This window comes from Mytilus trossulus, unplaced genomic scaffold (assembly GCF_036588685.1).
Source record: "Mytilus trossulus isolate FHL-02 unplaced genomic scaffold, PNRI_Mtr1.1.1.hap1 h1tg000234l__unscaffolded, whole genome shotgun sequence".
Taxonomy (NCBI): Eukaryota; Metazoa; Mollusca; class Bivalvia; order Mytilida; family Mytilidae; genus Mytilus; species Mytilus trossulus.
In genome coordinates, this window is record NW_026963315.1 from 3,742,245 (window position 1) to 3,793,032 (window position 50,788).

Consider the following 50,788-nt stretch of genomic DNA (forward strand, 5'->3'; position numbering starts at 1 on the left):
ACATAGCCCATTTACTGTTCCTTGACCTTAAAAGGTGGTTTTATTAATTTAATACATAGTATAATATTTTTTACTTTTGAAGTTACTGATCCATATAGGTCGATATTACTAGCTTGGGTTCAGTTATCATGTTATTTTACTTTCAACTATATGCAAGTATAAAAATAACGTAAACATTTAAGAACATCAAGCTTTTTATAATAAAAGACTAATTTTTTCCTTCCAATCTTATTTTCAGAAAAATCTCATTTTTTGGTGTTGATATATTCGTCTTTAGACATTTGGAAACAAACCTTATCTAATAAAACATAGTGCTTCAGTTTACATTTAAGCCATCAGTGTTACTCAATTTTACCCTTGTAATCTTTTGGTTAGAGCGTCATTGATGCTGAAGATAAATCGCGTGCCATAGATACACACTTTTACCCCAGCTATCTGTAATGAGTTTACGTAACTTTGAAATAACTTGAATAAATTATGAAATAACATGTAGGTGATTGTCATAATTGTGTTGTTGATGACAATCGAAATCGTTTGTTTGACAGTATGTGTTTATTTCATTATACCGAAAACTCAAAACAGCTGGTGGCAATTTTGTTTTGTTGCGACCAGTTAAAACAAAGTAAGTTTTATATATATAGAGAAAATTTGCTTAATATATACTATTTGTTTTTCTTTTCTTTCATCTTTTGATCTTTTATATCAAGAAACTTACAGTTTTTGCAAAATTATCAAAATGAGCATGGTAACTGCTTGTGAAACGCTTTGTAATATACAAAACCGACAGTAAATATGTTATATATATTATGTATAAAAAGTTGACGCTCTTTATTACAATCATGACGATATGAATATGTTTTGTCGATTAAGGCAAAGGTCAAGTTCTTGCTGATGTTATTTCAACGTCATAAGAGATAAAAACAAAAAACAAAAAAAAACACACACACAACATATTCACGACAGAGATTTTTCACACCTTAAGTCCGTCAGCAGCGTTAGATAATATTGAAAACAATTTTATTGAAAATTAACATCGGTACCGTCAATCAAGACAGCAAAATATAGGAAAAAGTTTTTAACAAAAATTTCATTTTATTTATATCATATCATTAAACTGATTGGCATATAATTCAAAAGAGAAGATGTTCAAAAAAAAAGTATCTGTTAAAGCTACATAGAATTACAGAAATCTGCAACATAAATGATGAATAAAGAGAACAATAAGTTAAGTACAAGAAGTTACAAAGCATAATGAACTCTGACCATTTTTTTAAACGTCATTGATCTTTTCTATCTTATCAAAAATAATTTTGTATGGTTTAGGTCTTCAATATATGGTGTTGTAATATTCGTATTTAAACCTTTTTTTTTTAAAACATCTTTTTTTCGCCGGACATTTTGGGATCGTGACGCTCTTCAAAGTCGGATTTTTAAAATATTGCTTTTTTTAACGTTTTTGATTTGAGAATCAGTGATGGTGTAGATGAATCATACTTTTCTTTCCTCATAAACAGTTGAAAATCTAGAATTGTTTATTTCAAGGCTCTTTTTACTTGTTATTAGTTTAATCCTCGAAATTATAACTCAAGCCGCTGATATGTTTTATGAAGTTGAAAGGTGTATCATCCCGATCTGATTTTAAAGAATTCTTTACCGATTGACTTCGTTGAAAGGGTAAACGTCTTAGCAATATTTTAAGACTCTCTTTGACGGTAGTAAGGCCAGAGATGAGATTCGTCGAGAGTAAGATGTGCAGTATGTACGAGGGAAGACTTAATCATTTTCTATATGGAGCTCTCAATAAAGGCGTTCTAAAGGTATTTATCAAATTGAAAAGAACTCTTACAAGTTCATTTTGATATCAAACAGCCGTATTTACCATTGAGTGTAAGATTGTTTATTTTAGATAGTTGGCCTTGCAAACCGTGAAATTTGTTTAATTCTGTATTCTCAAGGATGTCTATTTGTCATGTTTTGAAATTTTTGTCAGGTTTTCGTAATCCTCTGGTTTTATCCATTTGAATGCGTTAAAAAAAGTCCCCTTAACCCCCATTTTTCATTTTATAAATCTTTAACATGTATTATCATATGTCATTTGTAAAAGTCTTATAAAATTTTATTTATCTTTTAATAGTATTTGAGAACTTTAAGTGGTCAATGATAAAGCTATGAAAAATCAAGAGAGAACATTTTCTCGCCAAAATTCCAATGGCTAATATCTCGAAAACAAGCACACGGACCCCTATATTTTTTTTGCTATTTTGATTCCTTAATTTATTCCCTATTAATACATACTTGTTTTATGAAAAGTTATTTTTTTTAAACTGAGCAGCGAACGTCCTTAACTCAAAACTATTTGAAATGTTGAATGAAATTTTCTTTTCAAAACGTCTCGAGAAATCTTACATTTCGTATTTGGTTACTTTTTAGAGTGCACTAGGTTTTTTTTAAATCAGAAATGTTTAATGTGGCTCAAAAAAGAACACAATTAACCTAAACCCTTGGCAAATCAAATGAGAAAGACCAAACAGAATATTGATTCAGAAAACAAAAATCTATACATTTATCATTTAACAACAACTATATACCATTGCTCTTCTTAGTGTAGTGAGTGTTAATTGTGATGATTTAAGTTCTTTGGAACAGGACAGTTTTTCTCGATTCGTTTCATGTGTTTAAGCTCTTAACTTTCGATTTTATTAGGAAATTTCCTTTTTGAATTTTCTTCCGAGTTTGATATTTTTGTAATTTATCTTTTATTGTAGTTTTGTAATACTGAAGTAAGTGAAAGACTACTGTGATCATATCATAAGTGTTAATGGAAATGTACGATCTTGAATAAAGTTTTTATTTCTTAGTTATGCGGACAATAGAACTAGAAACAAATTAAGTTATGAATTTGAATTTTGGATTGGACTTATTCGTTTATAAATGATTCTTATATGTCAAGACTTTAAAATTGTTTAAATATGTGAACGGTTTTACGCTATATTTTTGGAGCCTTTTATAGCTTGTTGTTTGGTGTGAGCCAGGGCTTCGTGTTTATGACCATTCTGTGACCTTTAATGATCTACTTTCTACATATTGTGACTTGAAGGGAGAATTGTCTTACGCTTAATGCAAATGCCATGTACTTGATGATGTTTTATACAATGGCACTAGAGTTACACAAAAATTTCAATAATAGAGATTTGAACGCCATTAATCGTAAGTCTTTCATCAATTAATATTGAAGACAAAATTGATATTGAAGGCAAACTTTCGTTTTTTGTGGAACATATGTAAATTAACATCGGTACCGATATACAAGACAAAACAAAAGGAAGAAATTTGGCAACAACAATAATTATTTTTAGAAAATATTGACATCGAACGACCAATTAACATTGTTTTCTATAGATTTGAATAGACATGATTAGAAAGATAATCTGTCACAATCACATTGCTTAAAAAATCACAATATGGAAGTATATGGGAAAATGGGTCAAACGCTGGCTCATTGTTTCTTTTTTTTAAACGATGTAATGCCTTCTCATTATTTCTCAAAAGTTTCAACTTCCTTTATGTGTTTTCTGACTTTGACAGGTATAATAGTACGTGGTTGGATTTACTTCCATTTTTGTTTGAAACCAAACCCTTCCTACTTTGATCTCAGCGGATTGAAGAAAGTCATCAAATGCCAATGTATAACGACAAACATTATCAATGCAGTAAAACATAGACCAACGATGTGTTTTTTTTTACCTCAATGTCTCATAAATGATACATATCAACTACTGCCACTTTGCAACAAATGAGATTTTAATTCAGTTCTCCATGGTCATTACGATGAATGGATACTTTCAATTGAGCGATTTCTGTTTTCCGACATACAAGACCATAATCATGCTTTCAACCTCAATATTGAGTGTAATTCATCTTCCTAATTCATAAGTGTTCTGTGTTATGTTTAACTTACTTTTGATTTGTTTTTCCGTGGTCAATATGTATGAAAAGGTATATCGATTTTACTTCATTGATACGACAACAAGTTAACAAAAAAATATAATGGGTCTCAAACAGTAAACAATTAGTCAAAACATAATCAGTATCTTGTTTCATTTCCTGAACCATGTGTGAACGTCACTTTTCTTAAAGTAACGCGCGTCCGGCGTTAACATATAATAGATATAAGAAAATATGTTATGGGTGTCAATGAGACGACTCTCTATCTAACTACAGTTTGTGAAAGTAAACCATTATAGGTCAAAGTATGGCCCTCAACACGGAGGCTTGGCTGATAACGAACAGCAAGAAACAAAGGAACCCAACATTTCTAGTGTAAAATAAGCCTGGTATATCCGTTTTTTTTTTAAACTGATGAGAACCGATATATATATATTCAAATTTCACAAATATAAGGCAGATGTTTTAAACATCGTTGTACGTCGTACGGTAATGCAAGCTTTAAGAGTTCCAAACCTTTGCCATTGGTCTTTAATTGATATATTTTTACATTCATTACACATATATATTTCATACATTAATTGAAAAAGGATTTGTTTGATGAAGTGAAAAGACATATACATTGTTTAAACTAATTTTATTATGTTTAATTCAATACACATAATAGAAAAGAAGAATGGAAGAAAAAACTTAAAATATGAGTGACATTTCAATCAATTAAAAAACATTGATGCATCCGAAAACGAATATTCCTTGATTAATATTAATTCATTCTTCCTTTCGTCCACATGACCGTCCTCTTTTCATGTTAAACAGTGGTCTAAAACCTTGATTATGGGTAACGTATTCAATAAATTTCTGTTCTAAGCATTCAGCCTTTTGCTCCTTTACCCATGCAAGCGAAAACTTTCGAAGATCCTTCCCTTTCAAGAATTTTCCTATTGCTTGATTGTCGTATCCTCCTGTATGAGCCTGAAAAAAGAGAGATTAAGTTGAACTATGTAAATCGCATGAATAACATTATAAAAATATATCTTGATGCGTTCATCGAATTTGGAGGAATGTGAAGCGGTGAACCTAACCGGGTTTTTTTAAATCTTGATATCAGGATTATATTCATAATAGTCTAAAAACTTCAATGTCCTCGCTCATTGCTATTTTACGTTAAAACATATTGTTTCACCAAAATGGAGACCATTTATGAACGCAAGTCTGGAAAGTTGTTAGCAAATGACTGAAAACTTCATTTCAAGGTCAGAATCTTCATATGGAATAGGGGGTTTGTTGTTTTCAAATTCCTCCTGAAAAAATTTACCGTCTTATTATTGTTTCCTTAAATTTTTCCCTCTCTCTGATAATAAAATTAAATTGCCACTGTAAGTTAAACTACTTTACCATGTGTTGAGACACTAAACGTAATATATTTAAGATCTGGTAGGGTAACTTTGTCAGTTTACGCTGGCAATCATTGTTGGAACGTTGTATTGATGTATTTCATAGGTAACAACTATCTTAGAAAAATATTTTAGGAATAAACTCCCTTTATTCATATTGTCCATCACAATTAAACAAAAACAATGTAAAACATAATTTTATCAATAAGATAAAAGCAAAATAACATAACGAATGCACTGTTTTTCAATTAAAATGTAATTACTCACAACTATAAACTAACATCAAAGTTTTGTTTAAATTTTATTTTTTTTACAGCTTACCAACAATCTTTGTCGCACACTGCGGTTCGAAAACCCAATGTACAAAACTTCACCAGCATCATTACTTGTAATACAATACAACCCATATGTGTTTGGTACTGTTTTGGTCTTTTTAAGAAGAGAAGCATTTAATTTTTCGCTGAACAAATGTTTCAGAACTTTTTTCTTCTTTATACACTTATTATTTTCCCGTTTACAATGGGAACAGCAGTTTGTCTGAAAGAAAAAACAATGGGAATACATTTTATATCTGTCATACTTTAAAAGGATATCTGCATGACCTTGGCATTAATCCTAATTTACTGTAATAAATCACATGCATAAGACAGGTAATCATTTATAAATAATCAAAACCTTTGTTTATTTGTAACTGGCAAATTAAATCGCATCAAATTTCTACTTCTACACATCTATTGTATGCTTTGGATCAACATGTAGAAGCTTACAACATTCATTATTGTTTTAAACATGTTCTACATATAGAATAAAAATTGGACTTTGGGATCTAAAATTCAACAAAGTTGACCTGTAGCATATGTGCGCGAATATCAATTGTATCGTGGTATCTTCAAAAGTAATTAAGCAGTTATTTCGTAAATTAAACATGTTAAATATTATCATAGAATTCTTTAAAATATAGCTTTTGTGTATTGCGTGACAATGTTGAAATCGTACACGACCGATCAAGAAGTTTTGAAGATACAAACTCTTCAACTTTGAATCGTATATATGTATGTATTATTTTTTAAGACTCTAATGATAATTTAAAGTAATATTCTGACCATACATTTATTGGCAGATTAAAAAGGGTGTGGATAACCAGAACCCCTTTTTTGAAGAAACGTTTTGATATTTTGATATGGGCGTCACTGATGAGTCTTATGCAGACGAAACGCGCGTCTGGCGTACTAAATTATAATCCTTGTACTTTTGATAACTATTTACACCACTGGGTCGATGCCACTGCTGGTGGACGTTTCGTCCCCGAGGGTATCTACACCACTGGGTCGATGCCACTGCTGGTGGACGTTTCGTTCCCGAGGGCATCACCAGCACAGTAGTCAACACTTAAACGTTTAAGTGTTGACATGAATATCAATAATGAGGTCAATTTTATAAATTTCCTGTTTACAAAACTTTGAATTTTTCGAAAACTAAGGATTTTTTTCTTATCCAAGGCATAGATTACCTGAGCCGTATTTGGCACAACTTTTTGGAATTTTGGATCCTCAATGCTCTTCTACGGTTTACTTGTTTGGCTTTATAAATATTTTGATATGAGCGTCACTGATGAGTCTTATGTAGACGAAACGCGCGTCTGGCGTACTAAATTATAATCCTGATTTTGATTACTATTTACACCACTAGGTCGATGCCATTGCTGTAGACGTTTTGTCCCCGAGAGTATCACCAGCCCAGTAGTCAACAATTAAGCGTTTAAGTGTTGACATGAATATCAATAAAGAGGTCAATTTTATAAATTTATGGTTTACAAAACTTTGAATTTTTCGAAAACTATGGATTTTATTATCCCAGGCATAGATTACCTTAACCGTGTTTGGCACAACTTTGTGGAATTTTGGGTTCTCAATTCCCTTCTACTTTTTACTTGTTTGGCTTTATAAATATTTCGATATGAGCATCACTGGTGAGTTTTATGTAGATGAAAGGCGCGTCTGGCGTACTAAATTATAATCCTGGTACCTTCGATAACTATTTACACCACTGGGTTGATGCCACTGCTGGTGGACGTTTTGTCCCCGAGGGTATCACCAGCCCAGTAGTCAATACTTAAGCGTTTAAGTGTTGACATGAATATCAATAATGATGTCAATTTTATAAATTTCCTGTTTATAAATTTTGAATTTTTCGAAGACTAAGGATTTTCTTATCCCAGGCATAGATTACCTTAGCCGTATTTGGCACAACTTTTTGGAATTTTGGATTCTCAATGCTCGTCTACTTTTTACTTGTTTGGCTTGATAAATATGTTGATATGAGCGTCACTGATGAGTCTTATGTAAACGAAACGCGCGTCTGGCGTACTTAATTATAATCCTGGTACTTTTGATAACTATTTTTTTCATTTAAAAGGAAATTACTAAAGTTTGACGGTAGTGGGTCCCATTTTTCATGTGGTCTTGTCAAAAATATTAGATCCGTTAGTGACGTGTACCAATCTTCTATCGATTCCTCTCTATACCGTTGCCATGTTAACGTAAATTACTTTAGCAAAGTTGCTTTACAGCTGAAAAAAATCAAATCACCAAATATACTGATTGTGATCTATGACAATACTTAACGTTTTATTTTTTTTATGTATTTGTTAAATTCGCAACGGATGGGGCATTTGTTCAGATTATTACCCAGAATATTTGGTCGTCATAACTATTTTTCGCTTTCAAAGTCTAAAAAAAGTATGTATCGAGCTCTGATAAAAATTAGAATAATTGATAGTCCTTAAATATCAACTATTAAATCACTTATAAAGGATAAATGGCAAAAGAAGGATAAAAATCTTAAAAACACATCCCACCTATACGTTTGTGGCTAATCAGATTCGAAAATAGTCTTGAAATATATAATGCGCTTAATTTCATACCTTTTCTGTCAGCTTCATCCTTGCAAATATTATTCAATATTTGAACCGATCAATTGAAAATTTGCTTTTATTCTTTTTATTGTTATGAAACTTTTCATTGAGACTATAATTAGTGCTTATCCGTATTCAAGGACAACTGAACTGGTGAATAAATAATAATGATGTAATCATGAAGATTTTCGTAACAAAAAGCACGTCAAACACAGTTTTAAATTGCGCGATAGCTCCAAATTAGTTATATTTAGATTGGTAGGTAGATTCCAAATCTACAAATGGAAAACAATTTATTAATAGTAATCGTACAGGTTTTGCACAATACTATGAGGCTGTATATAAAGAATACTTATTTTGTGTATATTATTGTTCCATGATGAATTAAAATTGTTTAGCAGAATATTTATCAATACATGTTTCCGTTTCTGTCAATATGTTTTGTGGGCTCACTTTATGAAGCTCATAGCTTTTTGGGAAAATATATTAAGGCTGTATAACGACTATGCACCATCAATTACTTTTACGGTAATATTACTATATTATAGTAAAACGTAGTGTACTAAATTTGACCGAATTATTATGGCAAAATACTAAAAATGTCTTAGTGTTAGTAGGGAGCAGGAAAATGTATTACATTAATGACTATAAATATAGATGAAGGACAAACATATTACAAATAAAAAAGGAATGAACGAAAAATTCTATAAAAAAGAAAAAACGGAACATTTGAAATCTGTTTTCACATTCATCACTTATTTCTTTTTTAAACCCGTCTTTTTTCTTGCCATATTTATTAAATATTAAACAATTGACCATTACATGCAAACTAAAATGATAAAATATTGTTAAAGACTTATTACAAAATGTATCTAAATCAAAGGACAACAACAATATCTTTTTATAAACATGATGCAACCAATGAAACATGTATTATCTAACATGCTAAATATAACTATTAAGTCACGAGGGTTACCGAATATTTTGTTGGAAAATCTATATATATATTTAGATCGTTAGTTGCATCTTAAGTATAAATATAGAAACATGAGAAAAGAAGTATGCAAAATAAGAACAGCGTGTTCCAAATTAATTTTATCAAAGTAATTTATAAAATATATATCATTTGGGCCTTTTTGGTCTATGTTAAAACCGTACACGATAGATTGATTAACAATTAGATGTTAACAAGGTACATTCAATTCCACTTTGACTGCTATACACACATCTACAGATATGTGTACAGGTTGTTATTAATTTTAGGATGATAATTGATAGAAATATTCCAATTATACGTTCCCTTCTATTCTCTCTTTCCCTTAATCATGGTATTCATTTTTATTTTTGTTCCGTTATCAAAGTTGTCTTACGGTTCAAGGAAAATAACCCAATGGAAATGAATCTATAATGAAATAAAAAGCTTCGGTGAGCGCATCCTAGATATGACCATCGAGGTCAAACACTGAACAGATGGAGCAAATTTGGATACACTTATCAAGTTAAATACTGTCTGAATTTGGATTGTTATCAAGGGTTTGACATAATATAGATTTATAGGTTTCTGACACAAAATAAATGTGGTCAAAATCTTTGAACCTGTTGTGCAATACTGTGAAATTGAAGATTGAAAAAAAAAAGAATTGATATTTGAATTTTTTTTTACCCACCCTTGGAGAAATTATCCCTCAACTCAATCCATGCCTTCCTTTTGTGGCATTGTGACATTAAGTACAATTCATAGATTTCCATTCACAAAAACACAAGTTATTGTCTGGAAACTAGAAAAATGCTTTTTTTTGGTCCCTTCTTTGTCCCTTATTCCTACATTTTGAAGGCAATTCCCCCTATCTCAAGCCCAGGTTTCCGTTTGGGATGTCTATAATCTAACACACAAGTTATAGTCTGGAAACTTAAAAAATGCAATGTTGGTCCCTTTTTAGTCTTTGTTCCTAAACTGTTGGTACCATAACCCCATAAATCAATTCAAAACTGTCTTTTGTAATATTGAACATCTTTTAAATTTTCATAGAGATCCATTAACTTGTACATAAGTTCAGAAACCAGATGTGTTGTTCAGACGACGCAGACGACGACATCATAGCATTATACGAACCCAAATTTTTTTCGGTCGTATCAAAAATGTAGGAAATCATCCATAAAGTGGAAAAGTAGGATGGCAATATTATAAAAAAAAAACATCGAAACCTTTTTAAATAATCAGATATGGAAACAGAAATAAATATAATGAGTTTAATTTTCCTACCTTTTTTGTAAATTTCATTCTTGCAAATGGTATTCAAAATATGAACTGACAATATGAAGAATTACTTTTTTTTATTGTTATGAAAATTTTCGTTTGGGTTATAATAAGATGCTTATCAGTATTCAAGGACAAGTGGAGTGATGTTAAAATAACAATTATGTAATCAATAACATTTTATTTCTAACAATATCACTTCAGACAGAAAGTTAAATTGCGCGTGTGCGATAGCTCTTGTCGGAAAACCCATAGCTTTATTCATATTGATAATTGGATTTCAAATCTAAAATCATTTCCGTAATAACAATCATACATTTCTTGTACATTGCTATGATGTTGTCTTTAAGGTATACTTGTTTGTGATATGTTATTGCTCTGTGATGAATTTTGAATGTATGGCATAGCATTTGTCAATATATATTTTCATCCCTTTCTTATTAGTAGTACGCTGCTTTATAAGACTCTATAAGCTTTTGAGAAAAGGAAATTAAGGTTACTATAAAATGCACGGATCGCCACTAATTTTTAATTTTTGTTATATATTAACATTAAGTAGAACAACATAATATTATAATTTGACGGAATGAATTCTGTGTGTTTGTAATGATAAGGAAAATCTAGTCAGTGTACATATATATTGGGCTGATCAGATTACAAAAAGAGAATAAACGAAAGAACTTTTTTCGAAAAAAGAAAATTTGAAATTTATTGTCTGATTTATTTCTAATTTCAATTTTATATCATAAAAAAAAGACGGGACATGGGATTTGTTTCTAAGAGACAACTACCCCCCCCCCCCCCCCCCCCCCCAAAAAAAGCAGAAAACAGTTTTCTTTCTTGCAATTCTTATCAAATACTAATCATTTGACATTTGTTTGCACAGTCAATAATTTAATATGATAAATACATTAGAAATATTATAATGAACTGGTTATCTAAATCAGAAACACTCAACAATCATTAAATAAACATGATGCAACAAATAAACCGTGTATTATATAACATGCTAAATATAACCCATTAACCAAGGGTTATCAAAGCTTTTGTTGGAAAATCTATATCTATGTTTAGATCATTAGTTGTATTTGAATACATATATAGAAAAGAATAAATAAAAAGATAAATGAAGTGGCTATTTTGCCGTCTCCGGTAAAATCGCCTCTTAGAGGGTGTTCATGTTCCAAAACGTTGGAACCAATCAGATTATTATCTACTTTATAAGCGTTGGTTTGATTCGTTGGGGGTGTGTCTTATAAATGTATGACGAGAAGCCTCTGTATGAAGCATTGATCTCCTATGTGAAGGCATAGACAGTGTACTTTGGCGACCCGATGGCGGAAGCAACTAGATAACAACCTTTGAAACCAGAAATGCGTACGCATCTACTTGTTAAAAATAGAACGGCTTCCCCGTATTTATTTCCGGCGCTCTTTTTGAAAATGAAAGTAGAACAGGAGGGAAGAGAACAGCTAAGCTAAATAGTTAAATAAAAACATGTAGAACTAGAACAACGCAAATATGGAACAACCCCCACTCCAACAGACAGAGGATACAGGTAGTTCGAAGATTTAATATCAATACAATGATATAATTTCTAACCTTCAGATTGAATAGTTAAACTCCTAATTCTGACAGTACTTGTACCTTTATTGATACATTTTTAAACCACATTAGTCGGTTCTCATTTTTTGTATAAAATTGAACAAATATTATGAATGAAAGCAAAGCTTATATACAAAAATAACTCTATACAACATGTATCAAAGAAAGTTTAACTGTCCTGTCTTTTGAAATGTTGACATATACAGTGATATGTTGACATATACAGTGATATGTTACTGTTTTCGCGCTGAACATCAGCCCAGGCAGCCTAGGCTTGTAAAAGTTCTCTCGGGCCTGTAAAAATCATATCTACAGGTCCACAGAATCTAACTAAAAAATTTCTAAAATTGATCTCCAGGGCAGTAGATTTAACAGTTCATCGAAAAGAGTCTGAGTGAGTGACCGTCACTGAGTGAGTGAGTGTTCGGGTACGATCATTTAACTTCACGGAGGGGTATGTTTTTTTATGCATGAATGTTATACATTTATCTCCTGAGCCTAACGGAGATATGATGTCCTCTTCATATATGATTTTCCTTGGATGAACAAATCTTCATATCTTCCTACATTTGTAAGCCCTTGGAAATGAGCGTTTTATTCTACTGTCTTTACCTTTTTTTACTTCGTTAAAACATTTATATATTAATCAATATACTTCTTTTTTTATCTGTTTTTAACATGTAGAACTAGAACAAAGCAAATATGGAACAACCCCCACTCCAACAGACAGAGGATACAGGTAGTTCGAAGATTTAATATCAATACAATGATATAATTTCTAACCTTCAGATTGAATAGTTAAACTCCTAATTCTGACAGTACTTGTACCTTTATTGATACATTTTTAAACCACATTAGTCGGTTCTCATTTTTTGTATAAAATTGAACAAATATTATGAATGAAAGCAAAGCTTATATACAAAAATAACTCTATACAACATGTATCAAAGAAAGTTTAACTGTCCTGTCTTTTGAAATGTTGACATATACAGTGATATGTTGACATATACAGTGATATGTTACTGTTTTCGCGCTGAACATCAGCCCAGGCAGCCTAGGCTTGTAAAAGTTCTCTCGGGCCTGTAAAAATCATATCTACAGGTCCACAGAATCTAACTAAAAAATTTCTAAAATTGATCTCCAGGGCAGTAGATTTAACAGTTCATCGAAAAGAGTCTGAGTGAGTGACCGTCACTGAGTGAGTGAGTGTTCGGGTACGATCATTTAACTTCACGGAGGGGTATGTTTTTTTATGCATGAATGTTATACATTTATCTCCTGAGCCTAACGGAGATATGATGTCCTCTTCATATATGATTTTCCTTGGATGAACAAATCTTCATATCTTCCTACATTTGTAAGCCCTTGGAAATGAGCGTTTTATTCTACTGTCTTTACCTTTTTTTACTTCGTTAAAACATTTATATATTAATCAATATACTTCTTTTTTTATCTGTTTTTTTTTTAACTATAAAAAACAACGTACACAATGATAATCAGTTGCGATTAAAAGTTAATTATTGATTCATTCTTGTTTGTTTTTAAATCTGAAAATATTTTTAAAAACGAAAATACTATATTATACAAATGTATATATAAAAAAAACAATCAAATGATAACGTTATAAAACATGTACCGTTTGTAACCTCACACAAGGCAAGCCCTATATCCAGAATGGAATATGAATTGTTGTTCATGTGTGATAGTTTAGTTCAACCAATCAGATGTTTATTTTGCTATCAAAATCAACACACAGTGGAATAATAATACTTTAATGTATAAGCCCTTTTTTCCAGGATGGTGTGATTTTTTTTCCACATTCCATAACCCATATAATGGCTTTGTTGAGTCAAAAGAACAGTTAGAGGAGCTTAAGTGGCACTATGAAGTGGAGACAAAATCATATTTTGTTTCTGTGAAAACTTCATCCACTTTTGGAAACACTGGTAGGTTTTTTTCATTCACCAGTAAGCACTAAAAACTAACATGTTATAAGAAGGCACATTTAATAATGAAACATGAGGTGGGGAAAGTAATCAGGGGAAACAACTTACAATATACATGTTCAAGAACATGGTAGTAAAGGAAACAATGCAGTATTAATACAATACATTATATATTGGCAATAATTTTTTTTAAATATGAGATAGTTACAATCAAAGCCACCGAGTAAACAAAGACTTATAAAACCAAATAAAATTGAGAATGGAAATGGGGAATGTGCCAAAGAGACAACAACCCGACCATAGAAAAAAACAACAGCAGAAGGTCACCAACAGGTCTTCAATGTAGCGAGAAATTCCCGCACCTGGAGGCGTCCTTCAGCTGGCCCCTAAACAAATATATACTAGTTCAGTGATAATGAACGCCATACTAATTTCCAAATTGTACACAAGAAACTAAAATTAAAATAAAACAAGACTAACAAAGGCCAGAGGCTCCTGACTTGGGACAGGCGCAAAAATGCGGCGGGGTTAAACATGTCTGTGATATCTCAACCCTCCCCTATACCTCTAGCCAATGTAGAAAAGTAAAATACGTTTACAACAACAGTTGAAATAAATAAAAAAATAACATGGACTCCACTTAAAATTGGCAGTGAAATCAGGTTCAGAAGGGTAAGAAAATTATGAAAGACACTTATCATCATGTTATTTCTTTGTCCAGTACATTGATGAAACTGAAACAAAACTAATTGTGTAAAACAGATTTAGCATTAACTTTTATTTGAAAAAGTGATCTGATATGTATGTGTAATTTGCATGAAAATAATTCATTTCATCATTACTGACTATTCTGCAGTACTTATCAGCCATTTGTGTATATAATTGCTCTAGGCTTAAAATCTCTGTATCAGTGGACCAGTTTCCACTGAAAAAAGATCACTTTTTTCTAAAATTAAAACTTAAAATGAGATGGTAACTGTCCTGAACATGCTGAATGAGTTTAGGTGATAAATATACAATACATGTACATTTCACACTGTAATATAAACACAGTAGTAATCAAGTATTGAATATTTCAATTATTAGATATTGACAGTAAGCAGCACAAGATCCAGTGGAGGGAAAAGAACAATCTTCATATGCCAGACAATCCCTATATAGTCCTACAAACAGAGAGATTTGAGTGTCACCATGGGCCAGATAGAAATAAGGCTAAAAAAGTCAAAGCCCAGAATGCACAGGTACATTTTATTGGTATATATATAGTATTAAATGATATTTTGGAAGATGTATATAAATTGCTTTTAACTTGATTAAAAAATATTAAATGTATCAAGTTAATATCTTCTACTAACCTGTAGAACCTGGTTTTATTGTAGACACTTATAGATCCATCTGTGATCTCCAATAGGACCAGATAAGGGACCAGAAATACTCAGACACAAAACAGGTTTTACAAGTTAGTATCTTCTGATGACTAACCTGTAGAACCTGGTTTTGTTGTAGACACTTATAGATCCATCTGTGATATCCCATAGGACCAGACAAAGGACCAGAAATACTCAGACACTAAACAGGTTTTACAGGTAAGTATCTTCTGATGACTAACCTGTAGAACCTGGTTTTGTTGTAGACACTTATAGATCCATCTGTGATCTCCCATAGGACCAGACAAAGGACCAGAAAAACTCAGACACTAAATAGGTTTTACAGGTAAGTATCTTCTGATGACTAACCTGTAGAACCGGGTTTTATTGTAGATACTTATAGATCCATCTGTGATCTCCCATAGGACCAGATAAGGGACCAGAAATTCTCAGACACCAAACAGGTTTTACAAGTTAGTATCTTCTGATGACTAACCTGTACAACCTGGTTTTATTGTAGACACTTATAGATCCATCTGTGATATCTCATAGGACCAGACAAAGGACCAGAAATACTCAGACACCAAACAGGTTTTACAAGTTAGTATCTTCTGATGACTAACCTGTAGAACCTGTTTTTATTGTAGACACTTATAGAGCCATCTGTGATCTCCCATAGGACCAGACAAAGGACCAGAAATTCTCAGACTCCAAACAGGTTTTACAAGTTAGTATCTTCTGATGACTAACCTGTAGAACCTGGTTTTATTGTAGACACTTATAGATCCATCTGTGATCTCCCATAGGACCAGATAAGGGACCAGAAATACTCAGACACCAAACAGGTTTTACAAGTTAGTATCTTCTGATGACTAACCTGTACAACCTGGTTTTATTGTAGACACTTATAGATCCATCTGTGATCTCCCATAGGACCAGATAAGGGACCAGAAATACTCAGACACAAAACAGGTTTTACAAGTTAGTATCTTCTGATGACTAACCTGTAGAACCTGGTTTTGTTGTAGACACTTATAGATCCATCTGTGATCTCCCATAGGACCAGACAAAGGACCAGAAATACTCAGACACTAAACAGGTTTTACAGGTTAGTATCTTCTGATGACTAACCTGTAGAACCTGGTTTTGTTGTAGACACTTATAGATCCATCTGTGATCTCCCATAGGACCAGACAAAGGACCAGAAATACTCAGACACTAAACAGGTTTTACAGGTAAGTATCTTCTGATGACTAACCTGTAGAACCGGGTTTTATTGTCGACACTTATAGATCCATCTGTGATCTCCCATAGGACCAGATAAGGGACCAGAAATTCTCAGACACCAAACAGGTTTTACAAGTTAGTATCTTCTGATGACTAACCTGTACAACCTGGTTTTATTGTAGACACTTATAGATCCATCTGTGATATCTCATAGGACCAGACAAAGGACCAGAAATACTCAGACACCAAACAGGTTTTACAAGTTAGTATCTTCTGATGACTAACCTGTAGAAACTGTTTTTATTGTAGACACTTATAGAGCCATCTGTGATCTCCCATAGGACCAGACAAAGGACCAGAAATTCTCAGACACCAAACAGGTTTTACAAGTTAGTATCTTCTGATGACTAACCTGTACAACCTGGTTTTATTGTAGACACTTATAGATCCATCTGTGATATCTCATAGGACCAGACAAAGGACCAGAAATACTCAGACACCAAACAGGTTTTACAAGTTAGTATCTTCTGATGACTAACTTGTACAACCTGGTTTTATTGTAGACACTTATAGATCCATCTGTGATCTCCCATAGGACCAGATAAGGGACCAGAAATACTCAGACACAAAACAGGTTTTACAAGTTAGTATCTTCTGATGACTAACCTGTAGAACCTGGTTTTGTTGTAGACACTTATAGATCCATCTGTGATCTCCCATAGGACCAGACAAAGGACCAGAAATACTCAGACACTAAACAGGTTTTACAGGTAAGTATCTTCTGATGACTAACCTGTAGAACCTGGTTTTGTTGTAGACACTTATAGATCCATCTGTGATCTCCCATAGGACCAGACAAAGGACCAGAAATACTCAGACACTAAACAGGTTTTACAGGTAAGTATCTTCTGATGACTAACCTGTAGAACCGGGTTTTATTGTCGACACTTATAGATCCATCTGTGATCTCCCATAGGACCAGATAAGGGACAAGAAATTCTCAGACACCAAACAGGTTTTACAAGTTAGTATCTTCTGATGACTAACCTGTACAACCTGGTTTTATTGTAGACACTTATAGATCCATCTGTGATATCTCATAGGACCAGACAAAGGACCAGAAATTCTCAGACACCAAACAGGTTTTACAAGTTAGTATCTTCTGATGACTAACCTGTAGAACCTGGTTTTATTGTAGACACTTATAGATCCATCTGTGATCTCCCATAGGACCAGATAAGGGAGGCCGTACTTTAACCTATAATGGTTTGATTTTTAAATTGTTATTTGGATGGAGAGTTGTCTCATTGGCACTCACACCACATCTTCCTATATCTATTTACAAGTTAGTATCTTCTGATGACTAACCTGTACAACCTGGTTTTATTATAGACACTTATAGATCCATCTGTGATCTCCCATAGGACCAGATAAGGGACCAGAAATTCTCAGACACCAAACAGGTTATAAAAGTTAGTATCTTCTGATGCCTGTAGAACCTGGTTTTATTGTAGACACTTATAGATTTGTCCTAGATATATATAGTCCAATGTGTGGTCCTTTTGAGGATGAACATTTAATTTTTTTAAGTAAAATGTGCCATACTGATCATTTGAATTTTACATGGTTTATACAATAGATGACTATTAAATGATGTGACACTACGTGTATCTGTTTCAATATTTCAGCAATCGGATCACTCTGCTTATCAAAAGAAACGTTTCCACATCCAAACAACTAAAAAATTGAACTGTCCTGCGACCATTATTGCAAAAGAGATGATTTTCTTTACTGACATTAAGGTAGTTATTGATTTTGTAGTGATAATCTTTTTCCTATCTTACAATTAGCTAGTTTACAATTTTTCATAGTATTGATACACCTTTTCTTATTTTGTTGCATGTATATCTGTACAGTATTAAATAGGTACAGTTTTTATTTCTTTTGAATAGATATATAGAAGTATTGTGGAAGAACAATTATTTGTTCATTACAATTTTCATAGTATTTGTAGATCCCTTAAGATTCTCAAGGAATTGTAAAACTTCTGTTAAAAAAAATGATCTCATGATGAAAATCACAAACATAGTTATCTTCAAATGGAACAACTTTTGCAGTATGTGTATGTACCATTTTTATTGTATTTTTTCTTGTAAATATATCCTTTCAGATGAGGATCACCATATCAGTTTGTCAGAACTTTGGTCAGTCCTTCAATCAATTTCCCTTCCTAAAGAATTCCTACTCCATTGAATTGGTTTTGATGAAATCTTAGTTAACATGAAGTTTGGGTGTTACATGTAGAGGCTTGAAGTAAGATGATTATTGTCATATGTTTACAAGGGGGAAAAAGAATGCTTAATGATTTTTAGATTTAGAGATCGATCTGAAGGAGTAATATATTTTTAATTATTTATTTTAACAGGATTGTATCTCAAAGTATAAAAAAGAGCAACTGTCCAGGGTTATTAGAAGCAGTTTAACTGATACAGATATTAAACTGGCAATGACACGCCATATTTTTATATCATTGCCACAAGGAGAAAGAAATGGACATCAAAATCATCTTTATGGAGAGGTAATTAAAATTTTGCTAACAACTTATAAGTCATTTTTTTCTGTTAGTCAAAAGCATTCAGTAATTGGTAATGGTTTAATGTTATCCTAATGCTTAAAATGCTGTTTTGCCCCGACAAAATAACATCAGCATTTTTGCAGTATCTTTCCTTAATAAAATTGGAAATTATTTCGGTGTGCCCTCAGTGAAATAACCTTCAAGTGTTAACTATTTTGCATATTCACCTTTTCTAGGGGCCATATGTGTATAATTTTTATAACTTTAACCTTACTTAGAGTAGTTTGTAAGTGAACCAAACACAAAATGAATAAATTTTGTGACATTAAAATGTTTTTATTATGCCCCATTTATGGACATAAGGCCTAGTTCATACATTCCATGTATATACATTAGTTAAAATTTTTAATAATTTCAGGCCGCAGAAGTTTGCATACCAGTGGACAAAAGAATTATTGGTAAAATTGAGGAGTATGTTGGTGAAGGTTTAGTGTCATCAAGCTGCTTAAGACCATTACTTGAGCAGTTTGTAAGACACGAAATATTTGCTGGTGAGAAATGTGCCAACTGGACAAACAGAAGATTTTTCCCAAGTCAGCGGGATATATCTAACTTCGTTTATGCTGCTAAGTTGAAGGGATTGAAGGCCAAATATGATCAGGAAAACTTAATGGCTCATGTTGATGAGTGGCAGAAAGACAGGCCAGAAGATAAGTTTCTTTTCTCTGGTTCTGATGTGAACACAGAAGATACTGGAGACTCAACAGGTTTCTTTTTCTTATACCAATCAACCTGGCAACAACGACTGCTTAACCTTTATGGCAATGAGATTTGTCTTCTAGATGCTACATACAGAACAACAAAATATTCAATTCCACTGTTTTTCTTGTGCGTCAAGACAAATGTGGATTATTCAGTTGTAGCTGTTTTTGCATGTCAGTATGAAAACAGTAGTACCATCACTTAGGCTCTCAACCAAATTAAAGAATGGAACCCTAACTGGAACCCGAAATATTTCATGGTAGACAACTGTGAAGCTGAGATCAAAGCAATCATTACTTGTTTTCCAGCACCAGGTACGTTATACATACATTTTTGTTATTTTGTTGTCAGGACAAAAACAATGCATATCATAAAGTGAATTAACAAAAATACCAAACTACCAGAAAAATTCAAAACAGAAAGTCCCTAATTCTAACGCAATTATTTTTTATCAATGGTTTTAAATAGATGACAGTAAGGGTAAAATTCTCTCTGTGTCTGTAACTAAGGAGGCCGACCTAGTTTAGAAGATCAAGTCTAAAGATTATTAGGTGCACAGAACTAGGTGTCTATGGGTTCTTTGCCACTAGTGTTCATATATATGTCCACCATACTTCCTGATTAAGTATCCTGTAATATTTTTTTAAATGAATATTTCTGTTTCAGATTGCCAGCCTTTTATCTGTGATTTTCACAGAGAGCAGGCCTGGAGTAGGTGGTTGAAAGCGATTAAACATGGTCTTAACCAGAATGTTGATGATGTTTTGCTGATCCTAAGAAGAGTTGCTAGAGCACAAACAACTGCACATTTTGATGAAGCCATCAGCAACCTAAAAGAGGGCTATTTTTGGAAAACCCACAAAGAATTTAGAGATTGGATGAATAATACCTGGTTAAAGAGTGTAAAGGTGATGAAATTCTTTTCTTTAAAATTAAAAGGTGAAAGCTGAGAAAAATTACGGACAGAAAGTTCTATCAAAATGGCCTCACAAGTTGATTAATACGTACATACTAGAAAAATGGATGATTCTTTAAGTATTCAGAATGCTTTATGTTCTTGAATGTGATCTGATTTAAATGTTTTTGGCCAGAATATTCCTTCATGAAATTGGGATTTTTTTCTTATTTTACGTAATATTTTCTTTTTTATTGGATAACCCCCATTTAGGGGGCACTAATTTTATTAGTTAAATAAGATATTCTCAAGATCGTCAAAAATGTTCATACTTTATTTAGATGTGGGCTTGGTTGTACAGGAAAGACCGTCTGTTGGTAAAAATTAACACCAACAATGGTGTTGAAAGACAAAACAGGACACTTAAATATGATTTGTAGATAAGTTGTTTTTTTTAAATAAAGAGATAAGTTACTTAACTTTCAAAGGGAAAGTCGTGATAAGGAATTTGACAAGTACTTGTATCTCAATAAGTATGAAATTATAGGATATAAAAGTGTTTGTGAGTGACTTTGTCCAGTTTATATACTAATTAATTCCTTTAAAAGTTCTTTATCCTTATATTTCTTTAAAATTGGAAATAAAGAATTTATTTTTCCACACTTGTTATCTCTATCACAAATAATTTGTATATTAGAGTCCTATCTTTTATTATTGCCTTAATATATAAGTTTTAACTAATTTATTTTTTGGTTTCATTGCAAAGGTGACAAGAGCATAAGGACTCATGTTTTTGTGAAAATCTTGTCTCCTTGATTGAGTTAAGTCATTCTGAATTAATATTTTATTGCATGTCTTTTTCATGTTTTTTAAAATGTTTTACTACTTACTGTCTAAGGTTAGGGTGAAGGTTGGAGCCTTTAAAAATTCAGAATTACATTAGATATGATAAAAATTGATTGCATCCTAAAATTGAAGTATAACTTAATTAATCTTGGTTAAAATAAAAAAACAAATACCAAGTAAGAAATTATTTTAATGCTACACCTAGGGGCACTATATTTTTCAGTCTGTTTGTTTTTGTTTATTTGTCCATTTGTGTTTCTGTCCCGCTTCAGGTTAAATATTTTGGTCAAGGTAGTAAGGTAGTTTTTGATGAAGTTGAAGTCCAAGGAGCTTTATAGTTTTTATGCCAAATTAGAGTTTTGACTTCAATTTAATGATCCACTGAACATAGGAAATGATAGTGATAGTGGAGCATACCTGTACTATAGACATATTCTTTTTTTTTCGAAATTTTAGATATCTAGATGTTAACATAAAAGCATCTGCCTTCTACAAACAGTACAACCAGCACATACCTGCATTTCTCCATAATCGACCAAAGGAGATGGACAAGGGAAACATCAAAGTAAGACACCAGTTGGTCTGCACCACAAACAACATCATTAATGGAAAATATGTCCCTGGACGACATGAAAAGGTAAACACCCTGTCACCAAAAAAAACAACATATAAATGATGAATTTTGCATAAAAGAGTAACATTTCTATGATAGCCATTTAAGAAATTTTCTGAATACTATTATTTAAAGGGTAATTGTCAATAATGCTTACTAGGTTCATTTTGAAATGTCAACGTTAACCACAGGGATACAAAATACTACCAGTAGCATGATAGACCTTTTCATGAAAATAAATAATAGATATTGTCTAGCCCTGAATTCCATCATGTTAAGGGAAGAAATTCATGTTTCATACAATTTTAGGAAAGATTAGAATTATTTGTTCTAATGATAGCTCTAATTTCAGAACAAATTAATACCATACGACTTTGTCATTGGAGCCTACCACCAGAGAGGAGGTCATTGGGATTTGCTGGTAATCATTGTTGTGGTGCATTATTTTTTTGTTTATAGGATTAGATTTGTCTTAAACAAATTACAACAACTTAAACACTCTATGTATTAGTACTTCTAATGAACAAATACACCTTCATTTACCATATTGTGAAAACAAATGTTCTTATTGTCCCATTAACATGATTAAGGACAGTGAACTAAAACACAAACCCAACAACATAATTATTGCATGTATAAATAAAAAAATCATGAAACTGATTCCATTTCTCATTTTATCACCAACTTTCATCTATCCAATTTAGGAATTTTGTTAGTGAATTTTATCATAAGTTCATTTTACCAATTACATGCAAACGTACTTGCAATAATTATTTTCAAAAGCAACTATAATAGATTTGTGGTCATCAGAGGGCTGTGTATAAAAAATTGACCAACAATTACAATTCTCTCTATTAAAAGAAGATATGTATAAACTTCAGCACTTTTCTTTTGTGGAAATATTTAGGAACTTTCTAATTTAACCTTGATGAATTAGATTTACAAAAAGGGAATGCAGCATGACCCTTGTTTTCCTGTTCAATCTGTGACTCCTTTTTGTGCATGTCAAAAATGCAACCCCGTAAAAATGATTTTGACAGAGCTAATACAATTGTTACTGTTAATATTTTATAATGTTTTCTAAATAAATTTGCTAGTGAATGACAATATTTGCTCACAGGACCATGATCAAAAGGATTTGCATTTTGAATGTCATAAGACGTGGCAAGACTGTTGCATAAGTTTTGTTTTCATTACTCCATACCAAAACAATATAATACTTAATACTTTTGTTTTTCAGATTGTTGAACCATCAAAGGGAAAGGTTGTTTTTCTCAACCCTTTGGGAGCCTCACCAAATCAAAAGAGAACAGTTCTTTTGAATTGGAGGTAAGCTACCTTATCCAGAATTTTTATATTTATAAAAGAAAAGATGATACCTGCAAAGGAGTGCAAAAGGGGTCAAATGCTATATATTTAGTGAGTGAACTGTTCACAAATTCTGTTCTTTATCTTTTGTAAATCTGGTACAGTGATTGAAATAAAATAAATTACATTGAAATTTTCATTACTGCAAGCTTTTATGCTGATATTTAATGTGTGTGGAGTACTTAGTATGTAACTCAAAATAACATATTTTTCTCAGAAAATACATAGGACAGATGCTTCTTCTTCATCCAGAGAATGGGTACAAAAACTGGACACTGGAAGTACCTGACCATTCCAAACAACTAGATGGATCCAGTTGTGGCATCTTCTGTCTTTTGGTATACATTAATATTAATGAATTAAGTCATAATTAACAAAATTATTGATTGTAGTATTCAATTTGTTTCTGCTGTGTTCATCCATTCATCTGTCCCATCTTGTAAAGGTCCATAACCAAGACACTGTTAGTCCTACAGGGTTAATGCTTCTTCAGTAAATGTGCTTTGAAAAATAATGAAGGTCCATATCAAAATAATGTAACCCTCACCTACATCTTATACATAAGTGACTTAGATTAAGACCTGTAATGAGTTTCTCGCCTTAGACACATTAAATCCTACATAATTGTCATTTCATCAACAAAAGAGTGTTTCTAAATAACATATACTAGTAAACATTTTATCTGTGCATTGAGGTAGTGGTTATACACAAACATTGTATAAGCTTTTAAAGATTTCACTCAAAATTTCATACAAAACTCTTCAAATATATACTACATATTTACCTTTTTTTTAATTACCCCATCATTATTTCAAATAGCAGGACTTGTATAGATTATTTATTGACACAAAAAAGGGTGCAACACTTTGATCAAAACAGCACATCATTTAGTAAATTGGCAAATTGCTAAGAACTTAATGTCACTATCTTTATTAAATGTTTCTAATTATATATTGCAGTTTGCAGAGAAATATCTGGCTGGACAATCTCTGCTTGGTATAACTCAGGAAGAAGTAAATAATAAAAGGGTAATGATAGCCCAAACACTGATGATGTTTGAAGGTATTATAAAAAACTATATAAATCAATACTGAACATAATAATAAATATATTAATTACAATATTTTACCCTTCCAATTACATATTTAATCCATTAGAAGGATGATTTTTCTCATTGTTGAATATCACAACACTGACAGAGAAATTATGTTTTGCATTTGGATATTGTGTGAAGAAGAAATCAATGTTTCAATTGAGTTAACCACATATATTCTTTCAGTATCACATATTTTGAAGGAGTATCTTAAATATTGTTTTGGATAATAATAATAAGTGCTTTGTTAATATTTTAATATCTCACAATTTTTTTTTTAAATCCTTTCTTTACAGGACACATGGTGGGATGCTGTCCATGCTGTGGATTTCGAACAAATGCTGATGAAGAACAATTGGTAATCATGTATACTCTATATATTCTATTTATAATCTTGTCTGATCTTTTCAAATTTATCATGCATAGAGATCAACATAATTTTTTGTAACAATTGACTTACATAATTTTTTGTAACAATTGCTTTTACATAATTATCTTTTTTCTATTTTTGAAAAGACACATTACTTAAAGGCTTTACTTTAATATACATGAACATTATATTTTACAGATTCAATGCAAAATATGCAAGAATTTGTTCCACAGAAAAACCCATTGTGTTGGTGAGGCTTTTGCAACTGGCACCAGCAATGAAGACTTTGTTTGTGAAATAGACAGAACAGTTGAAAAAAAATGAGCTATTTTGTAAATAATAATCAATTTTGAAATATTTATACATTAGGGATAGTCAACCATGTAAAATGAGTTTTGTTTTACTGAGATCAAGTGTTGTACAGTTATATTTCTGTGTAGAACATACTGCCAGATTACTGAAGTTAGTATTATGCCTGTACTAACCTCTGTAACCTGTTTATACATAAGGGGTAGTCAACCATTTAATATGAGTTTTCTTTTACTGAGAACAAGTGTTGTACAGTTATATTTCTGTGTAAAACATACTGCCAGGTTACTGAAGTTAGTCTTATGCCTGTACTAACCTCTGTAACCTGTTTATACATAAGGGATATTTAAACATGTAATGTGAGTTTAGTTATACTGAGAACAAGTGTTGTACAGTTATATTTCTGTGTAGAACATACTGCCAGGTTACTGAAGTTGATCTTATGCCTGTACTAACCCCTGTAATCTGTTTATACATAAGGGTAGTCAACCATGCAATGTTAGTTTTGTTTTACTGAGAACAAGTGTTGTACAGTTATATTTCTGTGTAGAACATACTGCCAGGTTACTGAAGTTAGTATTATGCCTGTACTAACCTCTGTAACCTGTTTATACATAAGGGTAGTCAACCATGCAATGTTAGTTTTGTTTTACTGAGAACAAGTGTTGTACAGTTATATTTCTGTGTAGAACATACTACCAGGTTACTAAAGTTAGTATTATGCCTGTACTAACCTCTGTAACCTGTTTATACATAAGGGGTAGTCAACCATTTAATATGAGTTTTGTTTTACTGAGAAAAAGTGTTGTACAGTTATATTTCTGTGTAGAACATACTGCCAGGTTACTGAAGTTAGTCGTATATCTGTACTCACCTCCATGAACTGTTTAAAAGTAAGAGATAGTTAACAATTGTATATGCGTTTTGTTTTACTTAGAAGTGTTATGTGGTTACATAGAAACGTAGAACATACTGTCAGGTTACTGAAAGAGGGGCGAAAGATACCAGAAGGACATTCAAACTCATAGATCGAAAATAAACTGACAATGCTATGGCAATTGACGAATGTCTATACTAACCTCTATAATCTGTTTATACATAAGAGATAGAAGAACCGTGTTATATGAGTATATGTGTCTGTTGTCCCAAGTGACTTATAATCAGTCCTCTGTGGTAGTGTGTGACAACTATAGTGCCTGGTTATGGTGGTTAGTCCTTATAAGATACTAACCTGTAAAACCTGGTCTGAGTCCCTGGTCAAAAGGGTCTTTTAATCAGTCCTATGTGGTAGTGTGTGACAACTATAGTACCTGGTTATGGTGGTTAGTCCTTATAAGATACTAACCTGTAAAACCTGGTCTGTGTCTATGGTCAAAAGGGTCTTTTAATCAGTCCTATGTGGTAGTGTGTGACAACTATAGTACCTGGTTATGGTGGTTAGTCCTTATAAGATACTAACCTGTAAAACCTGGTCTGAGTCTATGGTCCAAACGGTCTTATAATCAGTCCACTGTGGTAGTGTGTGACAACTATAGTACCTGGTTATGGTGGTTAGTCCTTATAAGATACTAACCTGTAAAACCTGGTCTGAGTCCCTGGTCAAAAGGGTCTTTTAATCAGTCATATGTGGTAGTGTGTGACAACTATAGTACCTGGTTATGGTGGTTAGTCCTTATAAGATACTAACCTGTAAAACCTGGTCTGTGTCTATGGTCAAAAGGGTCTTTTAATCAGTCCTATATGGTAGTGTGGGACAACTATAGTACCTGGTTATGGTGGTTAGTCCTTATAAGATACTTACCTGTAAAACCTGGTCTGAGTCCCTGGTCAAAAGGGTCTTTTAATCAGTCATATGTGGTAGTGTGTGACAACTATAGTACCTGGTTATGGTGGTTAGTCCTTATAAGATACTAACCTGTAAAACCTGGTCTGTGTCTATGGTCAAAAGGGTCTTTTAATCAGTCCTATGTGGTAGTGTGTGACTACTATAGTACCTGGTTATGGTGGTTAGTCCTTATAAGATACTAACCTGTAAAACCTGGTCTGAGTCTATGGTCCAAACGGTCTTATAATCAGTCCACTGTGGTAGTGTGTGACAACTGTAGTACCTGGTTATGGTGGTTAGTCCTTATAAGATACTTACCTGTAAAACCTGGTCTGAGTCTATGGTCCAAACGGTCTTATAATCAGTCTACTGTGGTAGTGTGTGACAACTATAGTACCTGGTTACGGTGGTTTGTCCTTATAAGATACTAACCTGTAAAACCTGGTCTGAGTCCCTGGTCAAAAGGGTCTTTTAATCAGTCATATGTGGTAGTGTGTGACAACTATAGTACCTGGTTATGGTGGTTAGTCCTTATAAGATACTAACCTGTAAAACCTGGTCTGAGTCCCTGGTCAAAAGGGTCTTTTAATCAGTCCTATGTGGTAGTGTGTGACAACGATAGTACCTGATTATGGTGGTTAGTCCTTATAAGATACTAACCTGTAAAACCTGGTCTGTGTCTATGGTCAAAAGGGTCTTTTAATCAGTCATATGTGGTAGTGTGTGACAACGATAGTACCTGGTTATGGTGGTTAGTCCTTATAAGATACTAACCTGTAAAACCTGGTCTGTGTCTATGGTCAAAAGGGTCTTTTAATTAGTCCTATGTGGTAGTGTGTGACAACTATAGTACCTGGTTATGGTGGTTAGTCCTTATAAGATACTAACCTGTAAAACCTGGTCTGAGTCTATGGTCCAAACGGTCTTATAATCAGTCCACTGTGGTAGTGTGTGACAACTATAGTACCTGGTTATGGTGGTTAGTCCTTATAAGATACTAACCTGTAAAACCTGGTCTGAGTCCCTGGTCAAAAGGGTCTTTTAATCAGTCATATGTGGTAGTGTGTGACAACTATAGTACCTGGTTATGGTGGTTAGTCCTTATAAGATACTAACCTGTAAAACCTGGTCTGTGTCTATGGTCAAAAGGGTCTTTTAATCAGTCCTATATGGTAGTGTGGGACAACTATAGTACCTGGTTATGGTGGTTAGTCCTTATAAGATACTTACCTGTAAAACCTGGTCTGAGTCCCTGGTCAAAAGGGTCTTTTAATCAGTCATATGTGGTAGTGTGTGACAACTATAGTACCTGGTTATGGTGGTTAGTCCTTATAAGATACTAACATGTAAAACCTGGTCTGTGTCTATGGTCAAAAGGGTCTTTTAATCAGTCCTATGTGGTAGTGTGTGACTACTATAGTACCTGGTTATGGTGGTTAGTCCTTATAAGATACTAACCTGTAAAACCTGGTCTGAGTCTATGGTCCAAACGGTCTTATAATCAGTCCACTGTGGTAGTGTGTGACAACTGTAGTACCTGGTTATGGTGGTTAGTCCTTATAAGATACTTACCTGTAAAACCTGGTCTGAGTCTATGGTCCAAACGGTCTTATAATCAGTCTACTGTGGTAGTGTGTGACAACTATAGTACCTGGTTACGGTGGTTTGTCCTTATAAGATACTAACTTGTAAAACCTGGTCTGAGTCCCTGGTCAAAAGGGTCTTTTAATCAGTCATATGTGGTAGTGTGTGACAACTATAGTACCTGGTTATGGTGGTTAGTCCTTATAAGATACTAACCTGTAAAACCTGGTCTGAGTCCCTGGTCAAAAGGGTCTTTTAATCAGTCCTATGTGGTAGTGTGTGACAACGATAGTACCTGATTATGGTGGTTAGTCCTTATAAGATACTAACCTGTAAAACCTGGTCTGTGTCTATGGTCAAAAGGGTCTTTTAATCAGTCATATGTGGTAGTGTGTGACAACGATAGTACCTGGTTATGGTGGTTAGTCCTTATAAGATACTAACCTGTAAAACCTGGTCTGTGTCTATGGTCAAAAGGGTCTTTTAATTAGTCCTATGTGGTAGTGTGTGACAACTATAGTACCTGGTTATGGTGGTTAGTCCTTATAAGATACTAACCTGTAAAACCTGGTCTGAGTCTATGGTCCAAACGGTCTTATAATCAGTCCACTGTGGTAGTGTGTGACAACTATAGTACCTGGTTATGGTGGTTAGTCCTTATAAGATACTAACCTGTAAAACCTGGTCTGAGTCCCTGGTCAAAAGGGTCTTTTAATCAGTCCTATGTGGTAGTGTGTGACAACGATAGTACCTGGTTATGGTGGTTAGTCCTTATAAGATACTAACCTGTAAAACCTGGTCTGAGTCTATGGTCCAAACGGTCTTATAATCAGTCCACTGTGGTAGTGTGTGACAACTATAGTACCTGGTTATGGTGGTTAGTCCTTATAAGATACTAACCTGTAAAACCTGGTCTGAGTCCATGGTCAAAAGGGTCTTTTAATCAGTCCTATGTGGTAGTGTGTGACAACTATAGTACCTGGTTATGGTGGTTAGTCCTTATAAGATACTAACCTGTAAAACCGGGTCTGTGTCTATGGTCCAATTTCCTATATTGTTTTTTTTCAATCATCTTTCTCAGAGTTTAAACGATTTTTTTTTCGTTTGATAAAGAATAAATTGTAACTGTGTGCATGGGACAGAGTTGATGCCCCTGCTTGCATATACAATGTAACGTATTAAGGGATACCTTAAGAACAGTAAATTAGCACTACCCAAATTTGTACTTTGATCAAAGTTTTGTTATAATAACCATTTTGATTGATTGATTGATTGATTGATTGTTGGTGTTTTTACGTCTCTTTAAAGCTCCATATGTTGGCTACTTTGTGGCGGAGTGTCCGGAGAGAAAAACGACCGACCTTCAGTAGGATGATATTTGAAATAAAAATGCAGGACAAGAGTTTTGAGTAACGAAATAGGCAGGATGAGCAACTTTGCTCAAAAAGGCAAGATGACAATTTAAGTAAAACAAGTCAGGGTAAACTAATAAAAAAGGCAGTACCGAATACAATGAAAAATAAAAAGGCAGGTCAGGGATTACAACTAAAAACAAATCTTCCTCGCACCAACTCCTCCTTATTTAAAAATCAAATGTTTGCTCCTAATCAGTGATGCACACTAGTTTCATAATATGTGTTTGAGACAAACTCAAGTTAGAGAACAGAAATAAGCATTTTTTTCCATTTGTAAAGTGTTTATAATTCTACAATAGTAAAAGTGACACTTCCCAAATTCAAACTTGATCTGTGATTTGTGGTTTAAAGCACGGAACATTTGAATTAGGAGGGGGGATTTTATATATCTGGCCTCTATTTTAACACAAAAAAATGATCTGGCTTATTCAGGTACTAAAAAAAATATTCTGGCTTCATCTTCAGTAAAAATGACAAGTTTGATGCATTTTTATTCTGTGCTCGGTTGAAAGACCACCTACATTATATAGTGTAATAGTACCTCACTTTCTATATCTATGGACAAACCGACAAGCAGGACAGAACACACTTGGTTTAACGGGAGAAAAGGGCAGAAAAAACAAGAAAAGTGAGGGACAAAAATAAGGAAAAGAGATTGGAGGACTATGACATGAATTCTCTGTATTTAGATGGGAAAGTCAAAACAATACCAAAAGATATATTGGCAGCATATGTGGACAGAAACAAAATTTCACCAACTATCCCAAAGACGAAAAAAGCTCTTGTTGCAATTGTAGAATCATTTATGGCAAACAAAAATATGAAACAAATTCTATACAATGAAAGACGACCAGTCCAAATTCCACAGATCGATCCAACAAGCAGCTCTGAAGATGAAGATGACACAGAAGATACACAAGAAAGTGACTCTCCTGGAGATACAGATATTGAAAGTTTTGGTGATGTCTCTTCGTCTGAAAATGAAAGTGAACATTCATCGATAGACATTGTAGAAACAAAGACAAGTAGATCAGGGAGACAATACACAAATTGGAGAGAAAGACACTTTTTTGGATGCTAGAGAAATAAAACTGTTTGGATTCAAGATAAGGTAATTTTTTATCTTTAATATAATTTTATTTTGTAAATTGATTCTTTTTCAACAAAATCATGCAATAACTACTATTTTTTTTTCAATTTTCTATCTCCTAGTCTATAAACTAATATTATTCATGCATCTATTTAATAGTATAAATATTGCACCTTCCTGTGATATTGATGGGAAATGTAAAATTTGTTTTTCATGTACACATAAATAACCTTAAACATGTCTATGTGGTCAATCCCATATGCTTTTGACAACAGAGAGTTGAGAGATTACAGTGATTATCTGATAAGGGAAATGAATTATGCAACCTCCCCAGGAGTCTGTATTGACTAATTAATTTTAACATCCATGATATAAGGTCAGCATCCATTTCACACACATTCTTTATTCATCAGATATTCAGGATGGACTCTTGTGAAAAATTATGTGATCTTTGCAATGAAACCAGGTCTAGTTTTGAATGTTCCGACTGTGAACTTGTGTATTGTGAAGAATGTTGCAATACTTTTCACTCTAAGGTAGTTTTTTTTTTTTTTTTTATAATATTTTTGTTGTTTAAATTTTAGTTTAGTATATTGTAAGTTAATTTTATATCTTTATCATTTGTTTTATAGATTTTTTTTTTTCATTCTGCAGGGTGCATTGAGAAGTCATCGTTTCCAGAAATTAAGAATTAATCAAAGTGGCAATATAACATGTGAAAACTGTACTGAATTGGATAGTTCACTATTTTGTGAAGACTGTAGTTTATGTAAGTAGTCAATGCATCATCATTTTTTCTTTTCTATGTTATTGTATGTATGCATATAATATTTGTAAAAGTTTTCATTAGGTTCAGATAGCTTTAAAGGAAAAGAATTTAAAATACTAAAAAATAAATTGTAGAATACACTAGAAGGCAAATTAGTTGCTATTTCTACAAGCCAAAAATATTACAAAAATCGTTCCTTTTAATAGTTTTTCTTAATAAGATGACCCATTTCAGTCTAAATAGGCATAAAACTGTATCCGTGCATTCTCTTCTTTTGCACTATTACACCCCCAAATAAAATGATTTTGATACTTTCAGATTACTGCTCACAGTGTTCTTCAAATATTCACCAGAGGGGAGCTTTAGCCCGACATATTTTGAAGAATGTGGACCGAAGCAACACAAATGCAAATTTAACAGGCGGTAATGTTTGGGAAAATACAGCTTTAGGTTGGTTCCCCCACCCAAAAGGTAAAAGATGCATGTTTTTCAACAATTTGCTTCCAAATTTGTACAGTTCAGCATGGACCTATCTGCCGAATGTGACAACATTTAGGAAGTATTTTCTCACGGAAGGCTCTAGGCAGTATAATTTGATACGTGAGATAGAGACAATAGAAGAGAGATGCGCTTATATATGTGGGGACAACCCTAGCTCAATAGGTGATTTATTGAAAGGGTCATTTGTACGTCCTGGGGATGGATCAAGGATTAATTTTAATATCACAAATATTGATAAATGCATAGAAGACTGTTCAGAACTTTTAAACAAAACTAAGTCAGACGATCTGAACCTCTTTAACGAAAATGGCAGAACTCTGAAAAAACAATATTCTGATGAACCTCATTTATTTAACAGAAATCTTATTTCTCGTTGTGATAACATTCATAAAAAGTTAAATGATATGAAAGAAAAAGCTACTAAATTGATGAACAAGTCCGTTTTATTTGGACAAGATTCTAAAAAACCAGGAAGAAGTGTTCAAGGTTATGAGACAAAAAAGCAAAGACACTCCAGGCGCAAGGCATTAAAACGCAAAATTGAAAGGAGAATTCGGAATGGACACTTACTGATTAAAAACATTTGTCCAAATTTGAATAACTGCAAAAATAGATATTTTATCAAAGGAATGACATCTCTACATCAAATAAACTTTCATCTTAGTGATATTGACATGACCACAGTTGATGTACACCAGGTTGAAAGGCTCAAGTCAGTAGATATGGCTAATTTGGTGGCTTTGTTTGAGTGTAATAGCGGTATTTTCAATCACCACACAAAATGTCTTTTGTTAGAACAGCTGCAAGACAAAGTACAGGATGCATATTGGCAAGAGTATGATAACTTTTATGAAGTAAATGCCGGTAGTATAAATGTTGTTGAAGAAAGTGTTGACACTGATCAAAATACGTCAGAAACATCTGATTCAGACTAATTTAATTCTTATCTAGATGTGTTGATGCCTTTGAATTATCCTTTATTCTTTGCACTTAGTTCATGTAAATATTATTGATTTGAGTAATGTTCTTTGTTTATTTTTATTGCAATGTTGATTTTTTTGTGTTTTGCTCAAGTAAAGTAAAATATTTTATCACTTTCTTTAACATCTTTGATTTAAACATTTTAGTAATAATTTCCCATTCCTGATTAAAATATGACTTTTTTTCCAATTTACCAAAAGGAAGCAAATTCCGGGATTTTTAAATTCCGAACGATTAAATAAAGAGGATTATTAGTTTATCATTTTTAGAAACAAAATGAGATGAAAATGAGACGAATTTGCACCATACTGTAATAATATATGATTTTATCATTTAATGCAACATACTGTTTTTCTCTTTTTCATTTAAATTTTGTAGTGTATCTGAATAATTCTTGTATATATAATAGTTACTATGATATTAAATTGTTACAAATGCAATAATTTATTCTGTTATTTTAAAATAAATATAGTACAAAAGTACAAAATGTATATCAATATTTAAAGTCATCACTTGGTTGTCTGATAATGTCCACAAGACATTAACAATTGCTTGTAATTACGTTTCTGGCATCACCCTCTCCCAACTACACTGTTTACTCGGATTGGGGGGGTCAAGCTTTTGTAAATATGTTCTATGGGGGGGTCATTGTAAGGTTTATAAGAATGATTGGGGGGTCGCCATCAAAACTTTTTTGTGTGAAAAATTTGAACCAACCCCCTCAGCTGATAAATAATGACTGTTCCCTTAATCATACATCCCACCACACCACCTACTTCATTTGTGAGGGGTTTCATATATATACAACATCTAGTAACTTACCCTGTGTGATTTGTCTCGTTTTATATCAATGTATAAGTGAACTGTCGGGCAATCTATGAGAGATTTGTTATATTTCTTTGCCAGCTATTCATATTAAATTGTTCATATTGCCTCGCATCTGCCGTGTGTCTTCCCTGGTACAACTGTGACGATATTGACTAGCAAACAATTCTGCTCAAACTGGTGCTAGGGGCTGTCTTGCAACTTTCATTGAGACGAGAATAGTTTTCTCTGTGTTGAAGATCTTACTTTAATTTTCAAGATGAAGAGCATCAATAAAGACGCTGTTTCTTTGCTGCAAATTTATTAGGTATATATGTCTTGATTTTGTGTCAGGCAAACTTTTAAAAGTAAGAAAATGGAAACAGTATTTTTTCAATTATTGTTTAGGCGCATAACCCTAATATGGTATAAATGACGCCAGCAAAATTCAAATGTGATCTCAATTTTGTTGTAAAAGGGGTTGTGTATAAGTTTCATAACATTTTGTTGAGGCAAACTCAAGATAAAAGAACGGAAAACAATTTATTGACGTACGGACGTACACACGGACAAGGCCGGTAAAACTTTTAAATTCCCATCCACTTTAAGTGAAATTTCATTGAGTAACTCGATGTTTTCTTCACTTAATAACGATAATTGCTATCCTATTCTTTCTTATTATAAAATTCCGGAAAAAATTTCCCTAACCGATATTAACCCGAGTCTTAATAAATAGAAGGAATTCCGATCTAAATATAGAAAATTATTGACCTGGCTAGCGAGGTTGTTATTTAGTCGCTTCCCCCGATGGCGGTAACAGAGAACAACAAAAACTATTTTGTAGGTTAATGCATGTAATACAACCTATCTGTCTGGTATTGGTAATACTTCTCTTTACACATTCATGTAAAACATACTCTTTTTTGTCAAATAACACTTGAAATTAAATGAAGTTGCGGTGCATCGAAGGATCCAGCCTCCGGGGGACCGACTCCTGTCGTCCTGCACTGGCAGACCTATTTGGAAAATCACCGCGATTTTTGTAAAATATTCGGTGTTTTTTGGCCAATCTCCGCGGAACGGATAATAAATAGAGGTTCATCGTAGATTTTCCGTTTTACAGAATATTTTGCGGTTCTCCGGAGATTTTCCGTGTCTCAGGGAATTATCCGTTTGTCCGATAAAACGGGTGTGTATTGAGTCATTGATAGAACCAGTGATGCGTGAGCGACGGTTATTAAAAGGTCGGTTGTATAATCCGTTATGCGTGAGCGACGTTCAATCATTAATTGATCGTTGTATTATCCGTTAAGTGTGAGGGACGGTTGTATTGAGGTACAGATTGTAATATATGTAGAAGTTTACAGAACTATCATTAATCGATTGAGATATACGGAATTTTCAAAAATTTATCACATAATGTTTCTGTAAATTTAGAGAGAAACAGATTTTATATTTCTCGGGGTTAAAGGTTTACTTTTATGATTGAAAAATACATGTGTATATTGTCTGAGGCAGAAGATCATTTAAACTTCATTGGCAAATAGGAATTTTTAAAACGATCTTGATCACCTGCTGATCCATTAATCTTTCAGAATGAAATGCACATTTATACCTCTTGGGGTTGAAGGCATATATTAGCAACATTAACAATATGCTACGATGAGATAATGACAAGTTGCGAATTTTAGTCCGAATGTGTATATATATGAGCATATGGACATACATTCATCTTTATAATTAATCAGTTCATCTGTCATTTGTTTTATTAAATTACTTTTCAATTGTGGTATAAATACAATTTTATCATTGTGTAAGACGATTTGAGAATAATGCTTTCATCGGAAATACTTCAGAAATTATAATTGATTCAAGAACCGTTTATTGGAACAAAAATAAAATGAACGGCCTATAGGAAGTTCTAACCTTAGTTGATATCAGGGGTCAATTGGTATAGCAGTATGTAACGTAATACAACGATCGTCGATGCATAATGTGCATATGTAAGTATATAGTATGCATGCAACTGGATTTCGACAACTCGTGGGTTGTCTTTTAGACAAAGAAGTTCCATTTTAAAGATATGAAAGTACGTCAATGCACGTCTTGTAAACTAATCTGTTACTTTTTGAAATATAAATAAGTTATATTTAAAAGATTGGATGGTTATTTCACACGTATTAAAGTTCTTCTGTCATCATTACTGTTTTTCAATTATTTTTGAGAGTTCGATCTTAAAACTAAGTTCGTCCTGACATTTATGGAATATTTGCCACTGGAAGTTAAACAACCAACAATCAATCATCTTATTACAAAATTTAAAATATGCCTGAGCGATAATATTCTTTTAAATTTTAATGTGAAAGACAGTTTCTCCTTTTATAAGAAGACACTTCCAGGTCTAATTTTAAGTGTATCTACATTCCGGGACTGAGATTTATTTACTATACTAGCAAAAAAAAAAAGAAAAGAAAAGAAATGATGATACGTTTTTTTTTTAATAATTAAATAATTAACGTTAAAAATATATGTATTTAACTTGATCTAAAACTTGACCTCGCTCATGATAGAGAATGTTAAAAATCAATTGTGTCGACTGCACGGGATTTTCCAACGGCGGGAAATACCCTGTAACTATAAACACAGGTGATGTTATATACTGACCGATTGTGGAATGTCAATTCAGGGTTAAAGTGATGTGTAATGATTGACATTATCGTGCGCTTGGAAGTTGAGGCTCTAGTAGGTTCATTTCAATTGATAATCGAAAATCTAAAATCATTTTTTTTTTCAAATCAACGATGAAGTTTTGGATATTATGGAAGGGATTTTTTTAAAGACAACGGAGGTACCTTAAAAGTCTATAGGAAAATATACAAATAAAATAATATAAAACAATTTCGAAGGTCACAACTTGTATCTTATAAATCAATGATAAAGCGACTTCATCAGTATTAATAGGAATAAGATTGCAATCAGATGACTTTTAATTTTGTTTGTGTTTCAGGACTGGGAGTGTATAAGATTACCTTATATTACATTGTATTTACAAATAGATATAGGAAGATGTGGTGTGAGTGCCAATGAGACAACTCTCCATCCAAATAACAATTTAAAAATTAAACCATTATAGGTTAAAGTACGGCCTTCAACACGGAGCCTTTGTTTATATTGCTTGACCCTTATGGGTGTAATTTTGAAATAAAGATTAAAAATATATACTTAGGATGTTCCATTCTCAGCATTGTTTCTTGTCTGTCTGTTCGTTTGTTCGTTCGTCCGTCTGTCCCGCGTCAGGTTGAAGTTTTTGGTCGAGGTAGTGTTTGATGAAGTTGATATTCAATCAATTTTAAACTTAGTACACATGTTCACAATGATATGATCTTTCTAAATTTAATGCCAAATTAGAATTACCTCATTCCGTCAGTCCACTCAGGGACTTTCTAGTCCCTGGTCTGTTAAACATAGAAAATGATAGTGCGGATTGGGCATCCGTGTATACTAGTGACACATTCTTTTTTTTAATTTATTAAACTTGTTCTCAGTGGCAGATCCAGATTTTTTTTTATATATAAGGAGAGGGGAGACTAACTGATAATGTCATGAGAGGACCAGCTCCAATCATTCTCAAGTGATTCCCTACATAATCAATATTTATTTTTCAACAAAAGGGGCGGACACCGTGTCATTCCCCCTTTATAGCCGACTGAGAAACTCAAAGGGCTGTTTAGGCAGTCAATGTCGTCAAAAACTTCTATGTGTTGTATAGCCAGTCATTGTGTCAGTGTAAAACTTCCATGTATATCAATCAATCAAATCAAGACTATTAAAAACTCCTATCAACGCCATTCCCCACTAAATCCGGCTCTGGTTCTATTAATTTCATTACTTCTTCAGCATACTAGTATCGGTAGCATGTGAGTATGGTAGCACTCCGTAGATAGGTCTGTAGTTTTGCATGTATGACACTAACAGTTGGCCTAACGTATTAGAAGGCCAGGGTTGGAAGGTCATTCAACATTCTGTGGCTCAATTGCAACTATATTTTCTGTGAAGTGCTACCTAAGCCGTGGCCAGGTGAACCCTACCCATTTTTTTCAAAGGATTTTCCAATAGCACATCGAAACACTTCCAGCATTCTATTTTTTTCACCAAAAAAATTGTACCTCAGCATAATACAGGTCATGAGGTACATTTGTTTGAGGAGGGGGTTTCAATTACTGTTCTTAAGTTTAATTTTCGGGATTTTTTTTTTATCAGATTTGCCCTGTTGTCTTTTCTTTTAACTCCGTGTAAACCCTCACACGCGATGTTTACAAAATTATTTAATTGTTTCAAAAATTAAATTTGTTGTATTACCTCTTTTAACAAAATAATATTTAGTTAGCTTTATTTGCGCCTTTTCAAAGTCCAAGCATTGAACATTGCAAACACATATAGATATTTTCAAATGAATTAGAAAATATCTTCCCAAATCGACAGAACATACACAGAGATATTTGCCACTGGTCTTTACCCAGTTAACGATTCACTCTTAAATGCATTTCTCAAAAAACGATGGGAAACAGAAAAAAACCCAGACTATATCTTTTGGATAAACAGCCAGGGACATTTCCAGACATGAATATAACTGCATGGACCATTGTGACAGAACAGACTTACAACTTTACTATAGTACATGTACAGTGCTTAGAACTGTCTCATAATTTTACTCCAATTTACATAGTGCATTCTTTTATGTTTTATGATAACAGAACTGTGTTTTATCAAGGTTTATCATAACTTGTATGGTTTTATGATAACTGATTTCTGAGGAATATGTTTAATAATGCAAACTTTATTTAAAGATACGTTTTTTTCCAATTGGCGCTAAAGAAAAGCACCATATGAATATTCATGAACCTACAACGATTGCTCAAAATCGTTATTTGAAAATCCTGTTTGTGAGATGTAGATTCATTTCAATACCGAAATTTCGTCTATATATTAAGTTTCACAAGTGTATAACACGGACAAGCTATCAGAAGGTACATTACTCCCATTTTGTTTTGGTGTGAACCATCGATGTTTACAGCAATATCAAAGAATAAGATGATGATGGTAGAAAGAACTATGGGCGTCATGTGGCAAATATTACATGTATATCGGACCATGAGTTGTCAATCTGTATGAAAATATTTCCAATACAACCATATTATTGAGAAGGAATGTTTACATGCTATACTCTCGTACTAGTATTACAGGGTTCTTGTGTCGTTCACCTTAAACACACATCTTTTTAACGATGTATAAAAAAAAAGACAGAACCAATTTAATGTCATATATCCCTATTTTTTAATATAACTATAACAAGAATACCCCTATTTAGCGGACAAACTGTTTATTCTTTCTTCTGTTATTGAATATTGAAAATGAATACCAAGAAGGAAAATAAATCCCGAAATTAATTTGAAACTTTGATATTCAATAGTTTTCCAGCAAAATATTCACATCCCTTGGGGATACTTAGTGTTTGTCCAGTGGCATATATAACATGCATGTCGGAACAGGAAATTTGGCATAATGTACTTTCAGAACCATGTTCACATCATTATACATTATAGCCAACAATTGTGATGACGAACTCCTTCCTTTGTTCGAGAACAATCTTGTTGAAATAGAAATCTGTGATTTTACTATGTCCATAACTTCGATGAACCCAAGGCAAGTTAAATATCGACCTGTATTTAATTCAAATAAGTTCTCTTCTTCTTCTTCGTCCATCGACATCCCATGATAACATACTGTTGTCATACGAGGACTAGTTTATTTACAAAACTTTTAACCCAAATAAACAAAATGTATGTTTCTTTCTTATGTTCAATGTAAAAATGTATATTATTTTGAATTGCAACTATCTATAGTTCCTTAACTTTCTATCAAGGCGTATAAAAGAATGGTCGATTAGTGCGTATATTTTTGTTAAATCAACATTTCTTGTATGTTTCAAACTGTCCTTCACTTTTGAGAACGAGTACTTTCTTTTCCCCAAATTTACCCTAAAAAATGTGAAAACAGATTTTTATTTTATCAAATCTTTTTTTTGGGGGGAATTATTTAGATTTTTATAAACAATATTCTTTACACCAGAAATGTAATTTATAAACAAGCTTGTGCGTTTAGTAATGACTAGTATACCAGACACGCAAGACAGAGATTTATACTACATGTACTATACACCTGATAGTTCAAAAGTTATCGGTCGTATACACTGATCAATACCCTTAGAAGTGAAGCGATGCATGAACTTGAAAGTCCGACAGGAAATCGCTTGAATACCTGAACGTGTCACCTCACAATACATTTGGGAGTAATACCTTTAGCCATGCTGGTGATCAGACAAGGGAAGGTACGAATTTATTTAAATAAGTTTATTACATAAAAGAATTATGAACAAATTAGATTTTCGAAAACAATTTTCACGGAACACTTATTTACGCTCATTTATGACTTTGAACTATGACTTTTTTACCAATTCCCATATAAACAGTTAAAAACGACAGACCTTGGTTACTTTTAAAAAAAAACCACCATTTTCCGTTTCAAGTTAGTTAGTCGGACAAAACAACCGTACGATTGACACGATATCGACACGCGATTACGACTACATAAGGCTACTTTTCCGTTTCAAGTTATAGTTAGTCGGACAAAACAACCGTACGATTGACACGATATCGACACGCGATTACGACTACATAAGGCTACTATGGTTTTGGTCCTTTGTGTTCATAGACATGGCGACACGCAGAGAATTGATACTCTAAATTTAAAATCGATGGTGATCTCTTGTCCAGCAGAATAAAACTTTAATACCTATCATTTTTAGCATTTTCATACAGAATGCAGGACACAGATCCTCCTTTGCTGGAAAAGAAAATTTGTTGATTATAGAGGGAATAACTGAAGCGGCCGCCCCGCCCCCTCTTATGCATTTAGTGCATATGAAATTTTCTGGATCCGCCACTGGTGTGCTAGCTAATAACTTATATATTTTCACTACTTTACATTCTTAGCCCGTCTGTGTGAAATGCTCTGAGCTTCATCAGGGCCACGCGCGGAGAAATAGCTGGTATCCCTCGATCGTTTAATAAATTGAATATTCATGTGTGCCTAAATGGTCATACAAATTAAATGATTATTCATCAACCTATGATCACCTATGGTCCGGTAATAACTTTTATTTTTTTTATTTTCTTTTTGTTTCAATTACAATTTGCCGTTCGTTTTTTGAGAAAAAAATTACACGGCTAATCATTTTAAGACAAAACCTCGGACCAAACACTTCGACTAAGCTATTATACTGACTAACTTGGAAAAATAAACCCAGATAAATGAGATTTCTATGGAATTTTTAATTCACCAGTTAATCAGAAATGTCCATCTCTAATATTTCTTTTGCATTTGATGTTGGTTTATATAAAACAAGTGAAACTGCGAGCTACTGCTCACTGATGATACCCCCGCCGCAAGTGGATAATATTAATTGTGTAAAAATATGCACGTGTTCGGTAAACAGGAAGTTTTCGAGTGATAAATCTGAAAACGCATCACACGGTATAGCTGACTTATATTAACCCTTAAACCAAATTTCAGAAATCCTTGTATTGTAGTTCCTGAAAAAAATGTGACGAAAAATTTTCCACTTGGCTATCATGTGTAAAATCAAACAAGTGTTCGGTAAACAGGAAGTTGTTGAGTGATGAATCTGAAAACGCGTCACACGGTATAGCTGACTTATATCAAGCCTGAAACCAAATTTCAGAAATCCTGGTATTGTAGTTTCTGACAAAAATGTGACGAAAAATATTCATGGGACGGACGGACTGACTGACTGGCAGACTGACGGACTGATGGACTGACGGAAGGACAGACAGAGGTTAAACAGTATACTTCCCTTTTTTCAAAGCGGAGGTATAATTAAATATCTTACAATGCAAAGCTAGTTGTTTGCGATGATGCGTAGCTGCATGGTAGATTACTACGTGAATTAGATCATTTTGATTATCTTTGAATTCACTAACACGTGGCTGTTGACACATTACACACAATATACTTAAAATACCTGGGGCAATTTACACTTCTGGTTTATTGTCCCTTTAACAAGCCAGTGTATCTGTGTATGATGTATTTATCTACCGTGCAAGGGTTGTGTAGCCAGTCAAGGTCGTTAAATGTATCTCTGGCTCCATTGACAGACTACCATAATATATTCGATAGCGGATCCCGGATTTTGAAAAAAAAGAATGTGGAAGGACGTAAAGACAACATTACAAATTGGACTAGTGTACATGCAACATTCAATCTATTTCTTGTGTGACAGTTTACTGACTGTCAAACCCGTGTTCAATTTATTATTTTGATAGTGCCTTGAAGATAGCTGAGTAAAATAAATATTTTTTTAAACAAGATATATACATGTAGGGAGCTCTATTTTTACCAACCCGCTCATGAACAGATTCATTTTTTCTTATATTTACTTCCTGAATGACACGACTCTAGAAATGTTTGCCACTGGACATCAATTTAAAAGTTAAATAGAATCAGACAGTCATGCTCGAGCAAATAACATTGAGAACGGAACTTTATAGCAAGATATATACTATAGTGTATACAGATTGTATTTGAACACATACGAGGGTCTTGAATATTGTCTTATAGTTGTAAGTAATTTTTCTGTAGTCTTCATATTTTTCCCCATTATTCTATATTCTTTGTTTTCTTGGTGTCTATTTTATTTACTTTTTTGGCCCTTTGTTGTGCACTTTTTGTCCATATATTTTCTCTTCTATATATAAATCCTATTCAAACCCAAATAAACATACACAATCAAAATGTTCAACTCAAAACCCCAGTTGACTTGTCATCCATGGAGTTTTTCTCAACCGTTGAGAATATAACAAATGCTAAATGAGTCCGTTTAAAAAAAAGATGTGGTGTGATTGCCAATGAGAAAACTCTCGATAAGAGACCATATGCCACAGAAATTAACAACTATACATGTAGGTCACCGTACGGCCTTCAACAATGAGCACAGCCCACACTGCATAGTCGGCTATAAAAAGAGAAAAAGTCTAGGAGTCCATTGCTGATATTACATATATATAAGATTAATGTATCACGTATACGTCTGATGCTTAATTGTTGGGGCTCTGCTGGAAGGCAAAATATTTAGCTCTTTACTGACTAGTATTTAACAACTGAAACTAGATAAGTTAAAGTCTAAGTTATGAAATTCAAGGAATCTATACATGCTATAACAGCAAATTTGAACGGAACCAAAACGAAAATTAGTAAAATAATAAGTTTACAACTTGCATTTCAGCATTTTAATATTGGTAATTATTAATGATGTAATGCGTAAATAAGTTATCCTACACAGTGGAACAAATGGGAAGCCAAAGTACGTTAATGTCTGAATTAATCTTCTGCAAAAACAATGTCATTTTGTTTATTTTATCTGGTTAAATCTTCTGACATCAGACTCGGACTTCTTTAGAACTGAATTTTAAATGTGCGTATTGTTGTGCGTTTACTTTTCTACATTGGCTAGAGGTATAGGGGGAGGGTTGAGATCTCATAAACATGTTTAACCCCGCCGCATTTTTGCACCTGTCCCAAGTCAGGAGCCTCTGGTCTTTGTTAGTCTTGTATTATTTTAATTTTAGTCTCTTGTGTACAATTTGGAAATTAGTATGGCGTTCATTATCACTGAACTAGTATATATTTGTTTAGGGGCCAGCTGAAGGACGCCTTCGGGTGCGGGAGTTTCTCGCTACATTGAAGACCTGTTGTGACCTTCTGCTGCAATTTTTCTATGGTCGGGTTGCTATCTCTTTGACACATTCCCCATTTCCATTTTCAATTTTATTTCATAAACTGACTTAAATAAAATTCAAGCAAGTTAAACTGTAAGCTTGCCGCCGTTGATACCCCCGCCGAAATATTTCGGTTCACAGGAAGTTGTTGAGAAATGAATCTGAAAACGCACCACACGGTACAACTTACTTGCATAAACTCTGTAACCAAATTGATAGATACGAAAAAGATAGATATGAAAAAAAAATTACTTAAATAAATGTTTAATTTACATGTAATGCATCTTTGTGTAAAAAAACGTTTGAATTGGCTGATCTTTTTGTAAAGCATGCTATTTTGACGGTTACGGATTCAGACTCATTAAGGATGCATTTCTTTCTAACACAAACGATGCAAACGGCTAAGCTCGCACATGTTTTGATCATTTCTTTTAAACATACGTTTGCAAATTTTACAGAAACTTTGACAAACTATGCAAACGCTAAAAATACGTCTACAGTTTGTCGTTTGTTAGTACAAACGCTGCATTTGTTTCAGTACCACAGTACATAGAGTAATCAAGGAAGCTGGCTACACTGCAAGTGCACCTCGTTATTGTCAAATGATCCGCGAAGTCAACAAAGTCAAACGCGTAGATTTCTGTAAACAACTTGTGTTAGATAATGACAATTTTAATGACATTGTATTCACCGACGAATGCACAGTGCAACTTCATGATAACAAAGTTGTTGTTTATCGTTTAAGAAATGAATCTGCTACACCAATTCCACAACCGAAGCATCCATTAAAAGTGCATGTATGGGGAGGTATTAGTCGTAGGGGAACCACACGTCTTCTGATTTTCGACGGGATTCTTAAGTCCGATTTTGTCGTTGAAAACATTTTAGAAAAGACTCTTCTGCCTTTTATCAAATCTGTTTATCCAGATGGTCACCGTTTTCAACAAGACAACGACCCAAAACATCGCTCCAAGCTTGCCAAAAGTTTCATGATCGACAATGGCATTCAGTGGTGGGACTGCTGGCCCTCCGAATCTCCCGATATCAACCCCATTGAAATGGTATGGAATATGCTGAAACACAGACTTGCTAAAAAAAACCTTAAAACTAAAGATGACCTTCAGACAGCTCTACAAGAGTTTTGGACCAGAGATCTTACTATTGAGTACTGCAACCGCTTTATTGACCATTTATATAAAGTTGTCCCAGTAGTAATAGCATTAGAAGGACGTGCAACAGCCGATGTACCTCGCAAAATATTTCCTGAAAGGTCTTATGGTAAATCGATGTTACTTCAAAACCAAGTTAGATGACCCCAGTTTCACCAAGAAGATCGAACACCTCCTACCACACTAAGAAAACCAAGTCAAGAACTACGAGAGATGCAGCAGAAACTTTTTCATAACAGTCTTTTTCAAGGCTACACAAATCATTCAAAAAGATATCTTTAATTTGTTGTACACTCAAAGGGGGGCTTCAAAGAGTTTTACTAATTATACCCATAGTGACCCTCTACTGTTTGTGACTGATTTTTAAAACGTAAAGATTTTTTTATCCTGCATAGTCTTGTTCTTCAAGAACAAAAGAAAATATCGATTTTTTTTGTAAACACATATTTACGCTATTCAGTAAGTTTTATATTATAATTGAGAAAATTTGCTGCATTTTATTTTACCTAGAAAAAATCTCGTAAATAGTTTTTTTTTGCTGCAAACTATTCTACTGAGAAAAAAATCTCGATTTTTTTAATTTTTTTTTTATCTTAGAATTTTAAGCCAGTTGAATATGACTTTGTGTTTTTTTTTACAAAGAATACACACTGGACATAGTTACATGCTAGTCTAATAATATCTTTTATAATTTTATCAATCATAACTACTCTCGCTATACAGTACAATAATTATTGAAGAGTTATTTCTTCGTGCAAACAAAAAGCCGGCCGAGTAGTTCCGATTGATGATTTTATCCATGAAATTGAACAGGAAACCCCTAAAGTTTTAAACACATGTACACACGTGATATTATCGTGTCAACCTTGACCCCGCTTTCACCAGCAATGCATTTAAATGTTCGATCAAATTCTCTTCCAATCCAAACATTTTATTACAATAAAAATAACCATCGTATCTTACAAACGAAAAACTAGTTTTCAATAATAGACGTTTCAGCAGCTGTTTCATTCGTGTATTTCTTGTTACAGTAATATTTCACGTTTTGAGAATATATAAGAGGGGGGATAGGACCTTTATCGGGACTCCAGGATCGGGTGTTTTTAAGCTTGGGATTTCAAGAGTAACACTTTCGGGTACCGGAAATTCTTTTTCGAATTAGGGGACCTCGGGATTTCGTGATTTTAAGTCCGGGATTTCGGTATTTTGTTTTTTAAGCCCGGAATTTGGGATCGATCAGGACCCCTTCTTACCCTCCCTCACATGACGTTTTCAAATATGAATAAAGATAGGAAACTCATGTCTTTTAAAAAGAAAACTAATCTACGAAATTACTAGAACATATAACTCGCGACGAAATGTAGAAATAATGAGAAAAGAACGGATAGGAAAAGATATTTTATTTTATATTCGAATCGTAAATAAAAACTGAGAAGATAAATAAGAGAACAATAATGTGTAGAATGTTTCTTCCTCAGACAGACCTGAAAAAAAAACATATTTCTTTTATTGGTAAATTAAATAATTAGAACTGAAACAATCTGAAAACCGTTCATGCCTTTTAAATGTCTATTATGTAATTATCGATTTTACCTGTTACATTATCATAACTAATTACATAATATTAAGTAGCATGTGCGGCCGACCATGCACGCTTGGCTGATTTTATTGCACTTACTATCAGCTGATGATTTGATTGACAACAGGTAATCAATCATCGACATTTAAGTCGCTGATGCTGAGCCTTTTTAAAACCTGCGACATTTTTCAGACCATGTCACGGAATGTACTGTAACTTCAACCTGATTAAACGAAGTATTTGTTTCTACGTTTGTAAAAAAGTCTGGTTACCAACAACATTTGCATGCATTACTGAAAATTCAAACAGGGTCATTAAAGATTTATCAAAAGATGTATTTGTTTCTACTCGTGTAGCGTTTAGAAAACAGTAACACACGCGACGTTTACAAAATTCTTGTTAGAAAAAAATGCGGCCTAAGAAAAATCTTTTTAGAATCACAAGAAGTTCTGATAGGTCGTAAAATAAACTTCCCATCACTTTATTCTTTTCACAATTCAATTCAATGTTTTATTAAAGTCTCATCTCTCAACAAGTACAATCAATCTTTATACAATAGTAACATTGTAAAATAACACTAAATAAAATGAGAGCCATTCTATACAGAATTCACATGTCAATTTAAAAAAAAAAAATTCGCAACGATGTCATAATTGAAAGCACGAGGAAGGCTGACCAAAATGTTCAACTTGAGGCTAGTGATTGACAGGTATGATTATATCTTGGGGCTCTTGTGGGGAGCGTGGTGTCGGACGGAAAAAAAGATTTCCAGTATTCATATATATATAAATGTCGATCTGATGTGGAAAATTGTGAGGTTTTTAATTTTTAATAGCACAAAGAAAAAGACGTCAGAAGAGTTAGAAGAGTAACAATGTGTAACTATAAACGTATTACTCGTTTATAATCTACGAGACTGATCAGATCGAAGTTTGATAAAAAAAAAAAAAAACATTCAATATCAAACCTTCTTGGTTGGAATAAACATGTTCAATGTATACCTGCAAATATGTCTTAATAAATTAAATTGTGTATTTAAATTATCTCTGTTGAATACAATACAATTTATTACATGTATCTATGATATCCTCCATAAATAAATATCTGCACAGGTAAAGTTAAATTCGGATCAACAGATTGATTTACGACCTTCCGCTTGTCCATGTTGTATTGCAAAAATATCACAGCAGGTGTTACTCACAGTAGACAAGTGTCAAATGAGTATGACATTATGTCGGATTACGGCATCTGCAGTAATTAAGACCCTGTTTTTACTGTTTTTACAGGAACTGATTTATCTTAACATGACAATAAAGAAGAATTTTGTCAGGTGAACATATTTGTAGTATTGCAAAGTTACCACGTGCATTTTCCTGTTCATTGGTCACATTTAAATAGATTATTCTTTATTGAACTAAATTCGATATTTAAATTGCAAGTAACTTTAATATCAAAACCACCGATTTTTATTTCTCGACTGAAAAGGGTAATAAGACGGTTATTTTTATCTGACTGTAAACAGTGTATATAATCACAACGATCTATTAATAACCGCTGCTCACAGATAACGGATTATACAACGATCTATTAATAACCGTCGCTCACGCATCACTGGTTCTATCACTGACTCAATACACACCAGTTTAATCGGACAAACGGATAATTCCCTGAGACACGGAAAATCTCCGGAGAACCGCAAAATATTCTGTAAAACGGAAAATTTACGATAAACCTTTATTTATTATCCGTTCCGCGGAGATTTGCCAAAAATCGCGGTCATTTGCCAAATAGGTCTACCAGTGCTGGTCGAAAATCGTCAAATCATTTTGATGGCTACCGAAAGAATATTCTTGTCATTATCTGTTTCACTAATAATATCTTAGAAATTAGGTGACTTACATGATGTCATTATACTCCTTCAAATGTCTTCAAATTTAAGGTTCATCATAACAAACGGACAAATATGGCTTTATTTACATGCCAAAAAATACTCTGAGTACAGACTATGTGGAACTAAATTTAATGAAATATTATGGGGAGGGGTATCAAACCAGGTATCGGGATTGTTCGCCCTGATTACATGTTCGCCCGAGGTACATTCACACTGAGTTTCTTAGCCCTGATACAGGGATCTCCATCAATGTTCATGGATGAAAATTGAACGATGGAGGAACTTTCACAATCATAAACCGTATCTACGCCGTACAGTGTAGCGCGATCGAAATTATTTCATCCCTCCACATAAGGATAGGTGAACATGCTAATTCATTGCTTATTTAAATTATATTTATTTGAATTTTCATTATAAATACTAGATATAAAAGTACATGTATATATATTTTCAATAATTGCCGTTTGTAACCCTTCAAAGGCCGAGCCCTCATGCCCCCTCCCTTTACCTTAGTCGAGAATGACCAATATCTATCATGAAGGTCTCCATGTAGTTTTCTTGCTATTTTTGGTTATTGTTAAAAATCATGTGGAGCTTATTTTTCACGAACACTGTCAAATTCAGAAGTCATGTACCCATTACCGGTATGGCTGGTTTGCAGCAACGACAAAACGAGAAGTACAGGTAAAAAGGCCAGGTTATGTAAAAGGTTTAAAAGATTTGTTAAGCAAACATTGTCAAATGAAAAGGTTTTTAATGACTTTATCCAGCAAATCCATGCTATGCAACATGCATCTTGCGAGTCTGAATAGAAACCAGAAACGCAGATGTTTCAATTTGATTGTAAATTCCGAATTACGATACGATATTTCTTTACAGAAAATATTAAAAGTTTTTATTACTTTTTAACTTTTAAAGTAATTCTATATTTTTGTTACAATACAGCAGTACTGGAGTTATTTGTGATGAACTAATAATTACTGTTTTACTTCTTATTTTGTACTTCTTAAAAAGGGGGATGCTGATAGCGTAACTTAGTCAAAATAAAAGCATGTGATAGTCCGTTCATTCGCCCTATTTTCATGTATGATATGTATATGATACATTAATGAACGAGATATATATATTTTATATATATTAAAATTTATGTATATCCATTAAAATTAAATACAGAATACTTGCCAATTTATATAAATTAAATAAAATTCTTGGCTGCATTGTTACACTTTAATTTATAATTAAATTCTGAGAAACTTATTTCCTAGTAAGGTAATTACATACGGATACAAACTTAGTCATCAATGAATTGTCATGTCATGGTTTCTTTTATACACATTACACATGTCACCAAGGCCCTATACATACAATATGTATGTTATTAACACATCATGGACCATAATAAAACAGAAGACCTATGTAGCTATTATCAACACATCATGGGCTCAAACTACAATGAAACAGAAGACCATGGATCAATTAGACACACCATGATCTCTTTTATACATATAACCCATGAGACCATGGACTTATAATTAACACATCTATTAACACATGAGACCGTAGACATAATTCATGTTATTAACACATCATGGACTCTTATACCACAATAAAGATAGACCCTGGATCAATTAGACTCAAAAACATGCCATGGTCTCATTTTATGCATATTACACATGAGACCAAGGACCTATTCATGTACATGCTATATATCTGTCATAAGCATATCATTTAAACCACAAATAAACATAAGATCCTGGACCAAACAAAACTGTAAATGGCATGACATGGTCTCATTAATGCATATTACACGTGAGACCATGGACCTAAACATATCTTGGAC

At 33.1% G+C, this 50,788-nt stretch overlaps 3 protein-coding genes across 6 annotated transcripts; 2 read left to right on the top strand and 1 right to left on the bottom strand.

The window, feature by feature from the left end:
• Window positions 1–4,609: 4,609 nt before the first annotated feature.
• On the bottom strand, window positions 4,610–10,601 carry LOC134701323 (uncharacterized). 2 transcript variants are annotated; one of them, XM_063562460.1, is made up of 3 exons: window positions 8,263–8,347; window positions 5,661–5,876; window positions 4,610–4,917 (listed from the first exon to the last, which is right to left on the bottom strand). In XM_063562460.1, exons 1-3 carry the CDS (start codon window positions 8,278–8,280, stop codon window positions 4,714–4,716), a joined length of 438 nt encoding a protein of 145 aa, XP_063418530.1. In that variant the 5' UTR covers window positions 8,281–8,347; the 3' UTR covers window positions 4,610–4,713. The 2 variants fall into 2 exon arrangements, with proteins under 2 accessions (XP_063418530.1, XP_063418529.1); XM_063562459.1 differs by lacking the exon at window positions 8,263–8,347 and adding an exon at window positions 10,517–10,601 and having other exon boundaries at window positions 4,611–4,917.
• A 1,262-nt stretch (window positions 10,602–11,863) lies between these two features.
• On the top strand, window positions 11,864–20,213 carry LOC134701264 (uncharacterized). The gene is made up of 6 exons (XM_063562391.1): window positions 11,864–12,068; window positions 13,912–14,061; window positions 15,148–15,302; window positions 18,344–18,457; window positions 19,081–19,233; window positions 19,649–20,213. The coding sequence occupies exons 1-6, from the start codon at window positions 12,032–12,034 to the stop codon at window positions 20,195–20,197; spliced, it is 1,158 nt and encodes a 385-aa protein (XP_063418461.1). The 5' UTR covers window positions 11,864–12,031; the 3' UTR covers window positions 20,198–20,213.
• On the top strand, window positions 20,185–25,753 carry LOC134701302 (uncharacterized). 3 transcript variants are annotated; one of them, XM_063562438.1, is made up of 8 exons: window positions 20,857–20,900; window positions 22,190–22,370; window positions 22,699–22,767; window positions 23,587–23,675; window positions 23,932–24,052; window positions 24,674–24,776; window positions 25,104–25,165; window positions 25,376–25,722. In XM_063562438.1, exons 2-8 carry the CDS (start codon window positions 22,278–22,280, stop codon window positions 25,499–25,501), a joined length of 663 nt encoding a protein of 220 aa, XP_063418508.1. In that variant the 5' UTR covers window positions 20,857–20,900; window positions 22,190–22,277; the 3' UTR covers window positions 25,502–25,722. The 3 variants fall into 3 exon arrangements, with proteins under 3 accessions (XP_063418507.1, XP_063418508.1, XP_063418506.1); XM_063562437.1 differs by lacking the exons at window positions 22,190–22,370; window positions 22,699–22,767 and adding an exon at window positions 20,185–20,306 and having other exon boundaries at window positions 20,659–20,900; window positions 25,376–25,753; XM_063562436.1 differs by lacking the exon at window positions 20,857–20,900 and having other exon boundaries at window positions 21,551–22,370.
• Window positions 25,754–50,788: the final 25,035 nt, after the last annotated feature.

Excerpts from the sequence above, each read along its gene's own strand:
- LOC134701323 (XM_063562460.1), bottom strand. Across the intron at positions 4,918-5,660 it reads GTGTGCGACAAAGATTGTTG|GCTCATACAGGAGGATACGA; the intron begins GTAAGCTGTAAA and ends CTCTTTTTTCAG.
- LOC134701264 (XM_063562391.1), top strand. The coding sequence starts at position 12,032 with ATGGAACAACCCCCACTCCAACAGACAGAGGATACAG. Across the intron at positions 15,303-18,343 it reads TCAAAGCCCAGAATGCACAG|CAATCGGATCACTCTGCTTA; the intron begins GTACATTTTATT and ends TCAATATTTCAG. Across the intron at positions 18,458-19,080 it reads TTTTCTTTACTGACATTAAG|GATTGTATCTCAAAGTATAA; the intron begins GTAGTTATTGAT and ends TTATTTTAACAG.
- LOC134701302 (XM_063562436.1), top strand. The coding sequence starts at position 22,128 with ATGATAGTGATAGTGGAGCATACCTGTACTATAGACATATTCTTTTTT. Across the intron at positions 23,676-23,931 it reads ACAGTTCTTTTGAATTGGAG|AAAATACATAGGACAGATGC; the intron begins GTAAGCTACCTT and ends TATTTTTCTCAG. Across the intron at positions 24,053-24,673 it reads GTGGCATCTTCTGTCTTTTG|TTTGCAGAGAAATATCTGGC; the intron begins GTATACATTAAT and ends TATATATTGCAG.